Raw genomic sequence first — 72089 nt, forward strand, 5'->3', positions numbered from 1 at the left:
TTTTGTACTTGTATATATGTATAATTTATGTTTACATTTTATATAATTGTTTTTTATATTACAATGATTTATACATCATATATTCTCATTTTACATATAAACAGATTTATTGATTATCTACATAACATCTGTTTTATATATGTGTATTTTACATATAAATAATTTTTATATTATTAGTTTTATATATTTCTTATGTCGACTTTATTTTTTGTATGTTTTGACAACTGTATATTTGTAGACCCCCGAGGAAGGCGCTTGGGTGCAGAAACACGGCTGCTGTGTCGAGTTGTTTCTGGTTTTCTTGCAATAAAGATTTGATTTCCATCATTACGTCTCCTCCGGTTTTTGAGAAGAGCCTACTCTTCCTACTTTTTTGCTTCTGTCTACTAACTCAAGTGTACCTTGACTGTTCTGGTTGTCCAAGTCTTGCCACTTCTGAATAAGTGGAACCAACATTTCAGCCATCGTGCTGTGCCTTTCTTCAGGGTATGCTGCGAGATCTGCAGTTTGTCTTTTTACAGTGGGTTCTCAAACCTGATTGGTTGGGGTATGAAGTGGGTGGTTTCCTCATAAAGGCAGGAGATTTTGGTGAGAAATTGAGGTGGGAAAGTCCGTTGGTCAGAAGTTTGAATTTTGGAGGGAAAGTTTGCAGACTTGCCAAGTCTCTCGCATTGAGTGGGAGACTCCTGCTTTGGTGGGTCATCACCCATACCCCTGCCAAAGCGGGAAATTTCCTGCTGGTGCTGAGAGAGACTGCCAGCACTGTACCGCCACTGTTGCTTCTTCCGATGAGCAGCAGTGGCAGCAAAACAACAGAAATCAAGCGAGCTGCAGCTGTCGGCTCTACCAGCCCTCTGCTCCCATTGACGTCAACTTCCTGTTCTGGGGGGGACCAGCAGAGCCAACAGCATGTGTCTGAAAGCTGCGGTTCCACGCTTGCTTTCTGTTGTGTTGCCACAACTACTGCTCATTGGGAGAAGCTGTAGTGGCAGCAGGAAATAGAAGATACCAAGGGGAAAGAGAATGGAAGGGAAGGGGTGCATGGAGAGAGGAAGGAGATGCCAAATGACAAGAGAGGAGGAAAAATGATAGATAGAAAAGTGAAGACTCTGGAGGGAGAGAGAGAGAGATGGTGAATGGAAACAAGATGGTGAAAGTAAGAGGGGATATAGTGGATGGAAAAGGGATGGAGAGAGAGAAGATGATGGGTTGAAAGATGGGAAAAAGGGGGAGACCATGGCTGGAAGGATGGAGAGAGAAAGGGGGAGATGCTGGATGAGAGGATGCAGAAAGAAGACACTGGAAGAATGGGGAGAGAAAAATGGAAAGTGCTTGATGGATGCGTAGGGAGAGAAAGAAGGAAGGCACTGGAAGGCAGGGCAAGATGGAAGGTTAGGGAGAGAAATATAAAAGATGCTGGATGGAAGGATGCAAAGAGAAAGAGAGGGAGACACTGGAAGGATGGGGAGAGAAAGAGGGAAAATGCTGGATGGAACAGTAGGAAGAGAAAGAGGGAAGACACTGGATGGAAGGATTCAGAGAGAAAGGAGAGACACTGGAAGGATGGGGAGAGAGGAAATGCTGAATGGAAATAGGGAGAAAGAGAGAGAGAGAGAGAAAGACTGGATGGAAGGAAGAGGCGAGAGAGGGAGACACTGGATGGAAGGATCGGGAGAGAGGGTAGATTTTGGGTGGAAAGATGGGGAGAGAAAGAGGGAAGATGCTTGATGGAAGGGTAGGGAGAGAAAGAAGGAGGACACTGGATGGAAGGATAAGGAGAGACAGAGGGAAGGTGCTGGATGGAAGGGTAGTGAGAGAAAGGAGATACTGGATGAAAAGATGCAGAAAGAGAGGGAGGGATTGGAAGGATGGGGAGAGAAAGAGGGAAGAAGCTGGATGGAAGGGTAAGGAGAGAAGAGGGGAGATGCTGGATGGAAAGGGGGAGAGGATAAAGTTGCCGACAGACTGGAGAATAAGAGGAAGGGACATAGGGGAGAACAAGGGTGAGGGAAAGATAAAAAGCCATAGGTAGATGTCATAAAAAGAGGGAAATTAAAGACTAGATAGTAAGAATGAATTAAATCTGAACAGAGTGGCAGAAAAATAAATTGAAGAAAACTGAAAGAAACAGGAGGGAGATAATGACAATTGGACAGGCAAGAGAGTTAAGAGAAGACAAAGGAAAGCAGAAACAAGAGAATGGGACCATGAGAAGTGGAAGGGATGAGGAAGGAGGGAAGGGAGTGAAACCTGCCATACCACAAAAGAGGAGGAGAGCTAGAGGATGCAGGGCCTGCAGGGAAAGGGAGGGAAATACAGGAGAGAGAGAGAGAGAGAGAGAGATAGAGAGAGAGAAATGAAATATGGCTAGGATCTGTGAGGGAGGAAGAAAAAGAAATAAATAGTGGACTCATGAGAAGTGGGGTAGGGGGGCAGGTAAGAGAGTGACATTTCCTGAGTTTCTGGGGAGGAAGGCATAAGGAAGGGGGAGATAGGGACACACAGGGATAATGACATATGAGGGGGTTGGGGACACAGAAGGGTGATACTGGATAGGACAAGAATATAGGCACAGAGAAGTGGAATACTTAGTATGGTGGTAGGATAGGAGCAGGGACACAGGAAATACTAAACAGAGTGATAGTGACACAGAGGGAAGAGAGAAAGTGGGCATGTAGAGAGAAGAAATGCCAAATGGATCAAGAGGCCCTGGCAAGAGAGTTAAAGAAGACAGAGGAAAGCAGAAACCAAAGACTGGCACCACCATAATGAGGAAAATTAAATGACCAGACAACAAAGGTAGAAAAAAGAATTTTATTTTCTATTTACTGATTGGAATATGTCAGTTTTTGGACTGTGTATGATCTGCCAGAACTAGTTTTAGACATGGCTTGTGGCCTGTGAAAACATTCTCACTCATTTGGCCTTCAATTTCCAGCACTGCGGTGGTAAATCTCCAGCATTGGGATGGGCTACCCTTGGCGTCTCTGATGTTGTCTCTGCTACAGGGTCCGGGGTAATGCAATGTTGTCAGCGGTGTGTGTGGTGAGAAAGGCCATGAGATACTGTGTGATGAACAGGGAGATCTGGCTGACTGGCTGAGGCCTGTAGTGATGGCCAGGACAGTCTGGAAATAAAGAAAGGCTAGTGCATAGGTGACCTTGAGGTGGACAGGTACAGGTTGTCCCCTATGAGTGTGAAGTGGAGGAGGAGCTCCAACTGTGGGTAGAGATGGTGAATGGCTTTCCTAACAAAGGGCCAGATGCACTAAGGTCCTCGGAAGAGCCCTTCCCTTACCGATTCCATAGCGAATTGGTAGGGAACGGCCATGCATCAAGGGAATGGAATGCAAATGAGCTGCTCGTTGTAGCTCACTTGCATTCTCTATTCCATAGGAAGCCAGTCGGCCGGTCGAGCATGCGCAGAGCAGCCAAGCGTTATGCTGGCTGCTCTGCGCATGCCAAGGACGTCCTTTATGGACGTCCTTCACTAAAAAACAAACAAAAAAAAGGACGTCTCTGCCAAGGCACACCTTCTCTCCCTGTAAGGCATTCCCGCAGGCAGCAAACTGCTTCTGCAAGCTTGGGATCGGGAAAACGATCTTCAGACTTCTACTTTCCTCCTTGTCCGCAGTTCCGAACCTCTCTCTCAAGCCCCTCCACACCATGTCATCAAACTCATACCTGGCAGCTATCGGCAGCTTCTGCTCTGGCCGCCTTGCCCCGGGGTGTTAGCAGCACATCTGATGCCCCTCCTCCAGGTTTCTCTCAGCCAATCACAGCGCGTTTAGCTGTCACTGGTGTCAGCTAAATGCTCTGTGATTGGCTGAGAGAGACTTGGAGGTGGGGCATAATCGAAAGAGACGTCCAAATAGTTTTTTGATTTGGACGTCCTCACACCCATCATAAAAAATCTGGGGGAAAAACATCCAAGTGCTCGTCAGGGCCGTCTTTTTTAGTGAAGGACGTCCATGTTAGGCACTTTAGAAGGACGGCCCTGACGAGCACTTGGACGTGGCTAGGCAAATGTTTCCAGCTGGTTGTTTTGAGTGAAGGACATCCATAAAGGACGTCCCTGACGAGCACTTGGACATTTTTTTCCCAATTTTTTTTTGTTAAATTTATAGAAGTTTTTAGAGGCGAATAAATCCCACGCAGCCCCAATGAGAGGTACAGACCTCCCATTAGATTTTCCACAGTTAGGCAATCGGAAAACAGTAGTGCATCTCATTACAATACGATTTATACACATTGGGGTACTAATTTGCTCATCTGCATTCTGTTTTCGTTAGCTGCTACCGTGATCGGAAAATGGCTCAGAGAAGCCTTTTGTGCATGCCACGGTTTACTACTTCCTCGTTAATGGTTCGTTAAGTTTAGTGCATCTGACCCAAAGTGGAAGTGCCCTATGCAATACTCTTCAGTGAAGTCAAGGAACTGTGATAGGGATAACAACATAAACATTGCCATCTGGAACAGACCAAAGGTCCATCAAGCCCAGCATCCTGTTGCCCAACAGTGGCTAATCCAGGTTACAAGTACCTGGCAAGATCCCAAAAACAGTACAATACATTTTATGCTGCTTATCCTAGAAATAAGCAGTGGTTTTTCCCCTGTCATCCAAACCTTTTTAAACCCCACTAAGCTAACTGCTTTTACCTCCGTTCTTCCTGGTATGCCTTATGTAGGATGGACTCAGTGGCCCAGACATTCAGCCATCTCATGGTTAGAACTCCCACCACTAACACCCAGCATGCTCCCCGTGAGTGCTCCCCACCAGCAAAAACCACCTAGAGTACTCCCCACTATCAAAATCAAGAATGTGACAATGTGAAACAGCGCAGACATGCACAAAAGGACACAACTCTCTGACACCACCTCACTTGCACACACTGAGGCACAAACACAGACTTCGGCAGGGGGGGGGGGGTGCAATGGAGTGAGAAATGGCTGGGCAGACACTGACAGAATGGGGATGAAATGGGACAGGGTCAGGGAGACATATGGAGGGGGCTCACAAGTGAGTATGGGACAGGGTGGAAGGAAGGGGGTTGAAGGGGCAGGCAAGGCAGCGGGTGTGAGAGGCAATGAAGACCAGGCAATTAGGTGTAGAAACAAGAAGGCTCAGCAATCAGGCTCACAGTCTCTCTCACAGCGCTCGCAGTCAGCAGCAATCACAGGGACATTCTGCAGTGGCATTTATTCATCCTTTATTCGTGGTCTAAGTACTGCTGTTCATCCTGTGTTGCCTGTACGTCGACGTATTCGGGGATAGACGTTGAGGATGCCACACTGCCCCTGACCTGGTCCTGTACCTTCCCTGACACCCCCTCCAGCCGTTCTAGCCGTTTTCACAACATTTGTTTGGTCCAGGCCTTTTCTAAAATGACACTTTGTTTGGGGGGCTTATACGTGGATGTGCCTGAATATTCACGTTTAAAAAAGCAAATAGGGCTTTTAAAAAGACCACCATAAATGAAATAAAATTAGATTTTGAAAAGCTGGTTCTGTGCCATAAACGATGTGATCCTAAAAGAACTCATTCATTTTATAATATTAAGAAGCAGTTTAAGAAGAAGGATAGCAACTCTGTGAAAATAAACGAGTCACTGATAACAGAGAACGAGTAAACTGAGAGCTGGTGGGACCCACAGGTTCTTTCTCAATGGGTAGCCAGAAACCTGTGGCCGCTTTAAGCTTAGACTCTTGCCTTCCAGCCCCGCCCCCTGGAAGACGACACGACAGCAAAAGCAACTTTAATTGAAGAGCAGCTAGCAGCCGAGGTAGTGAGGAATTAAACGCGCAAGAGGGACGGCAAGGTTTAGGCAGGAAGGCGCTGACTTGGCGCCGTTTGACGCTGTCACCGACTCCTCCTGGAACCTGCTTCAGCCTGCACTGGAGACGATCAGTTCCTTCCGTGCCTTCCCCCTCTACCCCACCCCCTGGATCCTCCGAAACAAGAAGCCAGATGCTGCTCCGGTTCCTTCCTAACAGGGATTACTGTGTTTGGGGAGCGCAGTCTGAGCTGGAGCTCTGCTTTCCCCTCTTCGCTCTTCCCGTCTGGTTCTTGCAGGTTTTCTTGGTGCTAACAAGTATCTCTGGTCTTATTTCTTAAATATTTTTGGGGGGTTGCAAGGGTGTATTTTTGGACTGTATTTCCCCTATCCGTGTGCTTTAGGGGACATTATTGTTTTGGTTTTTTTTTTTTTGGAAAAGGGGAGATCTCCAGCCAGCTGTTTTTTTTTTTAATCCTACCCCCTCCTCTTTATAAATTTCCACCACCCCCTTTTCCTTCCGCCCTCCGATCCTCATGAAAAATAACATCTGGGGCTGCTCCCTGGCCATGGCTGTTGCGATGCCGAGTAAAAGCGTGGAGTGGCTGCAGGAGGAGCTGGAGTCCGGCAGCGGCTCGCAGCTACTGCTGCTCCTGGACTGCCGCTCGCACGAGCTCTTCGAGTCCTCTCACATCGAGACGGCCATCAACTTGGCCATCCCCAGCCTCATGTTGCGGCGGCTCAAGAAGGGCAACCTGCCCATTCGCTCCATCATCCCCAACAACGAGGATAAGGAGCGCTTCGTCAAGCGCTGCAAGACCGACACGGTGCTGCTCTACGATGAGGCCACGGCCGAGTGGCAAGAGAGTGGCGCCGCCAGCTCCGTGCTCGGGCTGCTGCTGCAGAAGCTCCGGGACGATGGCTGCAAAGCTTATTACCTGAAAGGTGAATACAGGGGATGGTGCTAGAAGGGCTGGGTATGGTGCAAATAATCGGGAGGGCAGCAGTACGAGCAAGTCTCTGCATTTTAATTTTGTCCTAAGCTATCGTGAATATTCATCTGATTCATATATGATATGCTAACACCCCCCCCCCGAGACCTTGAACTTTTTGTTTAAGATGCTTTCACTGTTGTTGGGGTCGAGGAACAACTTCCAGATGCTGTTCTGCCTGGGAGACATTTAGGGATAAGCCAAGTGTGTATTTAACGTTTAAGGCTTCATCGAGTATAGTGGAATTGAATGCTAGGACATTATGTTATTTAATAATTACTGTTTTCAAAGAAAAGATCTCCTTTCAGAAACCACTCTAGATCCCGCAGATCTGGCTTTTACACCGTCCCCTAGTTCACCATCCCTAAATAGCCCTTAGCGTTCGAACGCTTGGCGCGGAGGGCCAAGTTTTTAGTGTTTCCCCCCAAATGCTTCGAAGATGCAAGTTTTTAGCTCGGAACTGCAGAAAATGTTGCCACGATCCCTTTTTTCCCCTCCCGTTGTGATACTGGGCCCCACGCTTCCTCCCCGCCCCCAGAAAGATGGCTTGAGTTGGAAACCGCACACCGCAAGCAGCAGCTCCAGCTGTTTTGGTTGCAGCTAAGGGGGGGGGGGGGGCTGTACTGCTGGCAGGGCAGAGAAGCCCCTGAAACGTTTCCTTCCAGCAGGGTTAGAGACAGACAGGATCTGGCTGGTAAATCGCTGCCTCCTCTAGGGAGCCTTGGGCTTCACGACTTGTGTGGGAGGCAAACTTTTCCGAGGCAGAAAGCTAAAGCTGCGCTCCCTGCCAGCGAGGGGGAGGAGCTGACAGGAAAATACTTAAGGAGAAGTATTTTAACTGCTTTGCTTTCTTCAGCTTGTCCAGCCTTGTCTTTTTTGGAGGAAGCAGTGTTTTAAAGATTAGTACAATAAACGAGAAAATGCTTCCTTTAATGTTTTAAAATTTTTCCTTTCTATTTTCTAGGTATATTCTTAAGCTCTCAAATTTATCATGTATAATTTTTCATTTTTGTTCCTTGACTTGCTAATGCATAGTTAGTATTATTGGCCAACATCACGCTAGATGTATATGTTTTTTGAACATTTTTCTATGAATAGGAGCGCCTTTTTTTAACCCATTACAGCTGTCCCACTGTAAAAGCTTTCCTTTGTGTTTGATCACAACAATAAACCCCGAAAAACGCATTCAAAGGATTCGAGGTGCTCAGTTTCAGCTCCCCGATTGAGAGGTCCAGGACCTGTCAAAACGTCGCGCAACTCTTCAAGAAACACTTATATATATATAGAGAGGAGAGATTGTGGAAGCCGAACGGGGCGCGAGAAGCTGCTGGGAAGGAAATTCCAGATCATGTCTCTGGAGAGCGATGTTCTTGGAGGCTTTGGGGGGGGGGGGCACAAACGAAACAAAACAAGGCGGGGGGGGCTACTTATGTCAGAAAATGCAGTGCGCTGGCTTTCCTTTCCTTTTATAATCATTGTCCCCGGTTGCACTTCCTCTTGCATGGCTTTTCGAATGGGGGTGGGACTTTATTACTTTCTCTGTCTCTCTCTTTGTTTTAATGTGCTGCTGTTTCGTGCAGAGTGCCAGAGTCCCAGGTGGCCACAGATCTAGAAAGGTGCCTGGCTGCTGTGACAAACGAACAAATTGTCACGTTTAAGCTGCAGCTCAGTTGCTTTTTCGATGCCTCCCATATATGAATAAAGTTTGGCGTGGATTCAGAATGTTCCGCAAAATAACGTTCCAGAATTCCCCGCAACCCCACTGCCTTTAAGCATAACTTTCTGTCATTGTGTTGCGCATAAGACGCTGAATTGGGAGGGGGAGAGGGCGGCTATTTGAAGTGAGCTTTGTTTTTAATTCAATTTTTATAAAACCTATACTACTATACATCGCTGATGAATAACATTCCATTTTAGTTAAGGTCGAAAGTCCGATGATTCGGTGTCCCGTTTAATTTTCGGTTCGGTTTTGATCAGGAGACACGGTGGCTTTATTTGCCAGAAGTGGAGTGAGGCAGGAGGCGCAGCAGCCACCAGAAAATGTTTCCAATTAAAATTCCAAAATGGCCACGCTGCGTTGTCTTTGAGAAAAACGAGGCCTGTTTCATGAATGGAGGGAAGGTGCAGCAGCTCGTGTCTCAGTCTCTCTGCCAGCGCTGCTGACCGCCCCGTAATCACCACAGCCCCCCCCCGCCCCCACCCCAAGGAATTTCTTTTCTTCAACTGATTTTTAGGGAGGTGTGTTTTCCCGCCTCAGATTTTTGTTTTATTTTTTTGCCGAGATACAACAGGGTGAAAAATACATTAGGAGGAATTTTGTGCTACAGATCTCTTGAATGTGTGAATTCCTACGGATGTTTTGTTTTATGTACAAACACGTTGGTCATATTTATTTAAGTATGAACATTTCTTAAAGCCCTTACTAGCTGTTCTTTCCATTATTCCACTTCTCTCTCTCCCCCCCCCCCCCCCCCCAATCTTATTCATAGAGTGCCCAGGCATGCCATCAGTGCAGGATCCCTAGAGGCAAACTACTGGAATACATTATTTATGTCTGTGTTGCTTGGCTCTCTTCCCCCACCCCCCCCTCCCCGGTTATAATGTTGAGAGGGGGAGGGACTTACTAAACAGAGCCATGTATTTTTTACTTAATCATTTTGAATGTCTTATGTTAGGAGAAGATAAGCAGTACAGAGCTGTGCAAATTGCACTTATGGATTCATAAACTTGAATTTTCTGTTTTAACTTTTGGACCAGGGATTGGATATGTTTGCTTTATCCGGGAGACCAGGCTTTATGTATGCATGGTTTATTCCGGCACTTGAGCAAAGCATTAACTTGTGAACAGCCTTTTGAATAGTTAAGCAAATTTGACTGTAAAATAAGAGACTGATTTTTATGTGTTTTTGTTTTTAGGTGGCTTTAACAAGTTTCAGACTGAGTACCCTGAACATTGTGAGACCAACCTTGACTGCTCATGTCCAAGTAGCTCTCCTCCAGCTTCTGTTCTTGGGCTTGGAGGGCTTAGGATAAGTTCGGATTGTTCAGATGGCGAATCTGACAGGGAACCAAGCAGTGCCACAGAGTCAGAAGGGAGTCCAATCCCCAACAACCAGCCTGCCTTTCCTGTCCAGATTCTACCCTACTTGTATCTGGGATGTGCCAAAGATTCCACTAATTTGGATGTGCTGGGCAAGTATGGTATCAAATACATCCTGAACGTGACGCCCAACCTGCCAAACATGTTTGAGCATGATGGAGAGTTCAAATATAAGCAGATCCCCATCTCTGATCACTGGAGTCAAAATCTTTCACAGTTCTTTCCAGAGGCCATTACTTTCATTGGTAGGTACTGGGTGTAGAGCATTTTTTTGCTGCTATTGATTTTCTTCAGGCTTGCAAACTGTTTAGAGTTCATGACCATTTTTTTAGTATATTTTAGGGCATTGAAATAAGCTATTGTAAAAATCTCTCTCTACAAATTTGTTGCTTAGAGATTAAGCAACTAAGATGCTGTGGGCTAGAAGGGCATTGTTGAAATTTCTGGGGTGTTTTTTTTTTTTTGGTCTTGGCCATGGATGACGGTAAGCCAATGCTATAATGGAAAAAAAGGTTTTGTCCATGCTATCTGAAGATTTTTTTTTTTGACAGATTAAAATCAGGACTCCCAGGGATGTTTTGTTCTTCCATGTTATCAAAAGCAGCTTTAAAAAAAAAAATAGAGATCAAATCTTACAAGGATGGGATGATATCTTTGTATTTATTTGGTATATAATATGCTGCTGCTTGGTTTAGTTTCATACAGTGGGTTTAAATATTCAAACACAGCTAAAGTTAAAGCAATGATACTAAAATCATTGATAATTTAAAGTTTTAACAGATTAGGTCATTAGGATCCCTGCTTTCATGTAAATGTTCCCTGGCTCACTGGACCCATACGGATTGTCTCCACTGTGCATAGGTCAAGTCTAGAGAGGGGGAGAGTGGCCCTGATTATATTACACCCCCCCCCCCTTCCCATGTGGGATCCTGACCCACAGTATGGGAACCATTGGCTCATGTAGCTCATATAGTTACTCTTCTAGATGGTGTTTTTGTTAACTGGTTTAGGCTGTTTGCTTTGATTGCTGTTAGGGTAAAGGGGTCATGAATTTGATATACCACCTTTCTGTCGTACAACCAGGTTTCCAACTAAGTTGGCAATAGCTCTAGGATACAGTATTATGTGTCTTTGTGTTATAAATTATAATCGGTGTGCCATTTGGAGAGGCTGGTTATAGGGACACTCTAGCACTGTTATATTCATGCAGAGATTTTTTTTCTCCTGGTAAAGGGCCACTAAAACAGATGACATGTTATGAGAATCAGGTGCTCAACACAATATTTACTTATTCATGACATTTATAATCCCATAGTAAACATGAATTAGGTTGAAACTTGGGAGCATTTAAAACTTTTTTTTTCCTGTGTCTCCTACATCAATAGAAAAAGATGGCATGTGGGAACTTGCTCCTTTTGTTTTGTGGGTTGCAGTAGTATATTATTAAAATGCACGTGATTTTTTTTTTATTGCTACTTTTTCAGAGAGGTATTGAATAATGAAGGAAGGGCTTCCTTCATGCAGTTATGTCCAGCGTCAGTCTAAATGTGCCAACATTGTCCAGTGCAGCACACTATTAGCAGACAAGTTTATACAAAATTAATTGTGTTCAGTAGGAAATAAATCTGTTGCCTCAGGCTGCTTGCTATTATAGAGACTATAATCAAGAACAAAATTACAGAGCACATTCAAAAGCATGGACTAATGGGACAAAGTCAACATGGATTTAGTAAAGGGAAGTTTTGCCTCACCAATCTGCTGCATTTCTTTGAAGGGGTAAACAAACATGTGGACAAAGGTGAGCCGGTTGATATTGTGTATCTAGATTTTTCAGAAGGCATTTGATAAGATCCCTCATGAAAGACTACAGAGGAAATTAGAGGGACATGGGATCGGAGGTAGTGTCTTACTGTGGATTAAAAACTGGTTGAAAGATAGAAAACAGTAGGCTTAAAAGGTCAATATTCGCAATGGAGAAGGGTAGTTAGCGGGGTCCCTCAGGGATCGGTGCTGGGACCTCTGCTTTTTAACATATTCATAAATGACCTAGAAATGGGGGTAACTAGTGAGGTAATCAAATTTGGCGATGACACAAAGTTATTCAAGTAGTCAAATCACGGGAAGATTGTGAAAAAATGACAAGAGGACCTTACGAGAATGGGAGACTGTGGCGTCTAAATGGCAGATGATGGTTAATGTGAACAAGTGCAAAGTGATGGCCTGTGGGAAAGAGGAACCCAAACTATACCTACGTCATGCAAGGTTCAGCGTTGGAGTCAAGGACCGAGAAAGGGATCTAGGTGTCATTGTAGATGATACGTTGAAAACTTCTGCTCAATGTGTTCTGCGGCTAGGAAAGCAAATAGAATGTTGGGTATCATTAGGAAAGGGATTGAAAACAAAAATAAGGATATTATTCTCGCCATTGTATCGCTCCATGGTGCGACTGCACCTCAAGTATTGTGTTGAATTCGGTCGCCGCACCTCAAAAAAGACATAGTGGAATTGAAAAAGGGCTGAGAAGGGCGACAAAGATGATACAGGGGATGGGACAACTTCCCTATCGGGATAGGCTGAAGAGGCTGGGGCTCTTCAGCCTGGAGAAAAGGCGGCTGAGGGGAGATATGATAGAGGTCTATAAGATAATGAGTGGAATGTAACGGGTCGATGTGGAGCGTCTGTTTACGCTTTCCAAAATACTAGGACATGGGGGCATGCGATCAAGCTGCAGTGTGGTAAATTTAAACGAATCGAAGGAAATTTTTCTTCACTCAATGAGTAGTTAAACTCTGGAATTCGCTGCCGGAAAGGTGGTTAAGGCGGTTAACTTAGCGGACTTCAAAAAGGGTTGGACGGCTTCCTGGAGGAAAAAGCCATAGAATGTTATTGAATGGACGAGGGAATAATACAGTATTTCTAGGATGGGCGGGACAAATTGCTTGTTCTTTTGGCCGCTGTCGTTGATAGGGTGCTGTGCTCGATGGACCCTTGGTCTGTCCCAGCATGGTGATGCTTATGTACTTATGTAATGTTCCATCACTGTTTATTAGCGCTACCAAGTATTACATATTAAGGGCATTTGCTTTTAAACTGTTTTAATTCATTTATCCAGTCCTTACATGCACATGTTTTTGCTTTTTAAACCCAAAGGTGAATCCTAAGGGCGGTTGAACAACTAGGTGTAAACTGTGTTGTTTATACTCTTTAAATATTAAATGCTTTACTTTTTGTCTATTTAGATTGTAAGCTCTTTGAGCAGGGACTGTCTTTCCTTCTGTGTTTGTACAGCGCTGCGTACACTTTGTAGCGCTCTAGAAATGTTAAATAGTAGTAGTAGTAGTAGTTTCTGACTTGTTTTGGAATTTGGACTGCTTTGGGTCCTGTGCTGATCTGTACATCTGCTTCTTAGCAGAGTATGGAGGAAAATGATTTATGTTACTTTTACTAGTATTTTTTACAGCTTATAGAATTTTCTTTGGGGGTAAGGTGACTGCAGCATGGCAAGGGCTGGGCAGGCCAGGAGCTGGGATAGAGGAGATTACTTGTGACAGGGAAAAGGGTTAGATTCCTCATGGATTTGACTCCTGGCAACTTACAAAACATGAAAAAAATTACACATGCACTTGTGTTTGGGGGCAGGATCCAGTTGTAGGACAGTAGCTTGCCTTACCTGTCCATATTCTGCCACGTGTGCATTTTTCAGAAACAGTGCCTTGTAATAGTACCAGGTTTACCAGAGCGTGATGTTTCTGTAGCCTGAGACCAACACATAGGATCTGTAAGGCAAAGGAAGGGATAGTAGATGGTATGGGAAGGCAGCCATTTAGTCTTTATCAGTTGTCATTTTATGTTTCTCTGTATTTAGTATGTGTACGTCGAGGTGCTAGTTTTCCTTCAAAAGCATAGTACCACGGAATTATATGCACACAGACCTGTACCTATCACATGCCTATAGGGCCGAATTCAGTAAATAGCATCAAAAATTAGGTGCTGGAAAAAATCTGTGTTCAGTGCTGATCTATAAGAGATGCTCCAGCCCTTTATAGAATAACACTTAGCGCTGATATCCCGTGAGTAAAATCAGGGGCCGGGACTTACACCTGCTAAAACCAGATGTAAATCTTGGCACCAGGTTTGAGCGCGAATCTCTGTCATTCTGTAGCGCTGCCTGTAACTTTAGGGAGCGCCCATGCCCCTTTTGGGTTGTGTGCAAGAGAATTTAGGCACGGTTCTCTTAGAATCGCACATAAAAAGCTCCTTTTGAGAAGGAAACACGATCATTGCAGAGTAACTTGTCTCAGCAAACATGTTTTCCTAGTCAGTTGAATGTTCACGCATGTAAAATTGCATCTATGCAGAATGTAGTAAGCTCTTAACATACTGATCATGATATCATTTTGTGAGTCATTTAATTTTCTCTAATCACGAGCAGATCTGGAGGTGCTCTAGTCTCAGAGAAACAAATTGAGTCTAATTAGCCCTTTGCACTGAGATAGTGTGAGAACATCAGTCACTGCTTTAGCAGCTATTCATTGCTAGAAACTGAAATATCAAACAGTTCTTCATGTTTTGTCCAGAAGTAGGACCTTGGTTAAACCTCCACTCCCCCGCCAGTAACTAATTTTTCAAAATATTGAATTTTGGATTTAGCATTTAGCTCATATCTTGAGTTAGGTTCAAGTATAGCAGATATTTTCCTGTCCCTAGAGAGTTTACAATCTAAGGTTGTACCTGAGGTAATGGAGGGTAAGTGACTTGCGCAAGATCTCAAGGAGCAGTAGTAGGACTTTAATAGGGCTTCCCTGGTTCTCAGCCTGCTGCTGTAACCATCTGTAAAAACCTAAATCTATGGGGCCAGTGGCAGAGTGACACTGTATGTTGTCATGCAGAAGTTGCTGGTTCCATTTTTGGATCAGGTCTTCCATATTCTAGCTGGTTATGGATATTGCAGAGGTATCCTTTGCAGCCTCTGTGGGAGCTAATCTTGACTTCTGTCAAACAAGGGTGATAACTATTATGGGCCACCAGGTTGGAAGGATCCCTGGTGTATTATCTCATTCCAGGACTATTGATGGATTTTGAACAGACTTGGAGCAGTGGGAGAGAAAGATTTTTGAGTAAAGGAAAAGTCCTTAGGTACCTTGGATGAAGCAGTGTATAAGCTACAGGTGGGCACAGGCCCTACCCAGCAACAATGCATCTGTGCTGTAGTTGGTGGAATTCTCAAGCAAACAGGAAAAGAGAAGGAAAGATCCCTCACGTAAACTGAGCGACAAACAAAGAAGTGAGGTGAACTCAAGGAGGATATCAAAAAGTCTTTAATTGACAACAGCATAAAGACGACCCACATGGCCGTGTTTCGGCACAAAGGACTGTCTCAGGGGTCAGGTGGATCTCTTGTGTTGTGACGAGGAAAACTTGAAAGTGAAGTCAAAATCCTGGCTGTTGGACCTCTATGTAATCCTCGGTAGAAAAAATGCTGGGCTGCAAAAGCAGTCTAACCGGCAAACGTCGGTGATGTCAATTATGCAAAAAAAAAAAAAAAAAAAAATCTCAAGCCCACTAGCAGAAGTGTCCTGGTATCTTTTCCTCCCTCCCTCCCTGGCACAGGCTTGCCCACCAATAGTTCATCCATGCCTATGGCTGGTGGGAATTCTCAAGCCCCACTAGCTGAAGTCTCCTGGTATCTCTCCCTCCTCTCGCTGGCAATCTGGTATCTTTCCTGGTCTCTCAACCCCTCCCCCCCATGTTTTCTGTTGGAGGGGAGGGGTATCTTCGCTTTTGGAGGTTGCTGGAAGTGAGTCACACGCTGTTCCACTAGCCCCAGACCTCTGATGTCCCAACTATGTGGAAACAGGAAGCTGCATCAGAGGGAAGGCTCTGGAGCTGTTGTGGACAGCATATGCAAGTTGCTGCTCACTGCTGACAGTCACTGGAAGGGAAGCTTTTAAGAGGTACATCAAGGAGTTCGGGATATGAGATGCTGGATCACTAGTAGGGGAGGGGTGAGAGATCTACGAGTCTGCAAATGGGGAGGGGGTGGAGGGTAGAAGCGGGGAGAATTTTGTGCCCACCTGCTTTGGGCTCAGGCCCACCAAAGTTGGCTATCTGGTACGCCACTGGAATGAAGGCTTATGGTGCTAGAATCCCAATACTGGTTCCTATGGTTTAATACAGTTGTGGCCAATAGTTTCAGACTCTTACAAGCGATACAGTGCATGGAAAAGCCAGATGGTATTGAACAGTAGCTACCTTGTATTCTTCAGTCTCCTTACTTTTCGCCACATACTTGGTAAGTTTGCTTCATATTTAACATAGTAAACACAGTAGGTGATGGTAGTCCATCCAGTCTGCTCAACAAGATAAACGCATTACATAAGGTATGATGTGATACTTAATATATATACCTGATTTTGATTTGTTTTTGCCATTTTCAGAGCATAGACTGTAGAAGTCTGCCCGGCGTGGTCCTTGTTCTAAAACTTCAGAAGCTGTCTTTGAAGCCCCTGAAAAGCTTCACTCTAACCCATCTAAATCTATTCAGCCACGATCAGGGCACAGACCGTAGAAGTCTGCCCATTACTAACCTTGTTCTCCAACTTCTGAAGTTGAATGTGTCCAGCTGTGATCAGGGCATAGACTGTAGAAGTCTGCCGAGCACTGGCTTTGCTTCCCAATTACCGGTGTTACCACCTAATCTCCGCTAAGCTTCTTTGGATACATTCCTTCTAAACAGGATTCCCACATTTTTAATTCCATTACTGTTTTCATCTCCTCCACCTCTCGTGGGAGGGCTTTGCAGGTATCTACCATTCTCTCAGTGAAAAATACTTCCTTAGCGGCCCTCCGGACCGGACAGATTGGACTGATGGGTTGTGCTCGCCTACCAGCAGGTGGAGACTGAGAAAAAACTCTGACTCTAGAGAGCCAATAGGAGCCCTGGCCATGTGACCTTAGCCTCAGTATTTTCTCAGTCTCCAGCAGGTAGGAAGTGAGCCCATTAGTCTCTCTCCTTTTCTCTTTAGATATTACAGATATTTGTGATAATTCTTCTGTGCCTGGAATCTTATTTAGAGGCTTGACAGGGTTTCCTTTCTCTTCTTTCTTTGACAGCCTCGGGGGTGTTAAACTCGGGTGCTCGAGTCCACCCCCCTTCCTCCCCATCTCCCTGGCTTAGCAGGGAAGGGCCGTCCCTTTCTCTGGAAAGGTGTACCGTCTTTGGGAGAGGCAGCCACTTTTACAGGCAGCTGCTTTAAAAGAATTAAATCAAATAAAGGAAATTCAAAGAAGCAGCCTTTCTTCCCCAGACTTCTAACGAGCAGGCAGCTCCAGTGTTTTATTATGATGGAGGGTTATAAAAGAAAAAAAAAAAAAACCCAAAACAAACAGAAGAAAATAATTCAGTGTGACATTATTTCTTGTTAGCCCCCCCCCCCCTTTCAACCTTGGTTTATGTCTTCTAGTTCTATCACCTTCCTGTTTCTGGAAAAGGTTTGTTTTCGGATTGATACCTTTCAGATTTTGACTGTCAGTATCATATCACCCCTGTTTCTCCTTTCCTCCAGGGTATACGTGTTTAGGTCATCAGGTCTTTCCTCAGAACGTCTGCTATGCAAACCCCATACCATTTTCGTTGCTTTTCTTTGAATCGCTTCAAGACTTTTTACACCCTTAGAAATATACGGCCTCCGAAACTGAACACAATACTCCAAATGGGGCCTCACCAACGACTTATAGAGGGGTTATCAACACCTTTCTTCTGCTGGTTATATTTTTTATTTTTGTTACATTTGTACCCCGCGCTTTCCCACTCATGGCAGGCTCAATGCGGCTTACATGGGGCAATGGAGGGTTAAGTGACTTGCCCAGATATATCCCTCTCTATGCAGCCTAGTATCCTTCTGGCTGCGGCCACCGCCTTTTCACATTTATTTTCTCACCTTGAGATCCTCATCACATCACCCCAAGGTCCCTCTCCTGAGCTGAGTTTACCAGTCTCTCCCCTCCTATCTGGTACATCTTTTGAATTTCTGCACTTGGAATTAAATTTAACTGCCAGACCTTTGATCATTCTTCTAATGATCTCTTCTCATGGTTTCTGGTACCTCTGGGGTATCCACTCTGTTGGCTATCTTCTTGTCATCTGCAAAAGGTAAACTTCTCCTTCTAACCCTTCAGCAATGTTTCTCTCACAAATATTAAACAAAATTGTCCCCAGCACCGACCCCTGATGCACTCTACTGTTCCTTTCCTCTGAGCGGATTCCATTTACCACTGTTACCAGTCCATCAGTTTCCAATCCAGTTCAGCCCTCTCAGGTTATTCATGAGTCTTCTGTGAGGGACCATATCAAAGGTTTTTTCTGAAATCCAGGTAGATTACATCTAGCGAATGTCCTTTATTCAGTTCTTTGGTCACCCATTCAAAGAAGTCAATCAGATTCGTTTGGCAGGATTTTCCTTTGGTAAAGCCATGTTGCTTCATACCTGCAATCCGTTGTCTTCTAGAAAGTTAACTATATTTCCTTCAGCAATGACCCCATTATTTTTTCCTACCACTGACATGAGACATACTGGCCTGTAGTTTCCCCACTTCTTCTGTGTCTCCACTTTTGTGAAGAGGGACCACATCAGCTTGTCTCCAATCCCATGGAACCTCTTCTATCTTAATTAAATCCTTAAGAGGTCCGGCCAGGACTTTTTTGAGTTCCCTCAGTATCCTGGGATGTATCCCATCTGGCCCCATAGCTTTATCCACTTTCAGATTTTCAAGCCATTTATCAACACTTTCTTCCGTGAACGGTGCAGTATCCACTCCATTCCCAGATATACCCTCAGCAGCTGACTGCTATCCTTCTCCAGGATTTTCTTCCATGAACACCAAAGAGAAGTATTTGTTTAGCACATTCACTTTATCCTCATCACTCTACACATAGCCATTCAGCATCTTTCAGTCTTACAATTCAGTTCCTATCTTTTCTTCTTTCCCTAACATATCAAAAAAGGTCTAGTCACCTCTTTACATCTTTGGCCATCTCCTCATTCCTAAGCATGCAGCCATAGACTTCCCCTTCAGGGCACGCACTCGTGATGGGTTTGCTATATATCAGTAGTGTGGATGTAGCCTTTGATACCGTCTTAGAGTACTAAATCAGGTCATTTAACATTGCTTTCAAGAACAAGAATACTAATTCAAGACACTTATCCATTCAAGCTTGATTTTGGCTGGCACCCTTGCTTATCATGCTTATGAGGTTAATGTGTTTTTTTTTTCCCCTTGTGGTGCTTTTGATTCAGAGGGTTTTCTGCCTTCCGCCTTTTAAGGCACTCAGAACATTAGTAGTGGTATCTGTGATTACGCTTGGTTACTTTAATGTCAGGAAATGGAGGATTACCTTTTCCACTAATTGTTTGAAACCAGCTTTTTTAAAATGACTAGGTCAGATATAATTCTGAGCAACATCTGAGAAGCTTTGGGAGTGGGAGGGATAAGTTGAATCTGCAGAAGGATAAAATAATCCCTTTTCATAAAGGAAGGTGGAGTTAGAAAAACAGTAAAATAGTTTCCTTTTTTTTTTTTTTTAATTTCTCCAGACTCACTGGAGGGCTCTGGCAGGAATGCAGTTAAGCTGCAGACTTCCTTTCCTGTGAGGGCCTGATAGTAGGAGGATCAAGTGTCCTAGGCACAGGCCCATGGTTTCAGGTAACAGCAGCATTTAAAAATGCTTCTGTTCAGGACTGCACTAGGCTCCACGGTGTTGTTAACTGGTGAAAGAAAAAGGATTGTGTCTCTTGGATAGTGATACCACAGGGCAGAGGGTGGAGAGATACCTATGGTTTTTATGCTAACATTACTAATTTCTAAGCCTTAACAAACTCGCAGGAAAAGTGTAAACGCACTTGCATCATGCCAGATATTTTCATTTACTGGTATAATCCTAGGTAGGGTCTTTGATGTCTCTAAAAGTTCAACACTTCTTCCTTCTTCCCTCTAAACTATCACCAGTTTTGCTGTCCACTGTTTTAGCAGGGGGAGGTGGCAGATCTAAAACTGTTAAGTACATTTGATTGTACTTTTTTGGGATAAAAGCTGAGCATTTATGATAAATGTTTACCTTCTTTTGCACATGGTAACTTTTTTTTCCCCCTTGACCTTGAACAGCAGTGCTGTCATTGTAATTTATAGTGAACTAGTGAAAAAGGCCCGTTTCTGACACAAATGAAACGGGCGCTAGCAAGATTTTCTTTGGAGTGTGTATGTTTGAGAGAGTGTATGTGAGAGTGATTGTGTGTGTGAGAGAGAGCGAATGTGCGAGTGTGTGTGTGAGAGAGAGAGAGAGAGTGAGTCTGGGTGCGAGTGTGTCTGTGAGAGAGAGAGAGTGTGTGTGAGAATGAGAGTGTGTGCAAGTGCCTATGTGCGACACAGTGTGTGAGAGAGAGTGTGTTTCACACAGATACAGTGTGTGCGAGAGAGTGTGTGTGAGACAAAGACTCTCTGTGAGACTGAGTGTATGAGACCAAGAGAGTGTGTGAGTGACTGTGTGACACATAAAGAGTGAATGTGATACAGTGTGAGACATAGAGTGTGTGAGAGTGAGAGAGAGAAAGACATTGACTGTGAGAGAGAGAGAGTGTGTGTATGACAGAGATACCTCCCCCCCTCTCTGGTGTCAGGCCCCCCCTCCCTCCCTCTCTCTGGTGTCAGGCCCCCCCCCTCTCTCTCTCTCTGGTGTCTGAGTGTTATTGTGCAGGACACTGAGCTCTGGCTGTGCTTCAAGGAACTGACCAATCCTATTTAATAGAATGCACCTCCAACATTCTGAAGCCGAGAAACCTTGTGTGGTTGGTCACTTCTGCTTGTGACGAACCCGGAAGTACGTGATGTCAATTCAGGAGATGGATACAGAGAGCAGGAATGCCTCAGCCATGCAGTCAGCTTCAGAATGTTGGAGGTGCGTTTTATTATATAGGATGTCTCCTCCCACCTTCCTGATGAAGTAATCCATCAAATTCTTTCACTGCCAGGCTTAGGTACATAACAGAAATGTGTTTGTCTCTTTGATTTGATGAGAAAAGGGGAGGTGGTAGCTAGAATGTTGAAGAGTGCTGGTTTGGAAGGAAAAAATTAAGTGTCATAAAAAATAAAAACCTTTACCTGTTGCAACAGATTTGAAAGGATAACTTAACCATAGGGTGCCTTTGTCCCATGGCAACGGGTATTACTTGGCAGTACACATTGCAGCTGTTAAGAATTATTATTTTTATTTATTTTATTAGGATTTATTTACTGCCTTTTTGAAGGAATTCACTCAAGGCGGTGTACAGTAAGAATGTTCTATACAGTTCAGTCAGTAGGTTTCACGATAGAATTTACAACTAAGAAAGCTAAATACATATCTGAATTACTAAGAGGCAGCCCAACAGGAAAGGGGTGTCTCAACAGTGGAGGGGATGTATGGCTGGGAAAGCATGAGGAACATGCTTCATGGAATTATTTCCAGTCCCTCTGTATATGTTTGGGAGAATAGAAAACAGGGGAGAGGTAGCTTGAAAGGAGCAATTCCTTAACTGCTGTGGGCTGCTCTATCAAAGTTTCTATGCTGCACAATCTGAAATTGCTTCTTTCCTAGAAATGCATTGAGCCATTTTTGTGGTCCAATCTGTTCCATTTATGAACTCAATAGTCCCCGCCTGTTAAACTTTTTTGAAGCTTTTTTGCCACTAACCCCCCACACCCACCCACACACACATACTTCTAACCACCTCAGTATAATTTCTTTCCAACATTTCTTGGGTTGGAAAACACAAATGGACATAGTTACAAATGTGGGCTGCCACTATACATATTTTACTGTTAACCCCAGTTAGTATTAACTAGGTTTCATTGCATAAATGGGACCTGTGTTAATAGTAGCACATATTGGTAACAACATCCTAAAATGTGGTTGAACTATTTATGTTAGGGGTCCTTTTACTAAGCTGAGGAAACAAATGGCCTTAGTGTGCCCTTACACAGGCCATTCCCATGCGCTTAGGCCATTTTTACTGTGGCTGTAAAAAAAAAAAATCTATTTACTTTATTAATGGCTTTGTGTGCTAATCTTGCCATTTAGTGTGTGGCCATTTAAAAAAAAAAATGACCACGAGAATACTTACCGCCACCTGTTTGTAGGTGTAAAGGCTCCTGTGTTATCTGTGTGTGGTTACCAGGTGGTAATGTAGATGCGCTAACAGGTTAGTACAGGACCACCCACTCTACCCGACATGCATGCCTTTAAAAAACAAAAAAAAACATGTGCACATCTCAAATGCATTGCTTTCAAAATCTGCACTCTGATTCACAAAATTATCTATGGTGAAGCTCTGGGATACATGACAGACTTGATCGACCTACCAACTAGAAACGCATCCGAATCAACACGAACTTACCTAAATCTGCACTACCCAAGCTGCAAAGGACTCAAATACAAATCAACTTACGCGTCCAGTTTTTCCTACGTAAGCACACAACTATGGAACGCATTACCAAAAGCCTTGAAAACTACGAACGACCACCTAAACTTCCGGAAAACACTAAAAACTAAGCTGTTTAATACAAATCAACTTACGCGTCCAGTTTTTCCTACATAAGCACACAACTATGGAACGCATTACCAAAAGCCTTGAAAACTACGAACGACCACCTAAACTTCCGGAAAACACTAAAAACTAACCTGTTTATAAAGGCATATCCTACCGATCCAACATAAATGCCTGATCTCTGCAACACAACAAAACTAAAGTACGTAATGGACATAACTCAACTCTTCCGTTGTACGGATTCCCTAGTGTGGCTGTGCCACATGAACTTTATCTTATCACAACTTCACTTTGTATTTGTTTGCACCGGAGTCTGTAACGCCTCTCCGGTACTATGTAAGCCACATTGAGCCTACAAATAGGTGGGAAAATGTGGGATATAAATGTAACATAAATAAATAAATAAACTAGCGCTTAACGCAGGTTAGTAAAAGGAACTCTTAGCATTAAAAAAAACATTTCTTTGGTATTGTAGCTTGCTTGTGCTTTCATGGAGTGATCAGAAATTTCAAACAATTTCACCTGGGCTTCTGGTACCATGAATCTTCCTTCAGTCACAGTTATTCAGGATATTTCCCATTTCTCCAGTCCTCCCCACCCTGCATGTTTCTCCCCTCTTTTCTCTTTGTAGCCCCCCAACATTGCAGCAGCATTCATTGTGGATGGCTACTGACTACACTTCTCAGGTCTGGAGCTTTGAATCCCACGAACAGTGGCTTGAGTGCTTTCCCTGAGGGTTGTGAATGTTGCCTTTGCAGTATCACTAGGTTCTACTTGTCAACGGAAGCAAGGACGGGTGCAGGAATTTCATTTGAGCACTGACACAATGCTTTAAGTAATCAGATGAATGAATATTTAAAGACGCAAGCTTTTAATATGACTGATATATCCTTTTGAGTTTGTGGTTCAGTTCAAAAATAGGCTTAAGAATTAAGGGTCTTGCACCAAAGTGCAGTAACATTTTAGCAGTTCCTGCATGGTAAGTGCAAAGCTGTTAACTGTTGGGGCATTTCCAGTATCTGCCCATGCACTTATCTGCTGCCTTAACAGTTACCCCATAGTACAGTACCATAGGTTGAATGTACAATACTGTCTCTGTCCCATTTCATGGTATACAGAACATGTGATTTAGCATGTGCTGTCATGCACTGTGTTGCATATTAAGGAATGTGTTATTTTAGCACAGGTCCCATTTTAAGCAGTGAAACCTAGCCACTAATTAGGGTTAACAGTAAAATACCATGTGTTAATTTCCACTTATATGTGGACGTATGTAACAGCACACACTAATTGCCACGTTAGCTGCATAATGAGGTTTACTAAAAGGCTGCCTAAATTTTAAGCAATGAAGCTGAATAGAGCTGTCAGAGCAAATTTTGTTTTTGTCTTTTTTTTGTAGGAGTAGCCTAATGGTTAATACAGTGGCCAGGGAACCATGTTTGATTCCCATTGCAGCTCCTTGTGACTCTGGGCAAGTCACTTAACCCTCCAATGCCCCAGGTACAAAATAAGCACCTGCACATAATAGGTAAAATGCTTTGAGAATATAACCACAGAGAGGCAGTATATCACATTTCTCCCCCCTCCCCCACCTTCTATTTCCCTTTAAGCGTCAAGAGTGAGAAGAGAGTATTGGGTTATCACAAGTTTTGTTGGAAGAAAGCCCAGAAAGCAGCCTGATAGCACTGAGCATTTATTAGGACTAATGAGGTAAAAACTAGTTAGAAATGAAAGGGGTTGAGAGTAGTCGAAGGCAAGGCAAAACTTGGGAGGAGGTGAGACTTGAATGGTGCTTTTAATGTCTTTACTAGAGTGTACCTGAATGTAACTCACCTTGATTACTGAAAAAGGTATCAGCAAAATCCAAATAAATAATAATAACTAAATAGAGACAGGGCTGTCTTAGAACCTCTGTGACCAGAGTTTGATACTGTTGTTTGCATAATTGGGGCCCCAGATTTCTGTTTTTATGGATGGAATTGGTTTTCCTTTCATCTGTATTTAATTCTTAGCAGAGGGATGAATGGATACGCATGATTGGAGTTGAAAGCATTGCCTGAGGGAGCCCAGGCATGTGTACAGCTTATATCCGGTTAAGTTTTGTTTCCTTTTCGTAAGTTAAAACTAAACGTGGAGTCAATATAAAGTTCTTATTTTATGTAATAGTCCACATTAATTACGTTTATTTTCCCCATCCCAAAATCCTGAGTGGAGTAGAACGGGTAAATGGGAATCGATTTGTTTACTCTTTCAAAAAGTACAGAGGCTAGGAGATGTTACATGGCAAGGCTTTTAAAACAAATAAGAGAAAATATTTCTTCATTCAATGAATAGTTAAGCTGTGGAACTCGTTGCCAGAGAATGTGGTAAGAGCAGTTATCATAGCTGGGTTTAAAAAAAAAAAAAGAGAGAGAGGTTTGGACAAGTTCCTGGATGAAAAGTCCATGAATTGTTATTAAGAAAGACAAAGAGAAAGCCAGAACTTATCTCTGGGATCGGTAGAATAGAATCTTGCTACTCTTTGGGATTCCACCAGGTACTTGTGACCTGGATTGGCTACTGTTGGAAGCAGGATAGTGGTCTAGAAGCACCACCAGTCTGACACAGTTCAGCAACTTGGTTATGTACATAATCTTACTAAAAATGATACCTCAAGTGAAGAGCATATGAAGTGGAGGCTTAACCTAATGGTTAGAACAGTGGACTGAGAACCAGGTTCAAATCTCACTGGTACCCCTTTTGGTATTGGGGAAGTCACTTTACTCACCATTTTGCTTAGGTACAAGCTATGGGCCCTTTTACTAAAAGGTAGTGCATGTTAATGGACATTAGCATGCACCAAACGCTCCACACCCTATAACTATGGGCTGTGTGGTACTTAGTGCATTCTAATGTCCCTTAGCTTGTAAATCCTCAGGGTACAGAAACAAATACCCACTGTACCTGAATATAACTCACCTACTGCTACTGTTGAAAGACAGGAGTAAAATCTGAGTTCCCCCCCCCCCACTAGATTATGAGCTTGAGCATAAGTTTTGTCTGATTACAGGTTCAGAACAGCATTTGGTTACAAGCGCCTTGTCCTCAAACCAAATTGGCTACTAATTTTATTAAAAAATTCATTTTCTGTAATGCACCAAAAAATGGTGTAACCTTGCTAGATGTGAAATTAAAAAAAAAAAAAACCCAAAACATAGTTCTATGCAAATGGTAAATCAAAGGGGGCCCAGTGTGGTGACCTTCACAAGATGTCTGCAATAGGCACAAAACAGCAGAGAAACTTGAAGAAAAATGAGGCTTAACACATTTTCACCACCATCTGAGGTGAGCAGGACTGGTGCAAGCATACTGAATGGCTTAGGTTAATGCTTGTCAGTATTTTTGTGGCCATGACTCTGATCACGGCTAAATAAAATTGTGTGACCCCAGAGGTGCAGAATAATGATGTACCTATGAGGAGCCTACTCAGGTTGTGACCTCAAACACAGATTTTGTGACACCATTTGGAATCCGAACCCACAGTTTGGGAAGCTGTGACTCAGGTGAATCTTCAGCCTTGATTCCCTCTCCCCCCCCCCCGGCCCCCAAATTATCTTTCATTACCAAAGGTGCTCCCTGTAAAAATGGATAGCTGGACATCATACTTTCAAATACTCCTTTGTTTTGTATGTACAGATGTAATGATGGCAATTTTCAAAAGCCTGAGTAAATGGCTATTTGAAAATTACCATGCTTATGGTACTTTATTTTTGTTACATTTGTACCCCACGCTTTCCCACTCATGGCAGGCTCAATGTGGCAGGCGATGGAGGGTTAAGTGACTTGCCCAGAGTCACAAGGAGCTGCCTGTGCAGGAAATCGAACTGAGTTCCTCAGTTCTCCAGGACCAAAGTCCACCACCCTAACCACTAGGCCACTCCTCCAACTTTGAGTTGTGTGGTTGGTTGTCAGGATCTATCTTGCTTTGGTGGTTGCTCTTTGCCGCTTCATAGAAGCTGCTGTGCTAGGCGACCATCTAGTTTGCTTAATGGTTAAGCTGGTCATAGAGGCAAGGAAACAGCTGAACTGGACTGTTTTAAAGGCAAAGGCAGGGCCAGACAGGATGTTTTACCACAAGAATGCACCCTACAGTAGGTATTTTATTATATGCCCTGTAGGGTCAGCCTTTTTGATAGGTAACCTAGGGCCCCTTTTTACCAAGCTACGTAAGTGTCTGTGCATGCCAAAATGGAGTTACTGCCCGACTACTGCGTGGCTCTTGCGGTAATTTCATTTTTGGCGCGCACCCGATATGCGTGTCTGAAATATATATATATTTTTTATTTTTGGACGTGCGCCAAGTGGCATTTGACATGCGTAGGTCATTACTGCCCAGATTCTTTACCGCTAGGTCAATGGCTAGCGGTAAGGTCTCGGACCCAAAATGGACGCATGTCCATTTTTTCGGGGGGGGGGAGGGCTTTTTTTTTTTTTTACAGGCGTGCTGAAAAATGGATTGGCGCGTGCCCAAAACCCGCACCTACACTACCCACATGCCATTTTTCAGCGCGCCTTTTTAAAAGGACCCCCTAATGCTTTTTCAAGCATTTGATAAAAACTATAACATTTGAATGTTGAGTTTGTTTACAAGTACTTGACATAGCTTTGATTGATTGATTTTTGTTTCTTTGGAAAGGCTTTTTTTTCATTCATCCTCTGTATTTAAACATTAAAAGGAGGACGCACTGGAGACTCCCTTAAAACAGAGAATGATCTTTCCCAAGTGTTAGCCCAGGCAGAGGATTTGAATAGATTAGGTCACTTATCCATAAGATTGCAATGAGGTGTTGCAGCTGAGCGAAATCTGCCAAATCTTAATAGAGACTTGACAACCTGAATTTGTATATCTTAGAGCAAAGGAGAGAGGGGGGGGGGGGGTGATATGATACAGACATTTAAATATTTGAAAGGTACTAATATAGAAATAAGTCTTTTCCGAAGAAGGGGAAGTGGTAGAACTAGAGGACGTGACCTGAGGTTGCAGGGTAGGTTAACCTAGGAGTAACATCAGGCAGTACTTTTTCACAGAGAGGGCAGTGGATGGCTGGAACACCCTGGCTGTGAAGGCGAAAACGGTAATGGAATTCAAGAATGTGTTGGATAAACACACACGATTCCTATATGGAAAGAGAATGGAATCAAAACAAAAACTTACCTGTGCTTAGTTGGGAAGTAAGGCAGACTTCTATAGTCAGTGTCCCGACTGAGACTAGATAATCTGGTTGGCCTGGGAATGGGCTTCAATCACCACTCCAGTAGTTGAAAATTGTATGCTAATGCCAGGCAGACTTCTACAGTCTGAAAATGGAAGGACAGATTAAGATCAGGTATGGATGTGTTATCTTGTTGGGCAGACTGGATGGACCTTTTAGGTCTTTATCATCTACTTTGTTACCATGTTAATAGGGACATTCTGTTGGACACAGAAGCAGCAACTGGTAGCCAAACATGTCATAAGCAGTGGCATAGCTAGGTGGGGCCTGGGCTCCCCCCCCCCCCCCCCCAAATTTAATCCGGGCCCCTGGTTTTGCTGGCGCGGGTCCCCAACCCCTGCCAGCTGAAGTCTTCAGCGCCGGCCTCCGGCGTTGCCGTGTTCCCTGCCCTGCTCTTTCTTCGGCCTCCTGCGCTGCCGTGTCCCCTGCCCTGCTCTTTCTTCCTCTTCACATCCCTTGGTTTTGCTGGCGGGGGTCCCCAACCCCCGCCAGCTGAAGCCTTCTTCAGCGCTGGCCTCCGGCGCTGCCATGTTCACTACCCTGCTCTTTCTTCTTCACATCCTGCATGCTCCTTTTTAAGTGAAACTGCTCAGTTTCACTTAAAGGAGTGTGCCGGACATGAAGAGGAAGAAGGGGCAGGGAACGCGGCAGCGCCAGACTTGAGCTGGCGGGGGTTGGGGAACCCTGCCAGCAAAGGTATTTGCTGCTGTGGAGTGTGGGGGGGGGGGGGGCAGCAAGGTGGTGCAGTTTTACTAAAATTAAGTTATTTGGAAGCAGTGTTTCTACTATTGTACTTTTTGGATTTGTCCATTTGCTGCTGTGGGGTGCAGAAGGGAGGTGGGGGGGGGGGGGGCAAGGCAGCGGGGCGGCAGACTAAAATGTGCCCCCCTCATCGTGGGCTTTGGCCCCCTCCCACCATGAGGTCTGGCTATGCCCCTGATCATGAGGCAATATTAAACTTGGTACTTACGAATTGAGGCAGTGTGTGTGTTTAATACCTTTAATAAAATGTATTTATATCCTGGTCTGTAGTCACCATAGCTACGGTGATTTGCCAGGTAGTGTGGCTTAATATATGAGCAAAGACAGAGCTAGGTCACAGAACGGTCAGGGCCCTAAAAACCAAGTGTGAAGACGACGAAGTGGAACAGTGAGCAAACTTTAAAAGCCAGTGTAAGGGAAGCAAATTTTTATTAGGAAAATGTTTTGTTCTTGATTTTCCACTTAACTTTCAACAGCCACAAAGCAGAGCATATAACGCAAAAGCCATCATAGTAAAATTGAGTAACAGGAAGAAGGCTGGTCTGGGCAGAAACGGCACATTCACAAATTGCAAGGGGCCTTAAAGGAGGACACGGCACAATAACTGGATGGTAGGAGCAGACCAAATTGAAAAAGCTGATGTAAAACAAAGTGATGACTTATTCTTGCTGTTTTAATAGATGTTAATCGAGGGATTGCAGGAGTGAGACTTACGTATCGCCAATCCAGATGTGTTCAACAAATAAAGCACATTACTTGGAACCCAAACGATGGATTTTAATTAATACAAGACATGGCTATAGACCAAGAAAACCTCCAGTCTTTGTTTACTGGTTTGGTTTGACACATGCATTGGCAGGCCTCAACACACTTTCATTAAATCTAGGAGCAGCCCAGAAACGTAGGAGCAAGTGTCTAAGACCTTTGTCACTTCTCCTTTCCCACCCATCCAACATTGTCCCCAGTGAAATGGGGGGGGGGGGGGGGGAGGGTGGAATCACCTCTCATATTAACAGTAGCTCCTGTAGAAATTGGCTTATTAAGAAACTGGGTTTCTTTTTCTCCTATTTTGTGCCTGTGGGCAAAGAAACTTTACTAAAATCGGTTCATTAAGGTGCCTCTGCTAATCACCTGCAAAGTTTAAGTCTCCCTTCCCTGTGACAGCACCCTCTAAAGGGTCCCCATCTGTTTCTCTTTCATACCCTCTCCAGCCTACCCCCAGACTCTATCTGTCGGCCTTGCATGGTGATCTGGCTCTGCATATACTTGAGTCGTGCAGTGCAAGAGGTTGAAGTCTTGTGGTTTCAAGTCCCGCAAGAATTCCAAACCCTCTGCACCTTGTGGCTTAAGTATATGCAGAACCTGATCACCATGCAGGGTGGAGAAGCAGTTTTGGGTAGTTCTGAAGAAGGAAAAAATCAGGGTTATGATATTTCTAGGCACCAGCGTGCCTGGCACCCGGGATTTATCAAGCCTTGTGCATTGGTATTATTCATGACAACAATATATCTTATTGATCCTCACCCTTACCATATATCCACCAGAGCAACCAATAGTTACTTGCTGTGGGTGACTTCTCTAGAGCAAGGTATGACCTTCAAACCTCCACCACCTCCCTGTTCCACCTGACCCATTGTGTATGGTTATTGGTTAAAACACCAAGGAAAGTTATATGGAGAAACATGTTCAGGGTGACAGATAAAGTTGAAATTCGTAGCAAATTTCATTGTTCTCTGAAAGGCTTGGACCAGAGGAATGGTAGAGTAACTATCACTCTGTATACAGATGGAGTGGTTTCGATGGAATTTGCAGAACATGGAATAAGCGGTAAGGTCAGATAGGTACTAAGGGAGCTTTAGAAAGGTTTTGGCACTTCATGTTCAATCACACGTGCAAGAGAAGAACTATTCCAGAAGACTGGAGGGAAGCAAACATGCCTCTTCTCTGCCACTTACCTTGTTAATTTTTAGAAATCTAGGGTGACAGTAAAATTTGACAAAAAAACAGGTTAATAACTGCAGTCCAGTAAGTCTGACACCTGTGGTGGGCAAAATAGTGGAGTGTCTCTTAAAGGAAGACAGTGGACAGTCCACTATCGGCTAGTTACAGGATCAAATATTGCATCACTTTACCAGGGTCAGATCATGTCAAATCTGATCATTGCTTTCTTTGGGTGACCAAAGTTATATTAAGGCAGGTATAGGGATATGCTATACATAATGAAGGTTTGGGCATTTTGTAACAGAGTAAATGATGACAAACACTAAAATGGTCCATCCATTTATTCTGTCAAGTAGATGCTTCATCTAGTTTAGATGCACGCTCAAAATCCTTTATTCAATCTAGCATCAAGTTTTTACTCCTCTACCTTTTGCCTGTCCTTTCAACCCTTTTACCACTGTCCTCAATTTCTGGCTTGAGCATGTCCAGATCTGTCAACATAATAGCCTCCAACTTTCATGACAATAGGCCATTTTAGGCTCTGTCATCTTCAACTTACAAAACCAGCACCCAACCCTAGCCCTGGGCCTTACTTCCTCACGTTTGTAGTAATCTTCACATCCAACAAATATCGTGTTGGCTTAAAAAAAAAAAGCCTTCTCATGCCCATTGAAGTTTTGGTTTTGACCAGGGCTCCCCCAGGCAGATAACCTCAGCTTTCTTGAAACCCAGTGCTGTTTGTAATAAGGTTGTAACTAGTACTCTATACAGGATACCCTATTGTCTTATCAGAAGCACAGAGCTGTCATGCCAGACTTATGGACTGAACTGTTGCTCTCCTTTTATCCTCTGGAAGGGCATTTCAAGTAAATACTTTACTCTGGGGAAAAATACTTGATTACAATCCTCAGTTTATCCATTTTTGGAGTTCTGTAGAGCTTTTGCTTACTGCTCCACAGAGGAGGTTCAACTATGGTAGTCAAGGCCAATCATGGGAAGGTTGTGCCCCCCCACCCCACCCCCATACATACACTATGGAATCTGGCTACACTAGTCAATGACAGGGGCACTGCCTAGTGCCCATCCAGGCTAATCTCTGGCATCACCAAAAAAATCAGTATGGGTTAAGTTAGATGCCTCATAAAATGGAGATATGTATTGCGCTTTATAAACCCTCTGGTCTATATTCAAAACAATTTAACCAGCCAGAAACAGCTCTGACTGGTTAAATTGGTTGTCTGAGGCTATTGGCTAATTTTCAGTGACACTTAAGCAGTTATTTCTGCTGAAAATTTGTGGTTGGCACCCAAGCGATAGCTGGCTATTTTGGGGGCATTCCGGGGGCAGAGTCAGCACTTGGCTGGTTAAGTTTGGATATTCAGCATTTAACCAGTCAGGGTAACTGCAGTGAGATCGCATAAAATGTTCTAATTTTTAGGTGGCAAGTCTGAATGTTGACTTAAGTGGCCATGTGGTAGCTGGTGCCACAAACTGGATATTTAGTACTGAAGCCCAGACGTGTCACAGGCATTGAATAGTCGGAAATAATGCCAGCGGCAGTTGACAAAGCATGTGCTGGCTGAATACTTCCCCCCCCCTCGTGTTTAAATTAAATTAAGATCGTTTACAAAGGGGTCCTCTTACTAAGGTGCGCTGAAAAATGGCCTGCGCTGGTGTAGGCGCGTGTTTTGGATGCGCACAGATCCATTTTTCAGCGCACCTGTATAAAAAATGGCTTGTAAAAAATTTTGGCTGAAAACGGACGTATGGCATAATGAAAATTGACATGCGTCCATTTTAGGTCTGAGACCTTACCGGCACCCATTGACTTAATGGTAAGGTCTCATGCGTTAACCATGCGGAAATGGTCTACGCGCGTAGAATGCCTTTTACCACCCACTTAGCGGAAAATATGATTTTCTGGCGTGTGTAGTGGATGTGCGTAAAAAATGAAATTACTGCCCAGGCCACACGGTAGCCGTTTGGTAATTCCCAATTGACGTGCATTGGGTGAGCGTAGGTGCCTACGTGGCGTAGTAAAAGGGCCCCAAAGAAACACAGCAAACACTGGAAGGGGAACATTTACAAAGTAAAGTTGCAAAAAAAGTAACTGATGCTGTGATTTCCATATTTTGATTTTTGTATTTAGACATCTTGTCTTTTTATCTTTAAAACAACTGAGGGCAGCTGTAGAATGAGAGAGAGGAAGAGATTTAGAAAGGAGCTCCAGAAGCAACTGGAAGTGATAACACATGAGACACCAGTGAAAGAGATGGGTGTAACAGGAGGGAGAGAGTTATGTAAGACTGGCCACCAATCACAGAGGAAATGCACAGTGACTAGGAGATGGAGGAACTGGTGATCAAGCTCCTTGCCTAGCAGTGCAGAAGAGGGAAAGAATACTTTAATTGAACTTGAGAGCTATGGCAACAAGCAAACTATGACTAATAAGGTCTTAACTTGTATAAAAGGACCATTTATTGATAACATTGTAATTGGATACAGTGTTGGGCAGCAAGAACCATTGCTGAGAGTATTACTAACAGGGACAAAAGGCTAAAAGAAAGGGAGAGAACAACCCTCATTGAAGTAAATAAAATCACTTCATGTGGAGGTACCACTAATGTCGGTGGACTGAGGCTACCAAAATTGAGAGATCAAAGCCTCAAGCTGAAGTATGCTGTGCTAACAAAAGATATTACTTTCAATTTGTTGGAGGATATGAATCAGCAGCAGAAGCACTGCATTCTTAGAGATATAAAGAAAATAGAAAGGAAAGATGCCAACATTTTTTTAGATAAATCCTAAAGCAGTTCTGAAGGACTTGGGGAAGAATATTACTGCAATTAAATCTCCACCAGTCTAAGCTGAAGCAGAACATTCTAGGGAAGCTTATGTGAAGATCCTGTACTGTTGAACAGAGAAGCAGAATGGCTGCCTAACATAGAGCACGTCACAAAAAGGCAAATAAGAACTATGGAACAGCCTGAAGTAAGAACTAAAGAATTGGAAACTGGGATTAAGAGGAGGCATAAATTGGTGGGACCCTGAGCCTGATGGCGTGAACATTCAACATCCCTTCAGCAGTCTTTGACCAACTACAAAAATCAGTTGTTCAATTAACCCACTGTGGTATTAACTAGGCTAACGGGAACTAAACTTCTCCTTCTACAGGGAAACCCAATGACCATCCACCAAAGCTACTGTCCAATAATAGATTTATAATTTAGAAGCTCACTGCAATAGGTGCAGAAAAAATGTGATCACTAGGATTATGGTAGTCGAAAAGAGGGTCAATGAAAGATCATATGGAAGTAAGACCAAGTGATGCCAAATGGAGCCATTATGACCAGCTGTAAGCAAGCAAAATAGAAATCTTAGTATAGCAGTAAATGACGTACATAATATGCTTTTAATATCAAACCATACTCTTGAATAACAACAGATTGCCTTGAAAGGTACCGAGTGAATCATGGATTGAGTACATGGAGTTCACAATGCAAATATGGCAATCCACATGCCATCTGAATTATGAAGGAAATTTGTCATCCTAGACAGTTAAAAGCAAGAAATATTTTGGGGCAGTTCACTGTCGTTTGCTCTTTTTCTGTTTTGGCACTAAAGCCACATATTGTATATTGCAATTCCTGTATCCATATTTAATTTATTCTTTTTATCCATGTGCTTTGACTTCATGGGGTTGGTTTAGCCACATTGAGCCTGCAAATAGGTGGGAAAATGTGGGATACAAATGTAATAAATAAATATTATTCTTAACTCATTAGACCATTGATTTTCATTTTAATCCCAGAGGCACTAATGAATCCCAGATAACATCACACAAACAGCATTGATGATTTGAAGCTTACATCTCCTGGATCATTATTTGATGGAACAACTGCACCAGAGGTTTTCAATCCAGTACTTGTGAACCACACAGCCAACCAAGCTGGTTTTCAGGATATTTATGACAATTTGCATGCACTGCCTCCATTGTATGATCATTTTAATTTATCACATTCATTGTGGGTACCATGAAAAACCTGACTGGCTGGTGTGGTCCAAAGCCTGAATTGAGAAACTTTTCTGGAGAAATGTTCAAAGGCATCCTGGTCTTTGGGGAATATTTTATATTTTGACTGGCATATGGGATTCTGCTTTGACTTGATTTGCATTTTACTTATTTATTTTTTTACTGTATGCTATTGTATCACACTGTATTTTGATTTGTACCTTATGATAAGGCAGAATCTAAAATTTTGAAATCTCTACCATGGCCCCCAGGTAACCTATATAACCAGTGTGTGCCACTGAAGGTGGTATGGGTTTTATAGAAAGATTACACACAACCATCATCGTTTTTAAGGCATAGGTATAAGCATCAGTAGCCCCAAATACCCCTGAAGCCTACTTTTGTATAGGACATCTAGGCCACAAAAGGGATGTGCAAAGTTGGAACATTCAAAATTTCCCATGTATTGTACAGAAGGTTTGCTGAATGTGGAGTCTTTGTAAATGACATATATGGAAATTCAGAAGTACACATGTATTTGTCATCATGTATGGTGGGAGCAACCATTTTAGCAACAACAAAAAACTGCAAAAAAGGTGTAACATCTTGTCATGTTACTCATGTAAGCAGTAAGTGTAAATTGCTGGTGTTGTAAAACTTCATGTATAGGAGGAACTAAGTAAGGGTTCAGTTCTGAAACTCAAATTCTTTGATATATATATATATATATATATATATATTTATTTATTTATTTTTAGGTGTGTTTTAAGGCCAGAAATATAAGGTGGCCAAAAAAAGTAAACAGGATGCTAGGAATTATTAGGAAAGGGATAGAAAATAAGACAGGTTGTTTTAATGCTTCTGTTCATGGTGTGACTTCACCTTGAATATTACGTGCAATTCTGGTCACTGTATCGCAAAGATATTGTAGAATTGGAACAAGTTCAAAGAAGTGTGACCAAAATGATAAAGGGCAAGGAACACTTTTCATATGAGGAAAGGCTAAAGAGGTTAGGGCTCTTCAGCTTGGAAAAGAAATGGATGAGAAGGGGATATGATAGAGCTCTACAAAATCCTGAGTAGTGTAGAATGGGTAAAAGTGAATTAATTAATATTTATTTATTTATTTATTTACTTTTTCAAAAAGTACAGAGAAAGACACTCAGTGAAGTTACATGGAATACTTCTAAAATAGGAGAAAATATTTTTTTTATTCATTAAATAGTTAAGCTCTGGAACTCATTGTCAGAGGATGTGGTTACAGCGGTTAGCATATGTGGGTTTAAAAAAAGGTTTGGACAATTTCCTGGAGGAATGGTCCATAGTCTGCTATTGAAATAGTGTTGACCGCTGTCCTCAGGCTTTGCTCCTCCAGCCAGAAGTTGGTCTATGATCCGCTGGAGTCATCCAGCAAAAAATTAGTTCATGAGCCTCTGTATGAGTTAGTCTCCAGCTCTTTAGTGTCAACAGCTGTAGTGTCTTTATTTGGGTCTCCCTTTACAGTTAGGGTGAGGCCGTAACCACCAGCAATTAAGCACCTTTTAGTCCATTCAGTCCTGGGGTGAACAGATATTCCCCCCCCCCCTGCCCCTTTTTGGGGCCTAATCGGGCTCTTTTCCTCCCTTCCCAGGTCTTATTAGCAAGCAGTGTCCACTGTTCACCTGCTTATACTAATGTATCTCCTAGTTCAGTTGCTGGGTATTCTTGTCGCTCCCAGCACTTGGGAAATTGTATGAATAGAATCTTGAAGGGTTAGTCTCTCCCCCCCCCCCCCCCCCCCCCCACCTCCCATATAGCCTTCCCTGACAAGGTACAACCTCCCATGCAGGGTCCCAATGTCTTTGCCCTAATTGTATGAAGTGGGCCGTGGGACAAACCTTAATCCAAGTTGTCATGGTGTATCTCGTTGGCTGGGGTCCTCCCCTTCCTGTGATGGGATATATATACTCTGTCACAGATGGGCATGAGGGGATTGGTAGCATGGAATCTCCAGTTAGAAGCGGAATACTGGGCTAGAAGAATCATCAGTTTGACCTAGTATGGCTGTTCTATGTTCTTTAACACTTGCCCTCTCACTCACTTGAAACCCCTACCTTCAAAGGTCTCTTAGCTCAAACTTAATGCATCATTTGATAGAGGTGTCATTACCAAAGGGGAGCTTTTTTGAACTATATATGTATTGGCCTTGAAAAATGAGAAGTACAAGTGTATTTTAAGTCTGCACACGACTCCCTGAAATCTTTGCATCCTGCAGTCGTGTGTATAAGTAATGTCTTTTCTAAAACAAGCACTTAGTGTATGCCCACTACCTAGCCTTCCAAAATTTCAAAGTGCAGAAGTACAAAGGCAAATGGCAAGAGGTCCTTCACATTGAACAAATGTTCTGACAAACAGGAGCAATGAGGGTGAATCCATGCCAAATGATGGAGAGAGAAGCAACAATTTAAGTAAAAAAAAAAAACTGTTTAAAGAATTAGGGGTCCTTTTACTAAGATGCGCTGAAAATGGCCTGCGGTAGTGTGGATGTGTGTTTTGGGTGCGCACAGAATCATTTTGCAACGCGCCTGTAAAAAAAGGCCTTTTTAAAAGTTTTGATGACAATTGCCGCGTGTCCATTTTGGGTCAGAGTGCTTACCGCCAGCGATTGACCTAGTGATAAAGACTCACATGGTAATGACCTATGTGCACCGAATACGCGCGTCAGAAAATAAAAAAAATTATCGGACTCGCGCCAAAAATGAAATTACCACACGAGCCACGCGGTAGTCAGGCGGTAACTCCATTTTGGCACATGGGTGCACGTAGACGCTTCCACAGCTTAGTAAAAGGCCCCTTAGCAAGGAAAACCTGGCTAAAAGTACAAATATGGGATTTGATTAGGAAAGCCATGCATTAGTGCTCCACTAAAACTCTGTTCCAATTTTCCTAATGTATTATGTAAAAGAGAAAAAATTGCTCCCTGATGCAATAAGCAAAAAAAAATGCAAATGATCTGTGTGCAAAAAAAAGTGCTTTAATTTAATTGCACATTGGAAGCGTGTGTGTGGGAGCAACAGCTATGTTTTTGATTTGTTCAAGAATTTTATATCTGCATTGCAGTTGTATGCCCCTACATCTCTGCATGTGCCGGAGTCCCATTCTGTGCAGAATAGCGTTGAAAAATTGTATGCACAGAACAGCATTCCAGGCAGACGTGCACTTGTGTGTGTGTGTGTGCAAGTTGAAGTGCTACTGTGTAAAAAATACCAATTTTTTTCAAAAATCACAACATTTAGGGAGGAATTCATCAAAACATTAGCGTGTATTAACTGTTAAGATGCCCATTTAATAGCCATACTGGGTCAGACCAGTCCAGTATCTTGCTTCTAACAGAGGTCAATCCAGATCACAAATAACTGGCAGAAACCCAAATAGGAGCAACATTTCCATGCTACCAATCCCAGGGCAAGCAGTAGCTTCCCCCGCGTCCATTTCAATAACAGAGGAACTTGTCCAAACTTTTTTTTTTTTTTAACCCAGATATGCTAACCGGTGTTACCATGTCCTCTGGCAGTGAGTTCCAGAGCTCAACTATTCTTTGAGTGAAAAAAATATTTCCTCCTATTTGTTTTAAAATTATTTCCATGCAGTTTCATTGAGTGGCCCCTGCATTCATAGGAGCCGACTCTGTGGGTGCTTGAGCACCCCCAATATTGAGAAAATTCCATATATGTGTCTAGGGAGGGGTTATTTCCAATGGGCTTTGCACCCCCAATAATTTTGAAAACTTGGCTCCTATGCCTGCATTAGTGCATGCTAAAACTTTGAATTCTTCCCTAAGTGCACAAGAAAATTGTATTGATGCCTGGAGTGCTGGAATGCGATGCTGTGCATACATTCAGTTCCAGATGCCAATATATAACAGTCCAACATTTTTTCTTTTTTCAATCGCACCTCCCCACCCCTTAGCTCCTTCCCTAAAAGGAAGCTCAAAAGAGTTGTGGGTTCTGTACACTCACTGATGAAGATATAGGCAAAAAATCCTAACTAGTGTTGACCTCAGAAGAACAAGCTAACCCAGGGGTAGGCAACTCTGGTCCTCGAGAGCTGCAGGCAGGTCAGGTTTTCAGGATATCCACAATGAATATGCATGAACTTGATTTGCATACACCGCCTCCATGGTATGCAAATCTATCTAATGCATATTCATTGTGGATATCCTGAAAACCTGACCTGCCTGTGGCTCTCGAGGACTGGAGTTGCCTTCCCCTGAGCTAACCCTTTACTCCTCAGGGCTTATGTTAGACTATGGCATGAGAGAATCCTGTGCTCAGCCTCCAGGTCTTCTGCATATTTCTTTGCATTTGGGTGAAATGGCTATTACCATGTGATTATACTATGTAGAATGCATTACCATACTACTATAATAAGCAGAATGCTGTTATTTGTGCAGACACTTGTACGCAGATTATGTTTACTTTAAACCTCATTGTGGTCCACAATTGCACAGAATTTTAAGTGTAGATGTCACACTATCTTTTTCACTTACACATTTTACCGCAGAGGCCACAGTGGACATATTTACTTTAGAAACCACAAGTAGATCAAGACATGACAAACGTCAACCTAAAATGAAGAAGTGCAGCACAGGATAGTGGCCAATGGACAAGATGGTTCACAGCCAAAGGTGGATGTGTTCTGAGGAGGGTTTTATCATGAAGGATGAATGTAGGGCTTATAATGCTTTAAAGCTTGTATTTCACCTATTCGTCTTACTGATGTAATTGTTACCAAGAACAAAGTCTTCCATGTAAGACGTTGAGTTCTGATGATGCCATGGGTTCGAATGGATACTTGGTTAAGGATTCCAAAACCAAATTTAAATCCAAAGTTGATATAGGATGTTGTACCAGTGTGCATAAGTTAAGTACACCTTTAGGAAACGTTTAACCACTGGATGCCTTTTCGATGGGAAGTCATGCACTGGATCATGGTATATTGACCATGCTGCCAGGTGTGTCTTGACTGAGTTATAAGTAAGTCCAGAGTTTGAAAGATGGAGCAGATAGTCTAGGAATTTGGTGAGTGGACATGCAATTGGATCTAAATTTCGTGTCACACACCATGCTTGGAAACACCACCACTTCAAAGTATATGATCTAATAGTTGAATCCTTACTGGAGGACATTAATACACGCAGACCTGCCTCTGAAAAGGAATCTTTTTGGTAGCCCTGGTCAAGTAAGGAGTCACCCAAAGACTCTTGTGGTGATTAAACAAAACCTCATGTAGAGGGAGTGCTATGCTCTTCTTAGGTGCATCTAAGTAGTGTAGAATGCTTAAATAATTTGCTCTGGGGTTTGGCTTTGATGCAGATGGTCCAGGAACAACCATCTTGAGTAAGAATTTGGGATATTTTGTGTCCTCTGGTTGAGACATTCAGATTGGCTCTGTAGGTGAGGGGTTCGATGGGATACCTGGAGCATCTCTACTCGATAATGGGCTAGACTCTGGTGATTGAGAGCGAGACTGACTTCCAGGATCTTCTGAAAGAGTTTGAGTCTCAGTGCCTCCAGCTCTATAGATTTGGAGGTGGATATGGACTAGGATCGTTTACATGAAGGTGGTGACAGTCATGGCAAGGTATCTATCAAAGGAAAAGACCTCTTAAGGGGTGAATCTGGTTCCCCACTAAGGCTATTGTGACATTTACAGTGCTGTTGTTGAGGCTGCTGCTGGCATTGTTGCTGCTGCTGCTGCAGTGTGGGAGGTGACAAAGTAGGAGCAGAGTGGATGCTGGAAGCCCTGGAAGACCCCGATGTTACAGGGGAAGCCTGGGACTGATTGTGTGAGCGCGATCCACTATGATCTTCTCTTTGAGTCCTGCATGGTTTGCTTGTGGACTTGGTTCTTCATCATGGACAAAGTCTCCCTCAGGGTCAAGGAATACTTGGAGTGCTCCGATTGGGTATGCTTTGAAGGAGGCGGAGTTTGCCTTGAAACATGGTGTTAGATGCTCTTTGGTTTCGGGAGATCGCCTGCTGCATTCGGCTCCACTGCACAGGAAGGGGGAGGAGCCTTGTCACAGATTGGAGACGAGAAAAGTAGAGCTGCCCTTTGGAGAAGCAGTGTTTGCTGTGGAATAGCTGCCCTGAGCTCCTTGCTGTTTCATGGAGGAATATAATGAGGGCTTATCTATTCCATTCCTAGCAGTACTTTAGTGAGGTATGTTTAAGTCTTCGCCTTTGATTTAGTGGGTTGAGACTGGTGTGGAGGAGACTTTCGATTGTAAATAGTCTCGCAATTTCAATTCACTTATCTTTTAATGCCTTTGCCAACATGCTGGTGCAATCCAGGCAATGTCAGACATTATGATTTGACCCAAGGCATCTCATGCTTTCTGAATGCGTGTCCATTTGTGACATTTTATAAGAACAACTCTGACGGCGTTTAAATCCTGGCTTCTTTTCAGCCATGGTAAATTTCAAGGCAGCTAAATTAAACTCCTTATGTTTGTGATTTTGTGAAGTATGAGAAGAGGTACAGGTGCACAGGTCCTTCTGCTACCGCTTGAAAAATAAAACTATAGTTTACGCTAGTTACATTAGATACAGTAAGGTGGGAATGTCTGCAGATGCAGAAAGTTCTTCTAGAGTTTTCAGTGCTAGATACTGGCCGGGTGAACTCCATCACCGTGACGTCACTTCACTTGTGTGGCTGTAAGATGCCGTCTGTTTATGGAGAACATTTCTTGTGTGTGTGTGTTTAGACTCCTTTGCCAGACCACGATGCTCCACTGCAATATGCTTAAGTATTCCTGACCCTTCTGGGTTGTTTATTTTTGGGTTTTTTTTCCTATTCTTTGGACTTGAACTCTTTGCTATTAATTATCCTGTCCTCTGAGCCCTATTTCTCTGATATGCTTTGTCAATCACTTCCAGGCTTTGGAGTGGTCCTTATGGTTAATGTCTTCTGCTTAATCTGCTGCTCTTGTATTCTTGTCTGTTTTTGCTGTTTCCGGTACTATACGTCTGCACTGACCCTGTACTTTCAGGACCTGATGGCTGCCAGCACCTGAGGACTCAACTCACATGCTAAAGTCTATATCCTCCTTGTTCTGGGGCTGGGGTTGTCTAGGGTTTCTATTATCTCATCCTTGGGACTTTGGCCAGAACATCATATTGATGAGAAGAGACCTACTGTGCAAATTGTTGGTGAAACTGCAGCTGGAATATTGTCTAGATCTGAAGGCAGCTGTTTAAAATAATATAAGCAGAACAAATAGCCAGAAGAAGGGCCACAACTCGTGCAGATTCTGTACAATAAGCCTTTTTGAAATTTGTATTTGTGAACTGAAATATGTATACTCTAGAGAAGAGGAGAATTGAGGAGGATATTCATAGACCTTAGAGATATGAGTAGTGTAGAAGAGGCAAGCATTTTTCAGTGAAAGGGAAGTTCTGTAAGGTCTGCAAACTGATGTTGTTTCCAAGGTTGTCGCTGTGAAATGTTTATCAGCTATTATTTTTATTCATAGGGTGCAAGAACAGTATTGTTGCCCTGAAAACCCATGTTCTAACCCAAAATGACATTATATGGGGCTCAAAAGGAAAAGACTGAGAAGAAAGGTGAAGAAAGTTTTTATCCTGATAGGGTAGTGGATGCATGTAGTAGTCTTCCAAGGATGTGGTTATAGAGGAGGCAAAAGCAGTAGCAGAATTCAAGAAAGTATAGGCTTAGCATGGAAGATAAAGCCTTAGATCAAGGGGAATTTTCTACTTGATCCCTCTGCTCGGGGCATATTCTGGCAGTGAATGTGTCCTCAGGACACCAATTCCCAATAACCCACAAGCATAAATTAAATGATTGAAAGTGAAACTCCTCCCTCACAAAATAACATACAGCAATGACATAAATCAACTGACAGGCCAATGAGATCTTTTGTGGCATGCTGCACTAAAGTGGATAACAAGGAAATCACATTTTGTAGGGAATGACAGTTGCTGATTATTGGTGGTGGTGGTGGTGGTGGTGGTGGTGGGGGGGTTATATTTGTGAATGCACATTCGATTTGTTTGGGCTCCTAAAGGTATGTGTATACCTAGTGCAGTGCTGTGCATCACATGAAGCAACTCTGAATTCCACCATGTAAAGATGGTGGGGATAAAAAGACACTTTAGCCTGGTCAAGTTTAACTGTCCAGTTGTTGCATCACCTCCTACAAAGCTGCATGTGAATTAACAAACAATTGAGGGGGGAGCTGCAGCAGTTATCTAAGGCAATGGTTCTTAATCTTGTCCTTGGGGGGCCTAAGCCAGTCAGCTTTTCTGGATATTCACATTGAGTATGCATGAGAGAAATTTTGCATGCAGTGGGAGCCCAGTGCTGCAGCTACTAGGCTACTCCTATTCTGTTTTTGCTTTGAGGTGTATTGTAGAGCTTGCTGTTTGCACTGTTGTGTTGCTGATGAGGCGCAACCCAGTCCTTGAGACACACCCAGCCAGTCAGGTTTTCAGGATATCTACAATGAATATGCATAAGACAGATTTGCATAAAATGGAGGCAGTGCACGCAAATTTCCAGAGATCGGTTTGTTACTTTTTAAAAGTACTTAAGTAAAAAGTAAAAGTAGTGGCTTCACAAGTAGTGAAGTAAAAGTAGAAAGCCTTATCCAAAAAACTCAAGTAAAAGCAATGAAGTATTGCTGTGAAAACTACTTTTGTACTACAAAGGAAAAGGAAAAACTATTCTTAACAAATTGGACCATAGAATCTAGTATGTTTTTACAAGCTTCGGGGGGGGGGGGGGGGGGGGGGGTCACAGAAGGTCCTTCCTAGAACACTGCAGTGGGCAGAAGAACATTACAAAACCTATTGGAATGTGCTTGCAACCTAATTGGCTAACAAACCCTTTTAGTGAGCAATAATTGGCTGCTAACAACAAATTGACATTAATTGGTACAATTAGGATTTGCACACGCATCTGACTGTGCACTATTCTATAACACAAGGTGCCCAAATCCCATCACATGCAACTTAAAAGGGGGTTTGGTCATAGGAAGGATATGGATGTATCGGGGGCGTTCTGAAAACTTGCACGCATTGGGCACCAGCATTTACACCAGGTTTCAGCAGCTGTTAAGTCTGGTGCCCAAAGTTAGGGTGGGGGTATTGGTGCTAAGCGTGATTCTGTAAAGAGTATGCACCCTTTATAGAATCGTGCTTAGCGCCAGTCTTTACAGCAGTCATTTGAGCACTGTTTATAGAATCCAGTCCTGTGGGGGGGGGGGGGGGGGGGGGGGGGGGGATATGGGCCCTGAATTCAGCCACTTGGTGTCACCCATAATCAATGTCCATGATGCCCACCCTTCCCCCCCCTCTCTCAGCAGCACCCCCACTCCTCACCCCTGGACAATCCAAGGACTCTGAATCAGCCACGTTTCACATGGTATAATACTACATGTGCCGGCTGAGCCACTGAACAGCCCACAAACTGGTTAATTTTCCAAGTATTCACTTAAAGTAGCTGATAGAAAACCTGAGCAAAGACTAGAAACTAATTTAAAAAATGTAAATAAAATTCAGGAAAGAAAATGGAGACTTAGCAACCTCTGGCATCTTCTGAATTTCAACTGTGTACAGGTGTTGAAAATTGACAGTTAAATTGATGATGGCAAAATGGGTGACTGGGTATGAAAGAATATATAGGTCCCTGCATATATGTAAGGGAAAGAAGTAAAGCAGCTCCGCCAACACCATTGTCTTCTAATTAAAGCCTTCATTGCAGCCTGCCTTTCTGTGAACTTTCTCCCCCACCTTCCTCTGTCTGCCTCAGGCTGCCCACCTCCAAACCAACCTTAAGGTGCCCTTATGGTCTAGTGCCCTCTTTGAGGCCAGAAAGAACCTCACTCTTTCCTGCCTGCTACCATTGCAACTGCTTCTACAAAATGGCTGCTGAGACTTCAAGTGGCGGTTTCGTGAAAAGGCCACTAGACCACCAGGGCACCTTAAGGTAGGGGGGGGGGGGGTACAGCCCAACCTGCACAGTAGCCAGCCAGCCAAGGGAAGTAGGGAGGGAAGGGTTGGTTTATTTACTTAACACATTTATATCCCACATTTTCCCACTTAGTTGCAGGCTCAGTGTGGCTTACACAATACCGGAGAGGCAGGCTCCGGTTCGATAAAATACAAATACACAATATAGTAATCAACATGGAAGAAACATAAGCATAGAGCAACAAAGAAATAAAGAGGGGGTGGTGATAGAAGTCCAATACGGTCCATAGTTTTTCTGTGTCGCAGGAAGTTGAAAGTTAATATGGATCAGGGGGATAGGCCTTCTTAAACAAGTTGGCTTTTAGTAATTTCCTGAAGTTGAGATGGTTATGAATAGATCTCAAGGTTTTGGGCAGAGTGTTCCACAGTTGTGTACTTTTGTAAGAAAAGCTGGATGCATAAGTTGATTTGTATCTAAGACCATTGCAGTCTGGATAATGCAAATTTAAGTAAGTCCGGGATAGGCTGGTACTGTTTCTGGGTGGTAGATTTATGAGGTTTAACATATGTCCAGAATGGTGTGGACCAGAGAGCAAACCTTGAAGGCAATACGTTCCTTGGTGAGAAGCCAGTGCAGTTTTTCACGAAGGGGTTTGGCACTTTCAGATTCTAAAGTGATGTCAGATGTTGGCTTATAGCTGATTAAGGTCCTCACTTCAGGTGCAGCTCATCTGTTTTTGGGGCCGGAGGTTCAATGGAAAATACTTTCAAAAATATTTTCTTAACTTGTACTTCATTACTAAGTACAAAAGTACAGCTTATCTGCAATGAGTTGCATTTTTTCCAGTACATTTTACTTGTAACTCATTATAAGTAAAAGTACTGTCAATTGTACTTAACTACTATAACAAAGTACAATGCATGACCTAACAAACTTCCGAAAATCATTAAAAACCACCCTGTTCAAAAAGGCATACCATAATGATCCAACCTAAACACCTGAATCCTGCTACACAACAAAACTTAACTCTTTCTGCTTGACTACTTAATTTACTCTGTCACTTATGAACCTTAACGCAAAATCACTCGGTATTTCTCATACTGGAATTGGCGATTGCCATCACGGTAATATGTAAGCCACATTGAGCCTGCAAATAGGTGGGAAAATGTGGGATACAAATGCAACAAATAAATTAGTTACCCGTCTGTGTAAATTTCTCATGCATATTCATTATGGATATCCTGAAAACCTGGCTGGCTGGGTGTGTTCTGAGAACCCCTGATATAGAAGATGAATAGAACAGGGGAAAGGGGGACTCTGTTACATGATGCTCCCAAAACTTACCTCCTGTTTACAAAGTTGCGCGGCATTGCTGACACAGCCCATTCAGTATGGCACCACCAGCCACTAGCGCAGCTTTGTAAACGGGGGCCTAAATGTTTTGACACACTCCATTGATCCCTGTATGCATATCGGGATCTTATAAACAGGAAAATTAATAAATTCCATTAATATGTAGTCTGGAGAGTGATAGGATGCAGATCAAAAGCTCTGGAAAAAGATTTCCTTGATGGCTTTTGCGTTTGCATGGGTTAAGTAATCGCATGCTGTCTTGATGTGTGGTACAGATTATTTTCCCTGCCCCCCCCCCCACCCCACCCCATTTATATCTTTACCACATGCACAGTTTAAAAAAAAGTGAAAATTGTTTCTTTTACAGATTGTAAAATTACTTTTATGTAAATAGCAGTTTCTAATCAAAGCTGAACCACTGGCTTAAATGTGTGTGTTTTGGCTTTAACAAAACACAATGTGGGATTGCTTTAAAGGATAATTATAAAACCTACTAATAGTTCCACCAGTCATAATTAATGCAGACAGCAAGGCTTCTATAATGTCTGAAATAGAATCTTAATGTCATCTGATGAAATCGTAAGTAAATTAAATCGTGCTTCAAAAAGCCTGTACTATATACATAAATATGTACATTGAACAATGGTACATCAGGCTGCCGTGTCCTTTTTAAAGGGCAGATATTAGTGAGCAGGCAGATGTAACATAGTAAATGACGGCAGATAAAAACCAGTATGGTCCATCCAGTCTGCCCAACAAGATATACTCATTTTACATGGTATGTGATACTTTATATGTATACCCAAGTTTGATTTTTCCTTGCCTTTCTCAGGGCACAGACCATAGAAGTCTGCCCAGTACTGTTCTTGTACTAAGTTCTGAAGCTAACATCGAAGCCCATTAAATTTACACTCCAGCCCATCCCTTATCTATTCAGTCACGATCAGGGCGTAGACCGTAGAAGTCTGGCCTTCTCCCGTTTTGTTTCCAATTACCGGCGTCGCCACCTAATCTCCGCTAAAATTCCACGGAACCATTCCTTCTAAACAGGATTCCTTTGTGTTTATCCCACTCATGTTTGAATTCCATTACCGTTTTCATCTCCACCTCCCGCGGGAGGGCATTCCACATATCCATCACCCTCTCCATGAAAAAGTAGAGTCTGCCCCCCTTCAACCTCAGTTCATGTCCTGTACTTCTACCGCCTTCCCGTCTCTGGAAAAGGTTCGTTTGCGGATTAATACCTTTCAAATATTTGAACGTCTGTATCATATCACCCCTGTTTCTCCTTTCCTCCAAGGTATACATGTTCAGGTCAGCAAGTCTCTCGTACGGTTTGCAACGCAAATCCCATACCATTTTCGTAGCTTTTCTTTGCACCGCTTCTAGTCTTTTTACATCTTTAGCAAGATACGGCCTCCAAAACTGAACACAATACTCCAAGTGGGGCCTCACCAACGACTTGTAGAGGGGCATCAACACCTCCTTCTGGTTATTCCCCTCTCTACGCAGCCTAGCATCCTTCTGGCCACGGCCGTCGTCTTGTCGCATTGATTCTTCACCTTCAGATCCTCCGACACCAACACCCCAAGGTCTCTCTCCGGAGTCGAGCTTACTAATCTCTCCCCTCCTATCTAGTATCTCTCTTTTGGGTTTCCGCTCCCCAAGTGCATCACTGTACACTTTTTGGCATTAAATTTTAACTTTAATAGCAAACAGTATTCCTGTTCCATATAAATTACAAAATCTTTATTAGTGAAATAAATCAGTGCATTAAACTACAAAATAATATCCCTGCAACTCACTCACATAGCCATCCACACCACACTTATACCCTGATCACAAATGCAAATCCCACAGAGCTGTAGGATTTGTATTTGTGATCAGGGTAAAAGTGTGGTGTGGATGGCTATGCGAGTGAGTTGCAGGGATATTATTTAGTAGTTTTTTAATGCACTGATTTTTTCACTAATAAAGATTTTGTAATTTATATGGAACAGGAGTACTGTTTGCTATTAATGTTTTAGGTACTTCCTATTGTATTATTATTATTATTACTACTACATTTGTACCCCGCGCTTTCCCACACAATGCAGGCTCAATGCGGCTTACATAGTAATTTGAAATACAAAGTTAATAGAATTTTAATAAAACATATCCCCTATTAGGACTGAGATTAAATTTTAACTGACAGACCCTCGACCATTCTTCTAACGTTCGGAGATCCCTTCTCATCATTTCTACTCCCTCCAGGGTATCCACGCTATTGGCTATTTTCGTGTCATCTGCAAAAAGGCACACCTTTCCTTCCAACCCTTCAGCAATATCTCCCACAAATATATTAAACAGAATAGGCCCCAGCACCGACCCCTGAGGAACTCCACTGCTCACCTTCCTTTCCTCTGAGCAGTTTCCATTTACCACCACCCTCTTCCACCTGTCGGTCAACCAGTTTCTTATCCAGTTCAACCCTTTCAGCTTATTCACGAGTCTTCTGTGGGGGACCGTATCAAAGGTTTTGCTGAAGTCCAAGTAGATTACATCTAGCGCACATCCCTCATCCAGTTCTTTGGTCACCCAGTCAAAAAAGTCAATAAGATTTGTTTGGCAGGATTTTTCTTTGGTAAAGCCATGTTGCCTCGGGTCCTGTAACCCGTCTGTTTCTAGAAAGTTAACTCCTTTCTTTCAGCAGCGACTCCATTATTTTTCCTACCACCGACATGAGACTTACCGGTCTGTAGTTTCCCAGGGGGACCACATCCGCTCGTCTCCAATCTCACGGAACCTCTCCCATCTCTAAAGATGCTGATATTTCTTCTGATGCCGATAGGACAACGTCCTCTCAAAATGGGAAAATGAAGTTGAGGTGGTCAGAAATAAATTCAGCTTACATAACGCCACATTTCCTCTCTGTTACTCATTGGTAACTATTGAGATGAGCTATTTCAACATAATTTGTTTTTTGTGTAGAAAGGTTTCTGTGTGGAATTTATAACACTATTGGTTGTCTTAAAGGTCTATATACATAGCTATGTTTTAAGCAGCTAGCATGGGCTTTACTATGCAGATCTGCACTAATGGCTACTGTGCGTTAAACTAGCCAGTGTGGTAAATATCCCATACTTGCTGATTAACATAGGTAAGGATGGGTCATGGGCATGACGGGTGGAGGGGAGTGTGGTAGGCTGACAAGTAGCATGCAAGTTGCTGTGCCACTTCCCAAATTGAGAACAGTGAAGCTGTGGTGGTGCATTTCTCCAACCAGATGCCCCCACCCTTCAGACTTCGATATACCAATCAACCCCATTCCTATTGGGATCTACCCAGGGGTCTCCGATAGTTTAATGGTTCAAGGTGGGAGCAGTTCCTCTCTACTCTCCCAGCACTGTTCTGGGTTCAAAGTGGCACAAGTGGTATCTAGCAATAGTCTTGGACCAATAGGTTACCAGAGAGGAACCCCAGTTAAGTTTGGGGGTGGGGTTGGAGCACTGGAAGGGCTTTCTTTTGGGGGAAGGGATGTTTTTGCTCAGGGTGGCCTTTGGGAGGGAATCAGAATGGGGGTCTGCTCTGTCAGGGGAGGGGTGTTTGTTCTGAGGGTGGCCTTTGGGAAAGAATCAGAATGAGGGTCTGCTTTTTCAGGGTTGGCTTTGAGGAGGATTGGAATGAGGGGGTTGTGCTGGGGGTAAGTAGATTGGGGACCATTAATTGTTGTGGGGGGTGGGGAGATGCTGTTTGGGGTGGAAAGTTTGGGTTGCACCACCATGGTGGTACTTAACATTATTATTATTTATTTAAGTTTTGGCAGTGCCTGGTGTTCCTGTGCTATCTGTCAACGTATGTAGCATAGATTCTCCGAGGACAAGCAGGCTGCTTGTTCTCACTGATGGGTGACGTCCACGGCAGCCCCTCCAATCGGAAACTTCACTAGCAAAGTCCTTTGCTAGCCCTCGCGCGCCCGCGCGCACCGCGCATGCGCGGCCGTCTTCCCGCCCGAAACCGGCTCGAGCCGGCCAGTCTTCTTTTGTCCGCACTCGGTACGGTCGTGTTTTCGCCGTGTCGAGCCCCGGAAAGTCGACCTCGCGCGTCCAATTTGTTTGAACGTGTTTTTTTCCTTCGGGAAAGCTTTGTCCTAGTCGGGAAGTGCTCCGGAAACCCCCCGCCGGGTTTCGTGTAAATCCTCCCCGTACTTCCAGCTTTTTTGCCCCGGTAAGTTTTCTTTCGTCGTCGGGGTAGGCCTTTTTTCGGCCTCGGTCGAGATTTTTCTCCCTCTAAATTTGGTGCTTCAAATTTCGCCATTTCGGCTTTTGATTTCGCCGGCGTGATTTTTCCGCCCATGACATCGAAGCCTTCCAGCGGCTTCAAGAAGTGCACCCAGTGCGCCCGGGTTATCTCGCTCACTGATCGACACTCGTCGTGTCTTCAGTGTCTGGGGGCCGAGCACCGCCCTCAGAACTGCAGTCTGTGTTCCCTGCTTCAAAGGCGGACTCAGGTAGCGAGACTAGCCCAGTGGAACGTGTTGTTCTCGGGCTCTTCGTCGGCATCGGCACCGGGATCTTCGAGTGCATCGACGTCGTCAGCGTCCAGACCATCTTCCTCGGCCGCCCCTGCATCGAGTGCATCGAGGCATCGGGCCTCTGCATCGGCGCCGAGACATCGGATAGCTGCATCGACGTCGGTGGTACCAGGACCTCGTCTGCTGATGTCGTCGGACGGTGGTGCATCGGGTGGAGTGCAGGTGAGGGCTGTCCATTCCCCTGCTGGTGGCGGTGAGCCCTCGGGTGGGTCTCCGCCTACCCTGAGGGCTCCTGCGGTACAGCCCCCCCGAGATCGACCTTCTTCAGTCTCGGCCCCGAGGAAGCGACGGGTGGATTCGACGTCCTCCTCGTCGGTGCCGGGGAGCTCCGGTGACATGCTTCGGAAGAAATCGAAGAAGCATCGACACCGGTCTCCTCCCCGTGTCGGCACCGAGAGCTCTGGGTCGCCGAGGGATTCGGCACCCAGCAGGCATCGGCACCGAGAGGACCGCTCACCCTCTGTTCAGGAGGTGTCGATGCGCTCCGCTCTGGACAGCCCGGAACAGCCTCCACGCCCGGAACAGGTACTGACGTCGACGCCTGCATCGACCTCTCAGCCTTTCTCTGCAGCCGCTCTAAACGAGAGCCTCCGGGCCGTTCTCCCAGAGATTCTGGGAGAGCTGTTGCGCCCTACCCCTCCGGTACCGGCGGTGCTTGCGCCACCGGTACCGTCGAGCGTGGCGCCGGCTGGCCCATCGCCCAGGTTGAGGTCCCCGACGTCGGTACCGCGTGCGGTACCGACCGCGGCCACCTCCCAGGAAGGCTCCCCGACTACGTCGGCGGAGGGAGCTTCGCCGACGCGGGCGAGGGAGTCTACCTCTCGACGCCCCCATCGTGGACGGGGTTCCACGGAGTCGAGCAGGGCGAGGTTGCAGACACAGGTCCGTGAACTTGTGTCTGACACCGAGGGTGAGGCCTCGTGGGAGGAAGAGGAAGATCCCAGATATTTCTCTGACGAGGAGTCTGGGGGTCTTCCGTCTGATCCCACTCCCTCTCCTGAGAGACAGCTTTCTCCTCCCGAGAGTCTGTCTTTTGCCTCCTTTGTCCGGGAGATGTCTACGGCCATCCCCTTCCCGGTGGTTGTGGAGGACGAGCCCAGGGCTGAAATGTTTGAGCTCCTGGACTATCCTTCTCCACCTAAGGAAGCGTCCACTGTTCCCTTGCACCATGTCCTGAAGAAGACATTGCTTGCGAACTGGACCAAACCATTAACTAACCCCCACATTCCCAAGAAGATCGAGTCCCAGTACCGGATCCATGGGGACCCAGAGCTGATGCGCACTCAGTTGCCTCATGACTCTGGAGTTGTGGATTTGGCCCTAAAGAAGGCTAAGAGTTCTAGGGAACATGCTTCGGCGCCCCCGGGCAAGGACGCTAGAACCTTAGACTCCTTTGGGAGGAAGGCCTACCATTCCTCTATGCTCGTGTCCAAGATCCAGTCTTACCAGCTCTACACGAGCATACACATGCGGAATAATGTGCGGCAGTTGGCGGGCTTGGTTGATGCTCTTCCCCCTGAGCAAGCCAAGCCTTTTCAGGAGGTGGTCAGGCAGCTGAAGGCGTGCAGAAAATTCCTGGCCAGAGGAGTTTATGACACTTTTGATGTTGCGTCCAGGGCCGCTGCTCAAGGTGTGGTGATGCGCAGGCTCTCATGGCTGCGTGCCGCCGACCTGGAGAATAGAGTCCAGCAGCGGATTACGGACTTGCCTTGCCGTGCGGATAACATTTTTGGCGAAAAAGTCGAGCAGGTGGTAGAGTCTCTCCACCAGCGGGACACCGCATTCGACAAGTTCGCCCGCCGGCAGCCTTCAGCTTCTACCTCTACAGGTAGACGATTTTTCGGGGGAAGGAAGACTGTTCCCTATACTTCTGGCAAGCGTAGGTACAATCCTCCTTCCCGACAGCCTGCGGCCCAGGCTAAGCCCCAGCGCGCTCGCTCTCGTCAGCAGCGTGCGAATCAGCAAGGCCCCGCGGCTCCCCAGCAAAAGCAAGGGGCGAGCTTTTGACTGGCTCCAGCAGAGCATAGCCGACATCCAAGTGTCAGTGCCGGGCGACCTGCCTGTCGGAGGGAGGTTGAAAGCTTTTCACCAAAGGTGGCCTCTTATAACCTCCGATCAGTGGGTTCTCCAAATAGTCCGGCAAGGATACACCCTCAATTTGGCCTCTCAACCTCCAAATTGTCCACCGGGAGCTCAGTCCTACAGCTTCCAGCACAAGCAGGTACTTGCAGAGGAACTCTCCGCCCTTCTCAGCGCCAATGCGGTCGAGCCCGTGCCATCCGGGCAAGAAGGGCTGGGGTTCTATTCCAGGTACTTCCTTGTGGAAAAGAAAACAGGGGGGATGCGTCCCATCCTAGACCTAAGGGCCCTGAACAAATATCTCGTAAAAGAAAAGTTCAGGATGCTTTCCCTGGGCACCCTTCTCCCCATGATTCAGCAAAACGATTGGCTATGCTCTCTGGACTTGAAGGATGCCTACACACACATCCCGATACTGCCAGCTCACAGACAGTATCTGCGATTTCAGCTGGGCGCACGCCACTTCCAGTACTGTGTGCTACCCTTTGGGCTCGCCTCTGCGCCCAGGGTGTTCACAAAGTGCCTAGCTGTGGTAGCAGCGGCGCTTCGCAGGCTGGGGGTGCACGTGTTCCCATATCTCGACGATTGGCTGGTGAAGAACACATCCGAGGCAGGAGCCCTGCAGTCCATGCAGATGACTATTCGCCTCCTGGAGCTACTGGGGTTTGTGATAAATTACCCAAAGTCCCATCTTCTCCCAGTGCAGAAACTCGAATTCATCGGAGCCCTGCTGGATTCTCGGACGGCTCGCGCCTATCTCCCAGAGGCGAGGGCCAACAACTTGTTGTCCCTCGTCTCGCGGGTGCGAGTGTCCCAGCAGATCACAGCTCGGCAGATGTTGAGATTGCTGGGCCACATGGCTTCCACAGTTCATGTGACTCCCATGGCCCGCCTTCACATGAGATCTGCTCAATGGACCCTAGCCTCCCAGTGGTATCAGGCCGCCGGGGGTCTAGAGGACGTGATCCACCTGTCCACGAGTTTTCTCGAATCCCTGTATTGGTGGACGATTTGCTCCAATTTGACTCTGGGACGTCCCTTCCAAATTCCTCAGCCTCAAAAAGTGCTGACCACGGATGCGTCTCTCCTGGGATGGGGAGCTCATGTCGATGGGCTTCACACCCAAGGAAGGTGGTCCCTCCAAGAAAGCGATCTACAGATCAATCTTCTGGAGTTGCGAGCGATCTGGAACGCTCTGAAGGCTTTCAGAGATCGGCTGTCCCACCAAATTATCCAAATTCAGACAGACAATCAGGTTGCCATGTACTATGTCAACAAGCAGGGGGGCACCGGATCTCGCCCCCTGTGTCAGGAAGCCGTCAGCATGTGGCTCTGGGCTCGCCGTCAAGGCATGGTGCTCCAAGCCACATATCTGGCAGGCGTAAACAACAGTCTGGCCGACAGGTTGAGCAGGATTATGCAACCTCACGAGTGGTCGCTCAATTCCCGTGTGGTGCGACAGATCTTCCAGGCGTGGGGCACCCCCCTGGTGGATCTCTTCGCATCTCAAGTGAACCACAAGGTCCCTCAGTTCTGTTCCAGGCTTCAGGCCCACGGCAGACTGGCGTCGGATGCCTTCCTCCTGGATTGGGGGGAAGGTCTGCTGTATGCTTATCCTCCCATTCCTCTGGTGGGGAAGACTTTGTTGAAACTCAAGCAAGACCGAGGCACCATGATTCTGATTGCTCCCTTTTGGCCGCGTCAGATCTGGTTCCCTCTTCTTCTGGAGTTATCCTCCGAAGAACCGTGGAGATTGGAGTGTTTTCCGACCCTCATCACGCAGGACGAAGGGGCTCTGCTGCATCCCAACCTCCAGTCCCTGGCTCTCACGGCCTGGATGTTGAGGGCGTAGACTTTGCCTCTTTGGGTCTGCCAGAGGGTGTCTCCCGCATCTTGCTTGCTTCCAGGAAAGACTCCACTAAGAGAAGTTACTTCTTTCATTGGAGGAGGTTTGCCGTCTGGTGTGACAGCAAGGCCCTAGATCCTCGCTCTTGTCCTACACAGACCCTGCTTGAATACCTTCTCCACTTGTCTGAGTCTGGTCTGAAGACCAACTCCGTAAGGGTTCACCTTAGTGCAATCAGTGCATACCATTACCAAGTGGAAGGTAAGCCGATCTCAGGACAGCCTTTAGTTGTTCGCTTCATGAGAGGTTTGCTTTTGTCAAAGCCCCCTGTCAAGCCTCCTACAGTGTCATGGGATCTCAATGTCGTTCTCACCCAGCTGATGAAACCTCCTTTCGAGCCACTGAATTCCTGCCATCCGAAGTACTTGACCTGGAAGGTCATTTTCTTGGTGGCAGTTACCTCGGCTCGTAGAGTCAGTGAGCTTCAGGCCCTGGTAGCCCAGGCCCCTTACACCAAATTTCATCACAACAGAGTAGTCCTCCGCACTCACCCTAAGTTCCTGCCAAAGGTTGTGTCGGAGTTCCATCTGAACCAGTCAATTGTCTTGCCAACATTCTTTCCCCGTCCTCATTCCTGCCCAGCTGAACGTCAGCTGCACACATTGGACTGCAAGAGAGCATTGGCCTTCTATCTGGAGCGGACACAGCCCCACAGACAGTCCGCCCAATTGTTTGTTTCTTTTGATCCCAACAAGAGGGGAGTGGCTGTAGGGAAACGCACCATATCCAATTGGCTAGCAGATTGCATTTCCTTCACTTACGCCCAGGCTGGGCTGGCTCTTGAGGGTCATGTCACGGCTCATAATGTTAGAGCCATGGCAGCGTCGGTAGCCCACTTGAAGTCAGCCACCATGGAGGAAATTTGCAAAGCTGCGACGTGGTCATCTGTCCACACATTCACATCTCATTACTGCCTGCAGCAGGATACCCGACGTGACAGTCGGTTCGGGCAGTCAGTTCTTCAGAACCTGTTTGGGCTTTAGGATCCAACTCCACCCCCCGAGGGCCCTGTTTGTTCTGTTCCAGGCTACACTCTCAGTTAGTTGGTAAATTTTTTAGGTCAATCTCAGTTATGTCCTCGCCGTTGCGAGGCCCAATTGACCAATGTTGTTGTTTTGAGTGAGCCTGGGGGCTAGGGATACCCCATCAGTGAGAACAAGCAGCCTGCTTGTCCTCGGAGAAAGCGAATGCTACATACCTGTAGAAGGTATTCTCCGAGGACAGCAGGCTGATTGTTCTCACAAACCCGCCCGCCTCCCCTTTGGAGTTGTGTCTTCCCTTGAAGTGTATTGTCTTGCTACATACTGGACTGGCCGGCTCGAGCCGGTTTCGGGCGGGAAGACGGCCGCGCATGCGCGGTGCGCGCGGGCGCGCGAGGGCTAGCAAAGGACTTTGCTAGTGAAGTTTCCGATTGGAGGGGCTGCCGTGGACGTCACCCATCAGTGAGAACAATCAGCCTGCTGTCCTCGGAGAATACCTTCTACAGGTATGTAGCATTCGCTGTTTGCGCTGTGCACTAAATACAGTGCATGCCTCCTGCATTTACCAAATGGGCTTTGCATTTACCAGTGCAGCAGTGGCGTAGCTACGTGGGCCCCCCCCCCCCCCCCGCCGCCGTCGCCTACCTTTGCTGGCGGGGGACCCTAAGCCCCGCCAGCCAAGGTCCTCTTCATCCGGCGCAAGGCTTTGCTCTGTTTCTGTGAGTCTGACGTACTGCGGGGGGGGGGGGGGGGGGGGTCGAGAGGGTCATCGGCGGGTAGGGGGGGGTCAAAGTTGGTGGCGGCAGCAGCGGGGGGGGGGGGGGGCTAAAATGTGCCCCCTCACCTCGGGCTCTGGACCCCCCTCCCGCTGAAGTCTGGCTACACCCCTGCAGTGCAGGAGTGGTAAGTGCAAAAATAGCCACACTTGTTTAAACATGCCCTTTTAATCTATATATATAAAACTCACCCTCAACATTCTGAAGACAGTGACGTCAGTGAAGCCAAGCCCTGACTTCCTTCAAAAAGGTTCGAAGGTTCGTGGTGGTGAAGCCACCAAAATCGCTCCGGGCCCCGCCCTCGAGGGCGGAGCTATGGCAGAACAACGAAGGGGTTGGCAGGGAGGGAGGCAGGGAGGCAGGGGAGGGGGTGGGAAATCGCTACGGGCCTCGCCCTCGAGGGCGGAGCAATGGCAGTACAACCAAGGGGTTGGCAGGGAGGGAGGTGGGGGGGTGGGAAATCGCTACGGGCCCCGCCCTCGCGTCAAACGTCATGACGTTGAGGGTGGAGCAATGCCACAACAACGAAGGGGTTGGCGGGGGGGGGGGGGGGGGGTGTTGCCGACGAAAACCTTGCTAGCGCCCGTTTCATTTGCTCAGAAACGGGCCTCTTTTACTAGTGGTCTATAATATGAGGAAGGTGTATAATGCCTGTCATCCTGGACCCAAACAGGTCCCTTCAGAAAAATACTGGTTATCCTGATTTTTTTTTTTTTGACCTATGCTAGACAAATCACTCTTGCTGTTGTCTTGAAAAACAGACTTGTTTGGGGCAGGTGGAAACAGGTATTGAGAGACACTGCATTATATTGAGAATGTGGTAAGAGTCTGCTACGAGTATAAATGCTACAGAGTCTTACTATACTTTTTACTTAGAGCATTATCAAGATGAGGGTATAAAATGCATCATTCTTTTACTTCTCTATATCAATTTGTTTTCCTGTTCTTGCAGATGAGGCTCGTTCCAAGAAATGTGGCATCCTTGTTCACTGCTTGGCTGGGATCAGCAGGTCTGTGACGGTCACGGTTGCCTACCTGATGCAGAAACTGAACTTGTCTCTGAATGATGCGTATGACTTTGTGAAGAGAAAAAAGTCGAATATTTCTCCAAACTTTAACTTCATGGGCCAGCTGCTAGACTTTGAGAGGACTCTAGGACTCAATAGCCCTTGTGATAACCGGTCACCAGCTGAGCAATTGTACTTCACCACACCCACTAACCATCACTTATTCCAGCTTGATACTTTGGAGTCCACATGAATATAAATTCATGACTGGTTTCCCTCGAGTATTTCAAAAGAAAACAATCTTGCCAGGCAGCCTTGAAAGAACTGGTTTCTCCAAGTAGAGGTGTCTGATTTGCTGCTTTAATGGCTAGTGCCATGGGCTAGCGTATTGATGCTAGTTAATATGGATCAAAGAAAACAAGGGTTATTTAATGTGGGTTTGTGAGGGTGTGCTGAACACAGTTGTAAATGGCAATAAATGCTTTCCTGTGTAGAGATGGTAAACATATATGTGCATGCAAGCACATATACCACCCCACCACCACCACACATGGTATCAGTCAGTTAGTTTGTGGTGGAAAAGAGACTTGTGCACCCTGGCAACCTTGAATAAGGTCATGGCCTAAGACTGTTTAAAACTAAGTTTACTCTTGACATTTTTAAAACATTGCAGACTGTTTGTACAGACAAAAAGGTTGGAAAACCAATATCTGTAAGCAAATGTCTATATTGACCAAATGCATTTTGCACACTTATGAAGCCTTGACGAGTCCAGGCATAACCTTGGTACTCAAGAGACCAGGAGAAAGGCGCTGCTGTTATTGCTCGCATCCAGTAGAAGTTTTGTTTTTGCTCCTCCTCCTCACCAAAGCCTATTATCCTCTTTCTTCCCCACACTGCTCCTCCACCCTTAATCATCTGAAAGTCCTTTTGGGTACATGTTCTTAGCCTTTCTGAATTGCTCCCTGTTGCCAAATTCGAGTCATCGCCTGCTGTTGCCAGCAGGGTTCCTTAATGCTTGGCTTTAGTGCTTGCTGATTTTCAACAGCCAGCTAAGCTGAAATAGGCCCAGCCTCTGAAATGAGGAAAAATAATTGCCATGCTGGCGTTTTATGTCTTTACACTTAATTTTTTTTAAACTTTTACACTTAAGGACTCTAGCGGAACACGAGAGAGTGAAAAGGCATGGTTACAGAGTAACTCACTGGAGGGTTGTGTATGACACCTGCTAGTGACCTGAGGCATATTCAGGAGCCTTCATGCTTCAGTGAGCTTCAGGTGTATTGTGAGAGTCTTGCCATACTTTAAAAAAGAATAAATGTTCATATTTTGATGAGCGTTTGGAAGAAAGATATTGAGGGGAGCGGGAAAGACAAATCCTTTTTGTACAAAGCAGAAAGTGAAAGCTATTCAGAGGGAGAAGCAGAAATTGGACCCAGATCCTTAATACTGGCTACAGTGTAGTCGTCTTCTTCCCTCCCCAAGCAAATTTCATGTAATTTAAAACAAAGCCACGGATTTTTCTATGTACCCAGTTTTGTACTTTGTACTTTTTTCAAAGTCCATGTGGAGGAATGTTTGTGTGACAGTTATGTCACAGTTTTGTTTTGTTTTTTTTCCAAAATGTTGGAATTATATCTTTTGTAATAATGTTTGAGTGTGGGTCATCAGAGTGAGAGTGGACAAATGAATTGATTAAGCAAAACAGAAAATGTTATAATTGCAATTTTACCTCACTGAGGAATTTTACTTTCAGGGATTCAGATGATGCATCAGTATCACGATATGGCAAAAGCTGTATGTGGTCTTCAAAGACAAGCATTCTTTGATTAGTATAAAGTTGACATTGGTAGAATGAAAACAGTTATGACTTATGAAGGAAAAAAATGACCCTTATACATATATATACTTGGACTTTGTTTATATTGCAAATAAATATTTTTTGTTTATAAAGTTCGTGTTTTGTGTGCACATGTTTCCTAGCTGTGTGACAGCTGTAGTGTTTTGCATGTGGAAGGTCTTGGAAAGGAGCTGTCATTGACAAGGTTGTGCTATGCAGCCACACTTAATCAGTCACCTTGGAAAATGTTAGCGACTTAGCTGTGGTCTGCAACTTTTTTTTTTTTTTTAAGCAATTCAAGTTCAGCTGATCTTGCTGTAGGCAGAACTACGGATATTTTCCAAGATGATGAACCACAGGAGAGGAAGACGGGTGATTCTTTTCTGGGACCAGACAAGTAGTGTTACAAGAAACCTGAATATTCTGACAAGAAAAAAAGAGTGCTAAACTCACAGCTGAACTTATGCCAAAGAAATGCAAAGATAGACCAGAGGGAAAATACAAATAAAACTTTTATTCTACAAATTACAATTATGGTCTTACGTGGATTACAGTAAGATTAGCGAGACATCTCTAGGATGCATAATTACGATGAAGACAACATACCAATGTTGGCTCAAACAGATCTTTTTTTCTTAAAAAAAGAATTAACCCCCCTGTTTACTAAGCTGTGCGGCAATGCTGACAGCCCATTCAAAGTGAATGGGTTGTGTCTGCATTAGTGCATGGCAGCCGCTAGTGCTAGCTATACATTAACCATCTCTCTGACCTCATATGCAACTTTCTTTAAATTAGTCACCTTACTTTCTAACTCCTCTATATTTTCCATCTTTGCTTATACCCTACACTGTCAATTAAAATGTTATATTACATATTGTGTTGGCATTGTAAGCAGTACACTATTTGAATGCTTTTACTGCTGTAATTGTCTATTGCTCATGTTTGATTTATTCTAATTGTACACCGCCTTGAGTGAATTCCTTCAAAAAAGCGGTAAATAAATCCAAATACATAAATTAGTAAACAGGGGGCTAAGTGTTTAACGCCCTATGAAATATCATGTAGTCAGTCTGAGGTCTGAGATCTGATCTCAACTGGAAGAGCATTCCAGGTCAGAGCTGCCTGGCACATAAAGCTTTGAGGGAGCATTCTCTTATTTCTAATTCCTTTTATGTCGGGGAAGTACAGCAAATTTTAAGCATGTTTGAAATGAGAACGATTGCTAAAATGTAATCGCTGCTCACAGTGCAAGAAGAAACAGTGCTATTGAACACAAGAAATTAAAGAAAGAAAGGGAGTGGATCTGGAGAATTGGCATCTTTTGCATGCAAAAACAAGAGGTGGCAATATTGATAAATTAGATACGCAAGGCCCTGAGAGATTTATTTGTAGCTAGTCTCTCACTTGGAAGCAATGGAGACCCTGAAAGTCCTATATTTAGAAGAGGAGGTACTAGCTTAAGTAGAAATCAAAAACAGGAAAAAGCCAACCAGCACACCAAAGCAATATAAAGAGGTCCTGGTTGGTCAAGGAAGGTAAAGCCTAAGTTGGAGGGCCAAAGACAACAAAAAAAAAAGCCAAAAAGGGACAAATGGGCACCAGTGACTGATTTGAGTAGAACACCTTTTACTAATGATTCCCATAAATATGGTATGTACAGGCCAAGAAAGGCAAAAGCAGCATCAAAGACAAATTTAATAGAGAATTAAAAGTCCATGGATCTGGAGCAGAGGTCGGCAAAAAAGGTGGGATTCATGGTGTTGCTGGCAGGAACGTCTAAGCCCCCGCCAGCTGAAGATGTGCCTTGCCAGTGCTCCTGTGCTATCTGAGTAGCAGGGAAGTTGGCAGTGTACTTCCACCTGCTAAACCTGGACCCCTGGGCATGCTCAGTTCATGAGCTGAGCATGTGCAAGAAATGCCAGTGTCAACAGCTAGAAGCAGCTGCTGCTCGGGCAAAGAACATCTTCAGCTGGCGGGGCTTGGGCATCCCTGCCACCCAAGGTATTAATTTTAATGTGACTGTGTGTATGTGTGGGGGGAGGGGGGGAGGCAGAGAGAGGAAATGCATGGTGGCATGTGATTGTTCATTGTATATTAAATCTGGAAAAAAGCACATGATGTACAATGGATTGCCAACTTCTGACCTCAAAAAATATATATATAGTGGAATTAGAAAAGGTACAGAAAAGGGTGACAAAAATGATAAAGGGGATGGGACGACTTCCCTATAAGGAAAGGCTAAAGCGGCTAGGGCTCTTCAGCTTGGAGAAAAGATGGCTGAGGGGAGATGTGATAGAGGTCTATAAAATAATGAGTGGAGTGGAACGGGTAGACGTGAATCATTTGTTTACTCTTTCCAAAAATACTAGAACTAGGGTGCATGCAATGAAGCTACAAAGTAGTAAATTTAGTAAGAACTGGAGAAAACTTTCTTCACGCAACGTGTAAACAAACTCTGGAATTCGTTGCCAGAGAATGTGGTAAAGGCGGTTAGCTTAGTGGGGTTTAAAAAAGGTTTGGACGGCTTCCTAAAGGAAAAGTCCATAGACCATGACTAAATTGACTTGGGGAAAATCCTCTGCTTATTTCTGGGATAAGCAGCATAAAATGTATTGAACTTTTTCGGGATCTTGCCAGGTATTTGTGACCTGGATTGGCCACTGTTGGAAACAGGATGCTGGGCTTGATAGACCTTTGGTCTGTCCCAGTGTGGCAATACTTATATACTTATTACCTAAAGCCCTGTTCTGGAACTCCTACATGGTCCCTAGGTACAAAATCTGCTACTGTAAAGCTAGTGCCTCTATGTACATGTTCAAAACCTTGAATGATGCTGATCTGTTTTTGATCGTGTTTCTTTGTAAAATGATTGTTCCCACTGTACGTGGTGCCAAAAACGTGTTTTTCCACAGATATAAAACTATCAAGCGTATTTTACAAAATGCTTTGTATTTGGTGAGCCTATTTTGTAAAATACTTAGCACATTTGGGCATCACCTTGTCTTACCTTGATGGGTGTTCAGTGAATTACTACCTTGAATACATAAATACCAAATGAGCTTTGTGAAAATGAGGTATGCTTCATCAAATTTAATAAGAGCAAGAGGACAGCTTGGCAGTCTAAAAGAGAGCATTCTAAAGAGCTTGAGCTAATCTGGATGTAGAAAAAGCTTTTGGAGCCTAGAAGTACTGAAGGAGCCTTTTTGAACTTGATAAAAAGCTGTTAATAAATGGACAGCTTCTAGGGAAATCTGAGCTTCACAGAGGGACTAGTCAGGGATGCCCTTTATTGCCACAATTCATATTTTTGCAGTGAAAATCAGGAAATCAAACAACTTGCCTGGTATCAAACTGGGAAGGGAAAGAGAGAATTCTGTGTCACTCTCTTTATAGGCAATTATTTTCTTTCCACATTTGGTTGTGCCTTACCTTAATAAAATACCTTGGTAGTGTTTCAGGCTTAAAAATAAACGTTGAGAGCAGATAGAGCAATTTTAGTGGGTGGAGTGCACTTCAGGCAGGCCCATGCCCATCCCCCCCTACCTGTTACACTTGTGATGGTAAATGTGAGCCCTTCAAAACCCACCCGAAACCCAATGTACCTACATGTAGGTGCCCCCCTTCACCCCTTAGGGCTATGGTAGTGGTGTACAGTTGTAGGGAGGGGGTTTTGGGAGGGGGTTGGGGGGCTCAGCACCCAAGCTAAGGGAGCTATGCACCTGGGAGCAATTTGTGAAGTCCACTGCAGTGCCCTCTAGGGTGCCCGGTTGGTGTCCTGGCATGTGAGGGGGATCAGTGCACTAGGAATGCTGGCTCCTCCCACGACCAAATGGCTTGCATTTGGTCGTTTCTGAGATGGGCGTCCTTGGTTTACATAATCGCTGAAAACCGGGGACAACCATCTCTAAGGTTGACCTAAATGTTGAGATTTGGGCGTCCCTGACCGCATTATCAAAACAAAAGATGGCTGCCCATCTTGTTTTGATAATACGGGTTTCCCCGCCCCTTTGTGGGGACATCCTGCGAGGACGTCCTCAGGAAAGCTTGGGCACCCCGTTCGATTATGCCCCTCCACGGAAACTAGTTAATAATGCTTGCTTCTCTCTCTTTTATTTTTATTTTTTTTCTTAGACTGAACTGGACCCTACTGTGCCTTCTAGAGACTATCTGTTAATGCTGTGGCAGAAAATTCAAGTTTTAAAACTATGGGGAAAAGGATATGGAGACTATCTAATAAAGTTTGCTTCTTTTTTTTCTGTTTTAAATTCTGTGTTTATCAATATCCTACAATTCCTCTTTTAAACCCTAATCTTTAAGTTACCAAGCACAGAATAAAATAATGTCTCTTACCCATAGAGATGTCCATATGGGCATCTCTAGCATTTATCATGTGCTAAAAATGCTATTGTGCCTTTGAAAAAGACCCCCTCAATGCCTATTTATAGGGAAGAGAAATTGGATTTATTTTATTTATTTATTAATTTAGATTTTGCTCACACCCTTTTCAGTAGTAGCTCAAGGTGAGTTGCATTCAGATACATTAGGTATTTAATGAGGAGCACCATAAATTGTTTTTATGTGTCAAAAGACATACCAACTAAGGGCTGCTTCTTACCTAAGATATTCCTGTAAGTATTTGAGGTGTCTTTTACTAAAGCTTAGCTTGAGTTATCTGTAGCCGGGACCATAGGAACAAAATGAGCCTGCTGCGGATAACCTGAGCTAAGCTTTAGTAAAAGACCCGCTTTGTGAAGTATATGGGCATAAATTACAGTTTCTAAGTCCTGGAACAATTACATTTTTTTCTTGATGCAAAAAAGTTGCCTAATCCTGTTCTACTCTTTTTACATTTTAAGTGACAACAGATTAATGGTATTAGTAAGTATAACTTGTCTGCTTAGTGACATGGAGTGGAGGAGTAGCCTAGTGGTTAGTGCAGCAGACTTTAATCCTGGGAAACTGGGTTTGATTCCCACTGCAGCTCCTTGTGATCCTGGGCAAGTCACTTAACTCTCCATTGCCTCAGGTACAAAAAAAGTACCTGTATATATGTAAGCTGCTTTGAATGTAGTTGCAAAATACCACAGAAAAGCAGTGTATCAAGTCCTATTCCCCTTCCCTTAGAGTGGCATTTTCAATATGATGTCCAAATCTGATTTTGGACGTTTTGCAAAAAACATCCAAAAATTCAGTGCAAAATGTGGGCATTTTTGACCATCTAGAACTGAACGCAGTACTCAAGGTGAGGTCGCACCATGAAGCGATACAGAGGCATTATAGTATTTTCGGTTTTATTCACCATCCCTTTCCTAATGATTCCTAGCATCCTGTTTGCTTTTTTGGCCACTGCCCAACATAGAGCAGAAGATTTCAGCATATTATCTACAATGACATCTAGATCTTTTTCTTGGTTGCTGACCCCCAAGGTGGACCCTAGCATCAGTTAACTATGATTTGGATTATTCTTTCCAATGTGCATCACCTTGAATTTGTCCACATTAATTTCCTATGCCATGCCATTTGGATGCCCTGTCTTCCAATTTCCTAAGGTCTTCCTGCAATATTTCACAGTCCACGCGTGTTTTGACAACCTTAAATAGTTCTGCATCATCTGCAAATTTAATCACCTCACTCGTTGTTCCGATTTCCATATCATTTATAAATATTTTAAATAACACCGGTCCCGGTACTGATCCCTGCGGTACTCCTCTGTTCACCCTCCTCAATTGACAGAAATGACCACTTAACCGTACCCTCTGTTAACTTGTTCTGGATTCCACAGATAGTCAAGTGTTTAGGATAATACAACAGCTATCTACAGAAAATTCTGTGGCAGAATAATCACATTTATAGGACTGAACTGCACTCAGTTTGATATACAATAAGCATAAATTACTTCACTTTTTATAAATAAGGGAGATCCTCAGCAGATCACATTAGCGCTGACTTATCAGCGTCCTGTGTCTTGACAAGTAAATCCAGCACAATAGAACAAAAACAGAACTGCTACACTAGGTCAGTCCAAAGGTCCATCAAGTCAAGTATCTTGTTTCTAACAGTAGCCAATCCAGATTATAAGATACTTGTCGGGATCCCAAAGAACAGATTGATTCCATGCCACTTATGCCCAGAGATAAGTGGGGGGTTTCCAAGTCTACCTGGTTAATAATAGTTTGTCAATTTTTTTTTTCTAAGAATGGGTTAAAAAATTTTAAACCCATACTACATTAATTGCTTTGCCACATCCTCTAGCAATTAATTCCAGAGCTTAATTGTGCATCAAGTGAAAACATATTTTCTCAAATTTATTTTAAACGTGTTACTTAGTAACTTCTTGGAGAGTACTTTTTGAAAGTGTAAACAACCAATTCACATTTATCTGTTCCACTTCATTCATAATTTTGTTGACCTCTATCACATCTCCCCTTAGGCATTTCTACTCCAAATGGAAGATCTGTAATCTGTTTAACCTTTCCACAAAATATTCAAGGTTCAGTCACACCATGGAGTGATACAGAGGTATTGTGATATTCTCTGTTTTATTCACCATTCCTTTCTTTACAGTTCCTATCATTCGGTTTGCTTTTTTGACTGCTATTGCACACTGAGCCAAGGCCTTCAATGCATTGCCCTTGGATGGTGACTTAATATGGAACCAGCACTGAGTAACCACACTTCAGAACTTTTTTTGCAATTTTAAATACTGCATTTTGCAAATATTTTCAGAATAGGAAGGTCTATGAAGCCCTGTGCATTTCTGGTTCAGAGATTGCATAATGTTGCGGCCTGCTAGGGGTAGAACTGACATCCGCCCCTGTTTTAGACTTTACATCCCAGTGATTCTTACATTTGAGTTCAGTCCTGAAAGTACCAAAATGCAACAGGAGCAGCGCTAACCTGGCCTAACGTCTTCTCATAGCAATTGAACTTCTTGGCAGGTCGGTATTCACCCACAGTGGAGGATGTTGACAAGCCTTCTTCTTTGATTGACTCTGTGGAAACACTGCCCTGGGGATCGGATTGCCCGTTAGGGCTGAAATGGTTGCTCAAAGTAAGCTCTAGCTTGAACACATTGAAAGAAAACCATCCTGATGAGAAAGAAAAAAAAATTATCTGCCAAGTATAGATTTATAAGTGATTTCTTTTTCTGTCCCAACAGCTGCTTTATGTCCTAAACCTCATTAGTTCCCATGGCAACTGGCAGGGAATTGGAATTTTCATTCCAGATCCAGTACCATCCATAGTGAAGGTTGCATTTACCAAATAACTTCCATCACCTGGTGCACCAGCTAAAGGAGACCACAGACCTTGTAAGTTTACTTCCGTCTACTGAATGTCTCTGCTAGCACTTCTAGTTTTGCTATGCAATAACATGAAGTTATAATATGCAGATTACACTTCTTAAATTGATACTCCAACAATATATCTAGAGATGGTTGTAAATCCTGTACATTCTTTCCTAAAACATCACGTTCAAAGTTGCTATGTGCTGTTTAATGTTCTCTTCATACTGGAGTTCCAAATTCTGTTTTGAAGTAACCCTTGCCTAAGGGGCAAGAGCTGATTCTTCTGAAATACCCCTTAACCAATCTGGTTTCCATGATACCCTCAATGAATATGTATGAGATACATTTTCATGCAGTTGAGGCTATGCATGCAAATATCTCTGATGCATATTCATTGTGAATATCCTGAAAAGCAGATTGGCTAGGGCGTACTCCAAGACCAACTTAAAAAAAAAACGTATTTATTTATTCACTTTGAAAATATGAGATATTACAAAACCCATAACATCATAAATCACATCATATCCAAAAAGAGATGTTGAAAAAAAGAAGATCTCTTACACAGGAAAATGAAAAGGATACAACGTTGCTAGTCCATAATTATGGGAGATTAGGAAGAAACGGGAATAAATAAAAAAAAATACATAATTTACAAGGAAACTAAAGATACGGATTGAGGTTGAACCAGTCATAAATTATAAAGGAGTATCCGTACTCAAATTTCTGAGGTGTTCTAGAGTCCTTTTCGGGCCTTTGAGAGACAAATGCTAAGAGCTGTGAGGGCTTATAGAAAATATACTGAACTCCCTGAAGAGTTAAAACACATTTGCAAGGATATTGGAGAGCAAAAGTAGCCCCCATCTGTAACACCTGAGATCTCAGCAAAAGAAATTGTTTTTTTCTTTCTTTGAGCTACCTCAGAAACATCAGGAAACATATAAATCTTGAGGTTCAGAAACAACACATCTCTGTTTCTAAAGAAATGTTTTATCCAAGGTCAGCTGTACCAACAATGTAGCAGGAGTCACCACCTCCACATCTGATCTCTCCAGGAAGCCTGTCAAATCCAAATTATCCATAGATAACCCAAATGGTTGAGAGGAAGAAGACACCTTCTTTTTATCAGTTGAAAGATAAATTACCTTGGAACATGGGGGGAAGGAAGACACTTGAACTTTCAAAACATCGAGGAGGTATATCTTAAACATATCTTGAGTAGAAATAGAAAAAAACTTTTGGAAAATTGATCACATGCAAATTGGCACATCTGACCTTGTTTTCCAGTGACTCCACCTTCTTTCTTACTACTGTCCTTCATCCACATCTCACCATGAGACTCTGAAGTCTGTATTTTCTCTTCAAAAGCCTTTGACTTTTGTTCCAGATCAGAGACTCTTTTTTTCAACTCCTAGACCAACTTGAGAAACACTAAAGTTCAGTTGGCAGTAGATAGAAAGGATGGCTATGACTCTAGTTTGCTCCCAGTACATAGTTCTGGTTCCACAGTAGTCAGAGAAAAGTTTGGTCAGTCTTCACTTTAAATGAAGTTGTAATGCATTTCATATGTTTGTGCATGTTGTAACTCAAATTGATCGTTCACATGTTACTTCATAGGTATACACACAGATAAGCAATTTACCCATTTATTGGACGCCTATATCATCCTAACATACATTTGCAAATGCACACCCCTAATAGTCATCTTGTTATGAGTTAGAGGAGTAGCCTAATAGTTAAAGCAGTGAGCTCAGAACTAGGGAAGCCAGTTATACATGCAGATCCCACTGATGCTCCCTGTTATCTTGTGTGCAAATCAGGTCGTATTCTGATTAGCGTGCACAACTTAATTATCTTAATAAGCCAATCAGCGCTGATAATTGCCACTTCACAGGCAATGAACACTAATTGGCATTAATTAGAATTTACAAGCAGAATTTTTAAGCGTATTTTGTAAAGTTCTGCGCATAAATTCTAAGACACAGAACTGAAAAGAGGTGTGGCTATGGGTTTGGAATGAGTGGCTCGTGGGCATTTCAAAACCTATGCGTGCTGATATAGAATACACCTGTGATATCAGCTATGATGTCAGCTGGTGGGGTGGAGAAGCAAGCAGACAGCCAGTCGCCTGGGGAAAGCCCCTGTGAGGTCAGCTATGATGACAGCTGGGGGGCAGAGAAACAAGCAGACAGCCAATCTGCGATATCTACTATGATGTTAGGCGGGGGGGGGGGGGGGGGGTGGAGAAACAAGCAGACAGCTGGGAAAAGTCCCTGTGATGTTAGCTGGAGGGGGCGGAGAAACAAGCAGACAGCTAATTGGCTGGGTAAAGCCCCTGTGATGTCAGCTTTGTCAGCTGGAGAGGCGGAGAAACAAGCAGACAACCAATCAGCTGGAGAAAGCCCCTGTGATGTCAACTAACATGTCAGCTGGGGGGGGGGGGGGTGGAGAAACAAGCAGACAGCCAATCAGCTGGGGATGGCCACTGTGCTGTCAGCTATGATGTCAGCTGGAGGAGCAGAGAAACAAGCAGACAGCCATTTAGCTGGGGAAAGCCCCTATGATGTCAGCTATGATGTCAGCTGGGGGGCGGGCGGAGAAACAAGCAGACGGCCAATTGGCTGGGGAAAGCCCCTATGATGTCAGTTGGGGGGGGGGGGGGGCTTTCACCAAGGAGGAGATTCCCAAGTGAAATTATTGGGGCAGAGGGAAGGCAAATAAGCTGCAGGAGAAGGTGGAGCCAGCACCAGAACACTGCAAGGAAAAGGAGACAGGTGGGACAGTGGAGCCAGCAAGTACTGCAGGGCAAAGGAAAGTGTGCACCAGCTCTACCCCATGACAAGGACACTTACTGACTGTTCTGTGCATATGCTAGGCACTTTCCCTACTGAGCTGCTTGCTGAAATTGCATGCAGCTCTTTTTTTTGTGATTTCCTTTGAGCATCGCTCGCTATTTCCAAATCGGTAAGTTCTACCGAGGATCTAAATTCATGTGGTTTTTAACGGGGACTTATGTACATCGAGCCTCAGAGACAATCTTTTACATAGGCCTTTGGCTGAGAGGCGCAAAAGTGTAATCCATACAGTCTCTTTACAAGGTTATTCAAATGCTGGCCTCAAGAACAGGATTCCCACAACTATTCAAGGTAAAGTTTGGTCTACCTGAGCCAGGTTCAGGTAGCTACACATAAATAATGAAGGTATAAGCTGCAGTGTGACTTCTCTCCTTCCTGGGCTCCCTTAACCCAATCATGGTCCTGCCTTTTATATTTCCTAGCAGCTGTCCTCCTGGCTCCACCCCTCCATGTCAATTCCTCTTTGGGCGGGACTATGGGGCTTAAGGTGGTTTTGAGTCTTGTGAGGAAGTATTCTTAAAGGAGAGGGGCAGCGTCCTATAGACTCCCTCACATGGGGTTAAGAGCTGGTTTTAGTTCAGATATGGCATTTGTTAGGGATGGGCAGCAAGAAATTTTTTGTGTTGTTTCTGTGTCCTTTATGGGAATTTTCATTGTATTTGGGTTTATCCTGCCATTTTGTTGTTTTGACAGTTTTTGATAATAGTGCACACTCTTTGGAAATAGTGCAAACTATGTGGAAATATAGTGCACTGTTTCAGAGTGAATAAATCTGTCTATTAATTACAGCTACACATTGTTTTCCTCAGTAGTAGACCCAAAGCTGTACACAACAGGTACAATTACATATATAATATTACTTACATTAATACAATATAAATCAATAGTAAAAATAAATATAATCTATTAATATAGTTTCTTAAGACATAATTTATAAGAGCAATACCTATCCACTGCTGCCCAGCATAGCGTCATGGCTGTGGTGGGTATGTGTGTGTGGAGGGGGGGGGGGGGGGGGGGGGGGGGGGAGGGAGGCCAGAGCTCTGTGGGGCCACCACTGTCGTGGCTCAGGAAAAGTTTGGTGTGTTGGGGTCAGAGGGGTTAGATGTCACGGTGGGAGGGGCATCATACACAATGAGGGGTGGGGTGACAGCAATATGAAGTCTATTTTGCACAACATGACATTCCTATTCTGTGAAATGGATGTCACTGTGCCTGCTGCCTCACTGTTCATATTTTGGACGTGTTTGCTTCTGAAATGGCTGTTTCTGCTGTATGTAGCGACACATAGATGTTCATTTCATCATGTATTTTAGAACAGCCTCTATGCTAGTGGATCCTGCTGTAAAATAATAGGGGAAGTTCAGATGTCTCAATTTGGATGTCTGATTTCCCATTTGAACATTCTTTCTAAAATGCCGTTCTATCTGAACAGTTCCAAAGTTTTTGCAGAATCCCAACCTTTACAGAATTAATGCAATTATTAGAGCAACAGTTAATGAATTTAGACCTGGGAAGAGATGTTCACTATTCCTACAGTGTTGGATTCTGCCCACTGAACTGCCCTTAGATCTCACCTTTTCATCTTTCACTTTTTTCCTTGTATCACATTTATCTTTGGTGGCAAATGGAAGGTTTTCCCCAAATTCTATATATGACGCTCAAAATTGTGCATGTAAATTTGGGCACATGCCCAATTTGTGTGCACAATTTAATTGGTCAATGAGCCAACTTGCAGCAATAATTGGGTGCCAACAATCAAACCGTTGTAGTCAGTACTCTATAAAGATGTGCGTAAATTGTTATGTGCGGATCTGAAAAGGGGGCTTGGCCATGGGTGGGGTATAGGTGGATCAGGGACGGTCCTAGAATTTGCATGCAGTGTTGTAAAATGTGGCAGATCCATGCCTAATTTAACTGTGAGGATTTGCACGAGGTTTCAGTTGATATAAATCCTCGTGCCCACAATTGGGTGCAAATCCCAGCTCTAAGTCCTGTCTATAAATGGTGCCCAACTTGGAGAGTTTAGCCCTTATTTTTTGGGGTGCCCAAATTTGGGTATTAATACAAAAATAGAGGTTATTCAAAAATAAACTGAGCAAATATTACATTGATATTTGTAAACAGATATACTCCAGAACACCACCCATGCAGTACAAAAATATTTGTTTTATTTATGGATTAAGCATATAAATAATACCATACCTAACTCATTCATACCACAAACCAAGTTACCTCTTTAATCCAATTAAAGTTCTTGACCAACGTGTCCAATGTTAGCTAGTCCAGAAACTTATTGACTGACTTATAAGTCAATTAGAGGAAAAACCCTCCAATTTCATTAATGTATCCATAACTTAGAGGGTCTTTTACTAAAGCTTAGCTCGAGTTATCTGCAGCAGGGCCCGTAGGAATAAAATGGGCCCTGCTGTAGTTAATTCAAGCTAAGCTTTAGTAAAAGTCTCCCTTAGAGATGTGTAACATCTGTTGAAATCTTCAAAACATAATGACGTCTCTCAAGTTATTAGATGTTTCTCTTAAATACTGTAGAAAGCAACTGGGCTCTTTTCTCTTTCTGTATTAACTCCAAACTAGCGTTAGGTCTTCAAAACCACTATGGTAAACTATGGCTCAAATTTGGGTGCCATTTACAGAGTCTAGTCCTTGATGCTTAAGAAAAGTTAGGAGATCACATGATCTTAAGTGATTTATAAATTGACAGTCGGGAAATACCTACTATACCTAAATGTCGCTAGCCTTAGGCTACTATGAAAAGAGGTATGAACTAAATCCAAATTAAAAATCTTTTACATTTCTAATCCTAATATATCAGTGTCTGTTACACAAGCTAGTAGGAATTAGGAAGGTTGAAAGGCTGCGCTCATTTTCACTTCTCTGCCTATTTGTCCTGGCACTTTTTTCTCCTCTACATATCTCATTTTCTTTCTTCCCCCCTCCCCTCCCCCACCACCCTATTTCACTATTTTTCTCTTTCTTTTCATGGCTTTTTCCTTCCTGCTCCCCCTTCCACTCCTCTCTCCATTTCTTTATA

The 72089-nt window shown here is 44.0% G+C and overlaps 1 protein-coding gene across 1 annotated transcript; it reads left to right on the forward strand.

Annotated features, from left to right (window-relative positions):
- Positions 1-5557: 5557 nt before the first annotated feature.
- On the forward strand, positions 5558-57726 carry LOC115459051 (dual specificity protein phosphatase 7-like). The gene is made up of 3 exons (XM_030188916.1): positions 5558-6718; positions 9682-10110; positions 57005-57726. Exons 1-3 carry the CDS (start codon positions 6310-6312, stop codon positions 57310-57312), a joined length of 1146 nt encoding a protein of 381 aa, XP_030044776.1. The 5' UTR covers positions 5558-6309; the 3' UTR covers positions 57313-57726.
- The last annotated feature ends 14363 nt before the right edge of the window (positions 57727-72089 follow it).

The sequence above is a fragment of the Microcaecilia unicolor genome, unplaced genomic scaffold (genome assembly GCF_901765095.1).
Source record: "Microcaecilia unicolor unplaced genomic scaffold, aMicUni1.1, whole genome shotgun sequence".
NCBI classification, from domain to species: Eukaryota; Metazoa; Chordata; class Amphibia; order Gymnophiona; family Siphonopidae; genus Microcaecilia; species Microcaecilia unicolor.

What these genes read in the sequence shown, in the direction of transcription:
- LOC115459051 (XM_030188916.1), top strand. Translation starts at nt 6,310, where the DNA reads ATGAAAAATAACATCTGGGGCTGCTCCCTGGCCATGGCTGTTGCGATG. An exon ending in CAAAGCTTATTACCTGAAAG is followed by an intron (nt 6,719 to 9,681) that starts GTGAATACAGGG and finishes TTTTGTTTTTAG; the next exon opens with GTGGCTTTAACAAGTTTCAG. An exon ending in AGAGGCCATTACTTTCATTG is followed by an intron (nt 10,111 to 57,004) that starts GTAGGTACTGGG and finishes CTGTTCTTGCAG; the next exon opens with ATGAGGCTCGTTCCAAGAAA.